This window comes from Pristiophorus japonicus, chromosome 9 (genome assembly GCF_044704955.1).
Source record: "Pristiophorus japonicus isolate sPriJap1 chromosome 9, sPriJap1.hap1, whole genome shotgun sequence".
Classification (NCBI taxonomy): domain Eukaryota; kingdom Metazoa; phylum Chordata; class Chondrichthyes; family Pristiophoridae; genus Pristiophorus; species Pristiophorus japonicus.
The window spans coordinates 166,423,046-166,495,134 of NC_091985.1; the positions used below are offsets into that span (position 1 = coordinate 166,423,046).

At 44.1% G+C, this 72,089-nt stretch overlaps 1 protein-coding gene across 1 annotated transcript; it reads right to left on the reverse strand.

The window, feature by feature from the left end:
- Positions 1 to 14,982: 14,982 nt before the first annotated feature.
- LOC139273312 (heterogeneous nuclear ribonucleoprotein L-like) lies at positions 14,983 to 51,069 on the reverse strand. Its single transcript, XM_070890071.1, has 13 exons — positions 50,608 to 51,069; positions 37,446 to 37,606; positions 31,116 to 31,353; positions 30,732 to 30,819; positions 29,650 to 29,744; positions 29,482 to 29,554; positions 23,563 to 23,622; positions 19,997 to 20,196; positions 19,580 to 19,701; positions 19,290 to 19,491; positions 18,142 to 18,199; positions 17,031 to 17,126; positions 14,983 to 15,592 (listed from the first exon to the last, which is right to left on the reverse strand). The coding sequence occupies exons 1-13, from the start codon at positions 50,755 to 50,757 to the stop codon at positions 15,537 to 15,539; spliced, it is 1,599 nt and encodes a 532-aa protein (XP_070746172.1). The 5' UTR covers positions 50,758 to 51,069; the 3' UTR covers positions 14,983 to 15,536.
- Positions 51,070 to 72,089: the final 21,020 nt, after the last annotated feature.

Sequence of the window (72,089 nt, forward strand, 5' to 3'; positions counted from 1 at the left end):
GGAGATCGAGAGCCAGCGGCAGTTGCTGAGACGCGGGAGCGACCTATAAAAGGCCCAGCGGGAGATCGAGAGCCAGCGGCAGTTGGTGAGAGGGGAGTGACCTATCAAAGGCCCAGCGGGAGATCGAGAGCCAGCGGCAGTTGGTGAGAGGGGAGTGACCTATCAAAGGCCCAGCGGGAGATCGAGAGCCAGCGGCAGTTGGTGAGAGGGGAGCGGCCTATAAAAGACCCAGCGGGAGATCGAGAGCCAGCGGCAGTTGGTGAGAGGGGAGTGACCTATCAAAGGCCCAGCAGGAGATCGAGAGCCAGCGGCAGTTGGTGAGACGCGGGAGCAGCCTATCAAAAGGCAGCTACAGCAGGAGAGAAAGCAAAATAGAAGTAGAAAGTAATCAAAAAGTGACGTCACAGCCAATGGGGTAAGTGATTGGTGAGTAGCTTTTCTTTTCTTTTTTAATATCAGTAAGTGAACTGTAACATTGTTATTACCAATTTAAGTGTATCTAAGGTTAAGGCATGGCAGGAGAGCTCGGCCATATGATATGCTCCTCCTGTACCATGTGGGAACTCGGGGACACTTCCGGTGTCCCTGGGCGCTACGTGTGTGGGAAGTGTATCCGCCTCGAGCTCTTGACGGTCCGCATTGCGGAATTGGAGCTGAGGGTGGATTCACTCTGGAGCATCCACGATGCTGAGAATGACGTGAGTATCACGTGTAGTGAGTTGGTTTTACCGCAGGAGAAGGGTCCACAGCCAGATAGGGAATGGAAGACCAGCAGGAAGAGCAGTGCAAGAAAGATAGTGCAGGGGTCCCCTGTGGTCATCCCCCTGCAAAACAGATACACTGCTTTGAGTACTGTTGGGGAGGATGACTCATCAGGGGAGGGCAGCAGCAGCCAAGTTCATGGCACCGTAGGTGGCTCTGCTGCAAAGGAGGGCAGGAAAAAGAGTGGGAGCACGATAGTGATAGGGGATTCGATGGTGAGGGGAATAGATAGGCGTTTCTGCGGACGCAACCGAGACTCCAGGATGGTATGTTGCCTCCCTGGTGCAAGGGTCAAGGATGTCTCGGAGCGGGTGCAGGACATTCTGAAATTGGAGGGAGAACAGCCAGTTGTCATGGTGCACATTGGTACCAACGACATAGGTAAAAAAAGGGATGAGGTCCTACGAAAAGAATTTAAGGAGCTAGGAGCTAAATTAAAAAGTAGGACCTCAAAAGTAGTAATCTCGGGATTGCTACCAGTGCCACGTGCTAGTCAGAGTAGGAATCGCAGGATAGCACAGATGAATACATGGCTTGAGCAGTGGTGCAGCAGGGAGGGATTCAAATTCTTGGGGCATTGGAACCGGTTCTGGGGGAGGTGGGACCAGTACAAACCGGATGGTCTGCACCTGGGCAGGACCGGAACCAATGTCCTAGGGGGAGTGTTTGCTAGTGCTGTTGGGGAGGATTTAAACTAATATTGCAGGGGAATGGGAACCTATGCAGGGAGACAGAGGGAGACAAAAAGGAGGCAAAAGCAAAAGACAGAAAGGAGATGAGGAAAAGTGGAGGGCAGAGAAACCCAAGGCAAAGAACAAAAAGGGCCACTGTACAGCAAAATTCTAGAAGGACAAAGGGTGTTAAAAAAGCAAGCCTGAAGGCTTTGTGTCTTAATGCAAGGAGTATCGATAATAAGGTGGATGAATTAACTGTGCAAATAGATGTTAACAAATATGATGTGATTGGGATTACAGAGACGTGGCTCCAGGATGATCAGGGATGGGAACTCAACATCCAGGGGTATTCAACATTCAGGAAGGATAGAATAAAAGGAAAAGGAGGTGGGGTAGCATTGCTGGTTAAAGAGGAGATTAATGCAATAGTTAGGAAAGACATTAGCTTGGATGATGTGGAATCTATATGGGTAGAGCTGCAGAACACTAAAGGGCAAAAATCGTTAGTGGGAGTTGTGTACAGACCTCCAAACAGTAGTAGTGATGTTGGGGAGGGCATCAAACAGGAAATTAGGAGTGCATGCAATAAAGGTGCAGCAGTTATAATGGGTGACTTTAATATGCACATAGATTGGGCTAGCCAAATTGGAAACAATACGGTGGAGGAGGATTTCCTGGAGTGCATAAGGGATGGTTTTCTAGAACAATATGTCAAGGAACCAACTAGGGGGGAGGCCATCTTAGACTGGGTGTTGTGTAATGAGAGGGGATTAATTAGCAATCTCATTGTGCGAGGCCCCTTGGGGAAGAGTGACCATAATATGGTGGAATTCTGCATTAGGATGGAGAATGAAACAGTTAATTCAGAGACCATGGTCCAGAACTTAAAGAAGGGTAACTTTGAAGGTATGAGGCATGAATTGGCTAAGATAGATTGGCTAATGATACTTAAGGGGTTGACTGTGGATGGGCAATGGCAGACATTTAGAGACCGCATGGATGAATTACAACAATTGTACATTCCTGTCTGGCGTAAAAATAAAAAAGGGAAGGTGGCTCAACCGTGGCTATCAAGGGAAATCAGGGATAGTATTAAAGCCAAGGAAATGGCATACACATTGGCCAGAAATAGCAGCGAACCTGGGGACTGGGAGAAATTTAGAACTCAGCAGAGAAGGACAAAGGGTTTGATTAGGGCAGGGAAAATGGAGTACGAGAAGAAGCTTGCAGGGAACATTAAAGCGGATTGCAAAAGTTTCTATAGGTATGTAAAGAGAAAAAGGTTAGTAAAGACAAACATAGGTCCCCTGCAGTCAGAATCAGGGGAAGTCATAACGGGGAACAAAGAAACGGCAGACCAATTGAACAAGTACTTTGGTTCAGTATTCACTAAGGAGGACACAAACAACCTTCCGGATATAAAAGTGGTCAGAGGGTAAGTAGTAAGGAGGAGGAACTGAGGGAAATCTTTATTAGTCGGGAAATTGTGTTGGGGAAATTGATGGGATTGAAGGCCGATAAATCCCCAGGGCCTGATGGACTGCATCCCAGAGTACTTAAGGAGGTGGCCTTGGAAATAGCGGATGCATTGACAGTCATTTTCCAACATTCCATTGACTCTGGATCAGTTCCTATCGAGTGGAGGGTAGCCAATGTAACCCCACTTTTTAAAAAAGGAGGGAGAGAGAAAACAGGGAATTATAGACCGGTCAGCCTGACCTCAGTAGTGGGTAAAATGATGGAATCAATTATTAAGGATGTCATAAGAAGCGCATTTGGAAAATGGTGACATGATAGGTCCAAGTCAGCATGGATTTGTGAAAGGGAGATCATGCTTGACAAATCTTCTGGAATTTTTTGAGGATGTTTCCAATAAAGTGGACAAAGGAGTACCAGTTGATGTGGTATATTTGGACTTTCAGAAAGCTTTCGACAAAGTCCCACACAGGAGATTAATGTGCAAAGTTAAAGCACATGGGATTGGGGGTAGTGTGCTGACGTGGATTGAGAACTGGTTGTCAGACAGGAAGCAAAGAGTAAGAGTAAATGGGTACTTTTCGGAATGGCAGGCAGTGACTAGTGGGGTACCGCAGGGTTCTGTGCTGGGGCCCCAGCTGTTTACATTGTACATTAATGATTTAGACGAGGGGATTAAATGTAGTATCTCCAAATTTGCGGATGACACTAAGTTGGGTGGCAGTGTGAGCTGCGAGGAGGATGCTATGAGGCTACAGAGTGACTTGGATAGGTTAGGTGAGTGGGCAAATGCGTGGCAGATGAAGTATAATGTGGATAAATGTGAGGTTATCCACTTTGGTGGTAAAAACAGAGAGACAGACTATTATCTGAATGGTGACAGATTAGAAAAAGGGAAGGTGCAACGAGACCTGGGTGTCATGGTACATCAGTCATTGAAGGTTGGCATGCAGGTACAGCAGGCGGTTAAGAAAGCAAATGTCATGTTGGCCTTCATAGTGAGGGGATTTGAGTACAGGGGCAGGGAGGTGTTGCTACAGTTGTACAGGGCCTTGGTGAGGCCACACCTGGAGTATTGTGTACAGTTTTGGTCTCCTAACTTGAAGGACATTCTTGCTATTGAGGGAGTGCAGCGAAGATTCACCAGACTGATTCCCGGGATGGTGGGACTGACCTATCAAGAAAGACTGGATCAACTGGGCTTGTATTCACTGGAGTTAAGAAGAGTGAGAGGGGACCTCATAGAAACGTTTAAAATTCTGACGGGTTTGGACAGGTTGGATGCAGGAAGAATGTTCCCAATGTTGGGGAAGTCCAGAACCAGGGGTCACAGTCTAAGGATAAGGGGTAAGCCATTTAGGACCGAGATAAGGAGAAACTTCTTCACCCAGAGAGTGGTGAACCTGTGGAATTCTCTACCACAGAAAGTAGTTGAGGCCAATTCACTAAATATATTCAAAAGGGAGTTAGATGAAGTCCTTACTACTCGGGGGATCAAGGGGTATGGCGTGAAAGCAGGAAGGGGGTACTGAAGTTTCATGTTCAGCCATGAACTCATTGAATGGCGGTGCAGGCTAGAAGGGCTGAATGGCCTGCTCCTGCACCTATTTTCTATGTTTCTGTGTTTCTATACTGTCGAAGTTACCTTTCCTTAAGTTCAGGACCCTAGTTTCCGAATTAACTGTCATTCTCCATCTTAATAAAGAATTCTATCATATTATGGTCACTCTTCCCCAAGGGGCCTCGCACAAGATTGCTAATTAATCCCTTCTCATTACACATCACTCAGTCTAGGATGGCCAGCTCTCGTTGGCTTCTCGACATATTGGTCTCGAAAACCATCCCTAATACTCCAGGAAATCCTCCTCCACCGCATTGCTACCAATTTGGTTAGCCCAATCAATATGTAGATTAAAGTCGCCCATGATAACTGCTATACCTTTATTGCACACATCCCTTATTTCTTATTTGATGCTGTCCCCAACCTCACTACTACTGCTTGGTGGTCTGTACACCACTCCCACTAGCGTTTTCTGTCCTTTGGAATTCCACAGCTCCACCCATACCGATTCCACATTATCCAGGCTAATTCCTTCCTTACAATTGAATTAATTTCCTCTTTAACCAGCAACGCCACCCCAGCCTCCTTTTCCTTTCTGTCTATCCTTCCTAAATGCTGAATACCCCTGGATGTTGAGTTCCCAGCCTTGGTCACCCTGGAGCCATGTCTCCGTGATGCCAATTACATCATACCCGTTAACTATCATCTGCGCAGTTAATTTGTCCACCTTATTCTGAATACTCCTCGCATTGAGGCTCAGAGCCTTCAGGCTTGTCTTTTTAACACACTTTGCCCCTTTAGAATTTTGCTGTAATATGGCCCTTTGTTTTTTGTCTTGGGTTTCTCTGCCCTCCACTTTTACTATTCTCTTTTCTATCTTTTGCTTCTGACTCCATTTTATTTCCCTCTGTCTCGCTGCATAGGTTCCCATCCCCCTGTCATATTAGTTTAACTCCTCCCCAAAGCACAAGCAAACACTCCCCCTAGGACATTGGTTCTGGTCCCGCCCAGGTGCAGACCATCCGGTTTGTACTGGTCCCACCTCCCCCAGAACTGGTTCCAATGCCCCAGGAATTCCTTGTGCACCACTGCTCAAGCCACGTATTCATCTGAGCTATCCTGTGATTCCTACTCTGACTAGCACGTGGCACTGGTAGCAATCCCAAGATTACTACTTTTGAGGTCCTACTTTTTAAAATTTAACTCCTAGCTCCTTAAATTCTTCTCATAGGAACTCATCCAGTTTTTTTACCTATATCGTTGGTACCTATATGCACCACGACAACTGGCTGTTCACCTTCCCTTTTCAGAATGTCCTGCACCCGCTCCGAGACATCCTTGACCCTTGCACCAGGGAAGCAACATACCATCCTGGAGTCTTGGTTGTGGCCACAGAAACACCTATCTATTCCCCTTACAATTGAATCCCCTACCACTATCGCTCTCCCACTCTTTCTTGCCCTCCTATGCAGCAGAGCCAGCCACGGTGCCATGAACTTGGCTGCTGCTGCTCTCCCCTGATGAGTCATCCCCCTCAACAGTACCCAAAGCAGTGTATGTTTTGCAGGGGATCCCTGCACTACCTTCCTTGCACTGCTCTTCCTGTTGGTCTTCCATTCCCTATCTGGCTGTGGACCCTTTACCTGTGGTAAGACCAACTCACTAAATGTGCTATTCACATCATTCTCAGCATTGTGCATGCTCCAGAATAAATCCACCCACAGCTCCAGTTCCGCAATGCGGTCTGTCAGGAGCTGGAGGTGGATACACTTCCCGCACACGTAGCAGTCAGGGACACTGGAAGCGTCTGACATCCCACATCGTACAGGAGGAGCATAACACGTGTCCGAGCTCTCCTGCCATGACTTAACCCTTAGACTAACTTAATTTGGCAACAATAATGCTAAAAGGTTGCTTACTGATAAAAGAAAAAAAGAAAAGCTACTTACCAATCACTTACCCCTTGGCTGTGACGTCACCTTTCGATTTCTTTCTAATTTTTTTGCCTTCCTGCTGCAGCTGCACCGGTAGGCCTCCTCGATGCTGGGCCTTAAGTAGGCCGCCTCGATCTCCCCGCTCCGCCTCTCGCCGACTCGAGCCTCCTCGATGCTGGGCTAGGAACTGAATATTCAGGGGTACTTGATACTTCGGAAGAATAGACAAAGGAAAAGCAGGTGGGGTAGTTCTGATAATAAAGGAGATTAGTGCAGTAGTGAGAAATGATCTTGGCTCGAAAGATCAAGATGTAGAATCAAGTTCGGGTGGAGGTAAGAAATAACATGGGAAATATGGAGTCTATAGACTACTCCCACCAGTGACCCAACAGTAGCTACACTGTAGGATAGAATATAAATCAAGAAATAGTAGGGGCTTGTAAGAGGTATTGCAAATTGACAAATTTGCTGGAGTTCTTTGAGGATGTAACGAACAGGGTGTATTTGGACTTCCAAAAGGCATTCGACAAGGTGCCACATAAAGGGTTACTGCACAAGATAAAAAGTTTGTGGGGTTGGGGGTAATATATTAGTTAGCCAATCCTCTATCCATGCTAACAGAGAACAGAGTCGGGATAAATGGTTCATTCTCTGGTTGGCAACCAGTAACTAGTGGGGTGCCGCAGGGATCAGTGCTGGGACCCCAACTATTTACAATCTATATGAACGTCTTGGATGAAGGGACTGAGTGTAATGTAGCCAAGCTTGCTGACAATACAAAGATGGGAGGAAAAGCAATGTGCGAGGAGGACAAAAAAAAAATCTGCAAAAGGACAGACAAAGTGAGTGGGCAAAAATTTGGCAGATGGCGTATAATGTTGGAAAGTGCGAGGACATGCACTTTGGCAGAAAAAAAAAAATCAAAGAGCAAGTTGTTATTTAAATGGAGAAAGATTGCAAAGTGCCGCAGTACAGCGGGACCTGGGGATACTTGTGTATGAAACGAAAGATAGTATGCAGGTACAGCAAGTGATCAGGAAGGCCAATGGGACCTTGGCCTTTATTGCAAAGGGGATGGAGTATAAAAGCAGGGAAGTCTTGCTGCAGCTAATATGGTATTGGTGAGGCCACACCTGGAATACTGCATGCAGTTTTGATTTCCATATTTACAAAAGGATATACTTGCTTTGGAGGCAGTTCAGAGAAGGTTCACTAGGTTGATTCTGGGGATGAGGGGGTTGACTTATGGAGGAAAGGTAGAGTAGGTTGGGCCTCTACTCCTTGGAATTCAGAAGAATGAGGTGATCTTAGAGATGTACAAGATTGAGGGGGTTTGACAGGGTGGATGCAGAAGTATGTTTCCACTGATGGAGATGACTAACTAGAGGGCACGATCTTAGAATAAAGGGGCCATCTATTTAAAACAGATGAGAATTTTTTTTTCCTTCAAGGGTTGTGAATCTGTGGAAGCTGGGACATTGAATAAATTGAAGGCAGAAATAGATGGTTTCTTAAATCTATAAAAAAGGTTATGGAGAGTGGGCAGGGAAGTGGAGCAGAGTCCATGATCAGATCAGCCATGGCAGAGCAGGCTCGAGGGGCCTATTTCTTATAATAGTGAGTGACTTTAATATTCATGTAGATTGGGCAAATCAAATTGGCACAGGTAGCCTTGAAGATGAGTTCATAGAAGATATTTGGGACAGTTCCTTAGAACAATATGTTGTAGAACAAACCAGGCAACAGGCTATTTTAGAGCTGTTAATGTGTAATGAGACAGGATTAATTAATGATCTCATAGTAAAGGATCCGCTCGGGAAGAGTGATAATAATAGAATTTCACCTTCAATTTGAGGGCAAGAAACGTGGGTCGGAAACTAGTGCCTTAAATCTAAATAAAGGCAATTACAAAGGTATGAAAACAGAGTTGGCTAAAGTGGACTCAGAAAATAGATTAAAAGGTAAGGCAGCGGTTAAGCACTGGCAGACATTTGAGATATTTCATAATTCTCAACAAATAAATATTCAATCGAGAAAGACTGAGAAGGATGACCCATCCATGACTAAGGAAGTAAAGGATACTATAAAATCAAAAGAAAAGGCATGCAATATTGTGAAGATTAGTGGTAGGCCACAAGATTGGGAATATTTTGGAAACCAGCAAAGGACGACTAAAAAAAAAAAAAAGAGAAAATAGATTGAGTGTAAACTAGCAAGAAATATGAAGACAGGCAGTAAGAGCTTCTACAAGTATATTAAAAAGGAATTCATATTTGGAAACAAGTAAATGGCAGAGACTTAACAAATATTTGGTATCCGTCTTCATGGTAGAATACAAGTATCCCAATAATGGTTGGTCAGGGAGCAAAAGGGAGGGAGGAAATTAAAACAACCACCACTAGAGAAAAAGTACTGGGCAAACTAATAGGACTGAAGGCTGACAAGTCCCCTGGATCTGATGGCCTGCATCCTAGAGTATTAAAAGAATTGGCTTCAGTGATAGTGGATGTATTGGTTATAATCTTCCAAAATTCCCTAGATTCTGGATGGTTATAGCGGATTGGAAAGCCACAAATGTAACACCCCTATTCAAGAAAGGAGGGAGACGGAAATTATAGACCAGTTAGCCTAACATGTCATTGGGAAATGCTGGAATCCATTATTGAGAGTAGTAACAGGACATTTAGAAAAAGGGAAATAGCATTTGACAAATTTATTAAGAGTTCTTTGATATATAACGAGCAGGGTGGATAAAGGGGAGCTAGTAGATGTAGTGTATTTAGATTTCCAAAAAGGCATTCAATAAGGTGCCACATAAAAGGAGAGGGGGGAAAAATTTGGCAGATGGAATATGGGAAAATGTGAGGTTATCCACTTTGGTAGGAAGAATAGGAAAGCAAAAAAATTAAATGGAGAGACTACAGAATGCTGAAGTATAGAGGGATCTGGGGGTCCTCATACATGAAACACAAAGTTAGTATGCAGATACAGCAAGTAATTAGGAAGGCAGATAGAATGTTAGCCTTTATTGCAAGGGAGATGGAATATAAAAGTAGGGAAGAAATGCTACAACCGTACAGGGTGTTGGCGAGACCACACCTAGGGTACTGCATAGTTTTGGTTTAAGGAGGGATTATACTTACATTGGAGACAGTTTAGAGAAGGTTCACAAGGTTGATTCCTGGGATGAAGGGTTGTCTTATGAGGAAAGGTCGAGTAGGTTGGGCCTGTACTAATTGGAGTTTAGAAGAATGAGAAGTGATCTTATTGAAATATAAGAGATTCTGAGGGGTCTTGACAGGGTAACTGCTGAGAGGATGTTTCCCCTCGTGAGGAATCTAGAACTAGGGGGCAGTTTCAGAATAAGGGATTGCCCATTTAAGACGGAGATGAAGAGGAATTTCTTCTCAGTCATGAATCTTTGGAATTCTCTACACCAGAGCGCTGTGGAGGCTGAGTCATTGAATATATTCAAGGCTGACATACAGATTCTTGAGCCAGGGGAATCAAGGGTTTATGGAGTTGAAGACAGTATCAGATCAGCCATGAGCTTTTTGAATGGCAGAGCAGTCTTGAGGGGCCATATAGCCTATCCTGCTCCTATTTATTATACTCTTATGTTCTTAGTGGAAGGTGGAGGAAGAACTATGCAGACAAATTAGGGAAATGAGTATCACAGGGAATTTCAATTACTTTACCTACCTTTTCTGTCCAATTAATGTTAAAGGGGATAAGGGAATGGAGTTCCTACAATGTGTACAGGACTCCTTTCTAAACCAATATGTAAAAAGCCCAAGATAGGATTCGCTATTGGATCTAGTAATGGGGAATGAACCAGAGCAGATAAGACAAGTAAACATAGGGCAACATCTATGCAAAAGTGACAATATAATATTCTTTATAATTGAGAAGTACATTAGTATAACAAACCAGGTTAATAGATTTGAGGAAAGCTGTATTGAGGAGCTGAGAATAGAACTTGGGAAAATAAAATGGGCAACAATATTGTCAAAACAATGTAGAACAGCAATGGGAAGCATTTAAAAAGGTGTTCAGAATGCAGGAATATATTCTGCTAAAAGTAAAGAATAAACTAAAACACTGAGACTTCATGGATGAATAAAGACACATGGGAACAATTGATAAGGCAAGAGGCATACATCACAGACAGCAGGGGAGTGCATGTTAAGGGAGAGTACAAAAGGATTAGAAGTCAAAACAAAATCGGGAAGGCAAAGAGGAACTATGAAATTAAATCAAGGAACATAAAACAACTTGTATTAATATAGCACCTTTAATGTATTGAAACATCCCAAGGCGCTTCACAGGAGTATGGAGATAAAAAAATGATAGCTGCATTAGGGAGAAATTAGCACAGGTGACCAAACGCTTGGTCAAAGATGTAGTTTTAAGGAGCCTCTTGGAGGAAAGAGAGGTTTAAGGCAGGGAGTTCCAGAGTTTGGAGCCTAGGCAACAGAAACCACAACCAATGATGGTTGAGCGATGCTCAAGAGGGCAGACATCTGAGATTGTAGGGCTGGAGGAGATTACAAAGATGGGGAGGTGCAAGGCCATGGAGGGATTTTGAATAAGGATGAGAATTTTGAAATGAGGTATTACTTAACCAGAAGCCACTACAGGTCAGTGAGCACAGTGGTGATGGGGGAGCAGGACTTGGTGCGAGTTAGGACATGGGCAGCCAAGTTTTAAATCACCAAGAGTTTATGTAGGGTAGATTGTGGGAGGCCAGCCAGGAGTGTGTTGGAATAGTCAAGTCCAGAGGTAACAAAGGCAGGGATGAGGGCTTCAGCAGCAGATGAGCTGAGGCAAGGGCAGAGATGGGCGATATTGGAGGTGGAAATAGGCAGTCTTCGTTATTCTGTGGATGTGGTCGAAAGCTCATTTCAGTATAGGGACAGTCTGGTTAAGCCTCAGACAGAAGTTGGGGAGATGGAGTGTGTCAGGCTAGGGAGCAGAGTTTGTGGCAGGGACCAAAACCAATGGTTTCGGTCTTCCCAATATTCAATTGGGTCATCCAGAACTGGATGTCTGACAAGCAGCCTGACAATTTAGAGATCGTGGAGGCGTAGAGAAGAAAATAGTAAAATATTTTACAGGCATATCAATTTAAAAACAGTTGGGATGGGAATAGGGACATTAAGGGATAGACAGGATAATACCATGGGTAATGATTTTGCTCAAGTATTTACCAGGACATAAATGACATAATTGGAAAATGAAGTTCAACACAGATAAATGAGGGGTATTATATTTTAGCAGGAAAAATAGGGAGGTCACTGATTACTTGGAGGGTGCGAGTCTAGGTGGGATAGAGGAACAAATACATAAATTGCTAAAAGTTGCGATACAGATGTACACGGCCGTTAAAAAAAGAGCAAACCAAGAACTAGGGTTTATTTCTGGAGGTATAGAATTGAAAAGTAGGGAAGTTATGCTCAACTGTATCAAACCTTGGTTAGACTACACTTGAGTATTAGTCGCCATATTATAAAATGGATAGACGCACTGGAGAGGGTGCAGAAAAGATTTACAAGGATGATACCAGAAATGCAAGGGTATACACCAGGAAAGGATGAACAGGCTTTTTGAAAAAAGGCTGAGGGATGACCCAATAGAGGTCTTTCATAATTTTAACAGTTTTGGTAGTGGATACAGAGAATGTTTACACTTGTGGGGAAGAGCAAAACTAGAGGCCATCAATATAAGATAGTCACCAAGAAATCCAATAGTGAATTCAGAAGAAACTTCTTTACCCAGTGATGGCAATGTGGAACTCGCTACCACAGGGAGTGGTTGAAATAAATAGCATCGATGCATTTAAGGGGAGGTTAGACAAGCATTTGGGGGGAGAATGGAATAGTGGGTTATGCTAATAGATTTAGAAGAAAGTCAGGACGATGCTCGAGTGGAGCATATCATTGTGGTCTGGTTGGACCGAATGGCCTGTATCTATGCTGTAGATCCTATGTAATTCATCCAAGTCTCTGGACTACTAGTCCAGCAACATAGCCACTATGCTACCGCACCTGTGGTTTGATAAAGGATGAAGTGGGTAGTAATGGGACAACAAAACAAAAAAAAGGCGTCGAGTAGTATATTAACTGCTGTCCAAAAACTATCCCCCCACCCCGACATTAATGATTCTGCGGTTGCCAGTTACAGCACCTCTAGACCCATCTTTTGTTTCTTTTTGGTCTCATTACTACCTCCCCTTGACCCTTGCACCATCATACCGTCAGTCATCGAATCACTCTCACCTTCTACCCCATCACAGACCTTCCGTTCTGTTCTTTCCTCCCTCCCCACCTCTGGACTTGCTTAAAACCCATTACAGCGGTAGCTTTTTCCAGTTCTGATGAAGTCATTGCCCTGAAATGTTATCTCTTCTCCCCCTGAGTATTTCTAGCATTTTGTGTTTTTGTTTGATTGGGACTTGAGAACTCACTGATGCTGCAGATAGGCAATGCTGTACAAAGCCCACTCAGGCATTGTATGAAAGGTCTACAGCATTGTGCCATTCCATTTGGTTTAAAGCTAATCCCATATCGACTCTTTAGAGTTGCATAACCCTCAAACCTAGACTTCTACAGGATCTGAACGGATGGAAGAAGATTGCAGTGTGTGGAGAAATTGTAGGAGATGCCATCTTTCGGATGAGATTACTGCCCCATCTGCCTTCAGGTAGATGTAAAAGATCCCACAGCACTATTATGAAGTGGACTGGAGTTCTGTTTCTTGGCCAATATTTATCCCATAATCAGCACCAACAATTATATAATCATTTTGCTGTGCGCAAATTGGCTGCCACATTTCCTACATTATAGCAGTGACGACACTTCAAAACAAAAGATTCTTTAGTGGCTGTAAAGTGCTTTGGAATGTGCCAAGGTGTGAAAGGTGCTAGACAAATGCAAGTCCTTATTTTCTTATACTATTTGAACAGTGAAGACCCTACAACGGTAGATCTTTTACGCATCCATCACACTCCACAAAGCAGTAAATTTTAGGAGGCAAACCTGGGAGACATCATAGGCAGTCTCTTGAAACGAGAATGACTTGCTTCCACGGCAAAAAGGGATGAGCTCACAGGTGTTTCAATAAATGAAGGACCTAATATTCCAGGTCCTGAACTACATGAAGGGTGGAAGATGCCGGTGCATGGATTTTTTTAACGTGTGGTGGCCATTGCACACCAGCCACCACACAGGCTTGACAGAGTTAGGTCTTAATCCAGTGGCAAAAATTACCCATGACGACCAGAGACCTGCTCTGCTGCACGGACCTAGAGCGCACACATATCGCAGTGTGGGCTGGCCCGTGCTGTCCCTGGGCCCTCGCCTCTCCCGGGTCCTGATCATATCTCTCACCACTCCTGCTGTACCTGCCCATGCTCCGATCACTGACCTGGACCTTGATGACATCCCTCTTCGCTGCAGTCACCCTCCTACACCTACTCGTGCTGTACCTTGAAGTGGGATGCCGCCACACTGTTCAGGGGCCACCGCTCCCCGCTCTTATGGCCCCAACCTGCCGCTGATGCTCTCGCAGGTCGGAGCCACCACGCTGTCCACAACCTGTCTGTATGACAAGGTCTTTGACAATTTGCACCATTTCCCTACCGGAGAAGATACACATCAACTGCTTTTGCTAGGACTGAAAATATCCACACAGTTGACTGTCAACTACACCGTCTGCCTACATTTGTGATCATTTGTTTAAAATTTAAAGCAGGCTGTATAATTAGCAAGTAGTTAGCTAATAATTTAATAACTTCTCCCCTTCAAAAAGCAAGAGTGATGGGCCTACACTGTACCCATTAAGTACATCGTACACAATGAGCAAATGCCTTCTCATCCAATAAAGATGGAGGTTGGCATACCTTATCCATGCCAAGAAGTAAACCTGCTGCACGGAGCAAAGAACAGCACTCATGAAAATAATTCCTGACCACAGTAACTTAACAAGCAGTTTACAATTTAAAAAAAATTAGGATCAGAAATAATCTAATGCAGTTCTTTGAGAAAACATTTTAATTGCAATCAATAAGTCTTTAACCAGTAGGCAGCTTGAAGGCCATTTGCCTGGTGATGGATCTCAGAACCAAGTCAAACCTCCATGGCCATTTACTAATCAGACCCGAGCCAGCAAGGGCCACAATACTCTCTAGGCCCCTTTTTCTAATAACCACACCAGACTGACAGGTCAAGCAGTGGGACGATGATCCTAGCAGGTTGGAGGTCAAGAAGTGGGAAGATTAACAGTGCTCTGTAGATGTAGCTGCTATAACTGGAGTATTCCCAAGCCTTGGCTCAGGCAACCCGTACCTAGATTTGGGCAAATCAAGTGTTCCTATGGGGAAGGGCATATGAACTCTATCTTGCAAACAAATGATACGTTAGATTTCCCAGCAGCTTGAAGACCAAACACAACGACGTATTCCCCACACACACATCAGATATAGTTGATTGCAACTGGAGGAACCCTCGTTTTGACAAGTTGACCACCAATTTGAGTTTTGTTTTAAAACCTTTATTAATAATAGAAACAACTTAGATACTTGTAATAATTGTTTAATGAATTACTGAACCACTGCAAGAATTAACACGTGGCAACAAGCCATACATACCAAGTTCGGGTATAGTGTTCAAAATCACTATTTTGGCACTTCAGTTTCTCAGTACACAGAACTCTCCAGATCGCAACTGTATGTAGTTTATAGTAAAGCAAACTACATTTTATGATAATTCTGGTTTCATCTCACTGGATAAAAGTGCCTTTAAATTTCTAAAAATATGCCACAAGTAGATGCTTTTCACCACTTGCATAGTTCTAATTTACAAGGTCACTTGCATAAACATTAAGCTCTTTAAGTACTGACGCACTGACTTGCAAAAAAAATTACCTAACAAAGGAACAGTTAAAAGTCTACTTTTAACAGATACAATTTTGAAAGAAAGTTACAATTTAAACTGAAGAAAATATCTTCCACTGAGTAGGTGCAAGACAGACACCAGAGATCTACATTTTTCTCTTGCAATTTGGAAATGTCCCATGTAAGTTGACCTATAAGTGTTAATTCCAAATCCTCTTCAAACTTTAGTTGCGTCTTCATGCATGAGACATGGTAGAAAAGCAGAGCTTCAAAGTGTAAGGGTATGGGCCATCTAAAAACAACATGGTTTAGAGTTTCATTCAAATCTTGGCTTCCTAAAGCATATAAACTTTATAAAATGCATTAAACATTAAAAACAAATTAAAATACAAATTTTACAATATTACAAAGTAAAAGTTGCCATGGTCTGTAGAAGCCCTCACCATCCATGACAAATATCTGAATGTGGACTAAGAACCGTGTATAGTGCAGTACTTTCAGCAGACCATTTTACAGGTCATTTCAGAATTCAAAAGAAATCTCAGTTGCACTAAACAGCTGTGCATGAATGATCTAAACCGCAGTTGGGAAAACATCCCAATTCCCCATTCCAAAGATTCACAACCTCCTGAGTGAAGACATTTCTTCCCATCTCAGTCCTCAATGGCCAACCCCTTATCTTGGGACTATGGACCAGAATTTCAGTTTTCAGCAAAAACAGTAGTTTTACGCCAAAATTACCGTTTAGGCCTGCTTTTCAGCCTTTAATTCAATCAGTAAAAATCGGCACTGCACAAGGATTCACAGCACAAATTGTGAATTTTGGCAACTTTAGTCCGGGGCCGTTAACGCTGCGAGGGGGGGATTGGAAAGACGACAAAGAATTTTGCAAAAAAAACTCAAAACCCTTACCTGCTAAATTGTTGAAAAAAAACTTTAACTTACCTTTTTTGCAGGTCTTTATACTTAGCGCTGTTGGCAGGGCTGCACTGCAGGTTTGACCCCATCGGTATTCTGGGCGCAGAATTAGTGTCCCGAGAGCGGCAAAAATTGATCGCCAATGCTATTTGCGATGTTGCACAGCGGCACTCCTCTCCCCGGCGCTACGTGGAAGCGCTGCAGCAAAGAGGCACCCCGAAGATCCTGCCGACTAAGTTTTTGCTGCGGAGTGTCAAATCGCGGCGAAAACCCAGTCGCAAAGTCGGCGAAATTCTAGCCCCATGGCTCCTAGTTCTAAACTCCTCAGCCAGGGGAAACAACCGTTACCAAACACATTGTGTTTCAATGAAGAAAGATCTTCAGAGAATCATACAGCAACATAAGGAGGCCATTGGGCTCATTGTGCCTGTGTCAGCTATTTGAAAGCTATCCATTTAGTTCCACCCCCCCGCTCCCAAGTTTAGTACGTTGTTATTCGATGCAGAATAAAGCTCCTCCTTCACCGCCAACTCTGGTCTCATTCAACTTGAGGAAAGCACTGCCTACTGCAGCAGTGCAATGCTTCCCCTCCAATTTTCCACACCAGTCACCCTATGGCCCGAATTGGTGTTGCAATTTAGCGGCAATTAATTTTGTGCTGTGCCTCATGCAAGTAGATCGAGACGATTTAAATGCACCACATATCAGACGGACCCTTGTATCTGCTTCAAGCCCAGGCTGGAGGTGAGAGGACTATCCTTACCCGTTATCATACAAGCTAAAATCTTTACGTTTATCATGGGAACACTTACTTGTGTTTTTCATCTGGTAGTGATTCAGTACAGTCAGCGCTTCCACAGCATCGTTTTTCGTCTCCCACTCCAGCAGCCCAGATAAACTCCTGTCGGCTAGAAAGTAGACAGATCGTTGAAAGCCATCTTGCAAGTAGACGATCATAGCTTACTAGATATCCAATAGCAGTATTGAAAGAAAAGTTTACGTCAGGTGTCAGCTTTATCTGGACAGTAGTGACTGTTCACATGCAGTGTCAAGTTCTGGTATGCAGTGTGAAAATGGTGCAAGCCTATCGTTCAGGTCATTTCAGTCTTCAAGCAAACTTTTCTCCAGCTCAACAATGGCATGACTGCAGAAAAGCCAGAAACCCCAGACTTGAGCCCCCAAATCTGACTTCACTACCCCCTCTTCTACAATTCTACGATTGAACTAAAAAAACACAACCAGTGCCCTCCCCAATGGAAAAAAAAAACCCCAATCCCACCTCCACTCCTACTCGGCTTTATGCTCTCCTCACCGGCCTTCCAAGCCTCATCCCAGACAGAACTCCAATGCCTGCATCATATCCACTGACCTCGTCTTCAGCGCAAAGTACACCAATTTTAAAAAGCTCATATGAAGCCTTGCTCCACCTCAAACCTCCTTCAGCAATATATCCCTGCGCTCTCCAGTTCTGACCTTGTGTGTTCCCCTTCCATCTCCTTTGACTAATACTCCTAGCACTCTGGGGCTCCCTTACCAAAGCTGACCAGCTTTCACATCGGCCACAAAAAACAATTTCTCTTCAACTAGACCACCTTCCCCAACCCCCGCATCTAATGTTTTGCTGTGTCCATCTTTTTGTAAAGCAGTTATACTGAAGGGGGTGATGTGTAAACGGTTCAGATTGAAGGCGCTGGTGTACAGCTGAAACTAGATTCCAATTGCCCTGAATGGAAACGGCATAAACATTTCAGTCAACAGTGACACAATGCTCAAAGCTGATCTCAAATCATGGTTAATTCTCAAAGCATTAGAAGCTATTTGGCACAGGTGAATTAAGTTTTTATAACAGAGGATAACAGCATTGCATACTAATAATTTACAATTGAAGAGTTTTCAATTCTTCACTTTCACAACTGCACTTACATTTTCCAGTAAATGTCTTGAAAGTTCTAACATTCTTCAGCTCACATTCCTCACAAACCTAGGGCAAGAGACAGGATAGTTTTAATTAAAAACATACTGTTGCAAGCGAGTGAAAGATGTTAAAACAGTGAAGCCATCATCTCTGCATTACAACTACCAGTGTAGCAATTCCTAATGGATGCAGAATTATGAACTTTGCTCGCCACAATTATGTTTTTAGAATGGACATCTTTCCATTCCCCTCCCTCAAGAAATAAAACCTTTCAATAATGGAGGCGGAATGGATAATCTGGCTACAGAAAGGGGTTTCTGACATCGTGTGGGTGGTTTCCCTGCCCTCGTGATCCATCAACCAGCAAGCCCCTTGACACTGAAGGAAAACCAGAGTCCGAAGACAGAAGAAACAAACCACCAGACTGCAGAAGGCACAGTAGTGAGCATAACCTCTGGTCCCCGGAACTCCCAACTCAGTTAGGCCAGGAAAGGTGGGAGGTTGGGCATTGTACTGCTAAACTTGTGTAAAGATTTTCGTTGTGTCCGTTTAGTGGGATTTAGGGGGATTTTTTCGTTGGTGTATTGCTGTTTGTTGAGATACACCTTGTCAAATAAATTGGAAGCCGAAGTTCCTCTTGGAATCACCTTGTCTCAGTTCTATTGGATTACATCTCCTGATCGTGAGTCTTATGTCAGAACAGTGTAAGGGAAGCTAGGAGCGCCTCGAAAACGCTCAACTGTGTGTCACAGGCTAGGGAAGAAGGGGTTAGGAGTGTTTGACACTCACAGGCTAGGCATAAGCTGTGGGGGCGCACGAGTCTCAAAACCCCCTTCATAAGCTGTGGACACAGTCTCTCCAGGGGTGCTCTTGCAGCACTCAGGGTACTTCACAGGCCAGGCAGAAGCCCAGAGACACCCAAGGCACAACACTCCCTGAGAATCCCTGAGCAAGTGTCAGATACTCCGATGAATGGCTCACCATTTGACCCCTTTTTACAAGGCTCCATTCAGCACTGAGTGTACTCATAATTTGCCCGAATATTGTTGCAGCTGCAACAATATCTACAGCATACAATGCAGCAACTCCCCAAGCTCAAATTTTAAATCTGGAACAATGGCAGTCTCCTATTATCCATTCACATCGGATAGCTTACCTCTTGAAAAGATTCTTCTGTTATACAGGGTGGAGCATTGAAGAAATGAAGTACATTGGAAGGGGGCTGGATCCTGTTTTTGGCCGCCTGTCCAGGATTAGTGAAGCGGTTATTCCTCGAGTTGGTGAACTCCTTGTAACTATCAGTACCATCCGCCAACTCATACGATTGGCTCGGAACGATCGATGCCTGCTTAGAGACACTGAAGTAGCAGTTTAAAATATTGCAACTGTCCACATCACAAGAAATGAAACCTCAAACTCCTCTATAATCATGCAAAAATCACCTACCACAAGTTAAGTCTCTTTCCAAACATCTCTACACTGTTTAGATGGGTGATAGCTCGATCCACAGAAAATTCATCACTCATTTCGACCATGGCAGCATCTGGCATGCTTTTCATGAATTTGACCTAAGAACAACAAGTCATTTATAAAGCAAATACTAGAATATGTGTTTTTAAAAATAAATGAAGTAATTTTTTTTTTTTTTTTTTTTTAAATAGGTCAACTAATTGCATTTCTTCTCATTGCACTTTTCTCCCATCTTTCTCCCTGACCTGGGCAAGGAATTAACTTTTCAAATACTAAATGGTAGCCGATATCCTCCAGTCATTGGAAATAGTCATGAGGTATTAGAGATTATTGCCAGACCATTCTTACAGGCATTAGCAACCAAGACCAAAGTAGAAACAGGTCACATCTTACCTTTTCAATATTGCCATAGAGGCATAGAAGGTTGAAGACTTTGTCACAATTCATTTTGTCTGGATTAAGTCCATAAATCATTATAACCTTGCCTTGGGGCACAAACTCATAGTCAGGAGACGAGTAGAGGTGCATGGGCCTGCTGTTGGAAGAGCGAGCATCCATTCTGTGTGCCAATGCTAAAGGGTTTGCTGAAAAGCCTATTCAAAGATAGTTAAATCACTTTTTATGTACAATACATAAAACACTTATGCACAGATTATAGTATCAAATACAAAAATAAGGCAGGAAACAAAGACAGTGCTGGATTTTTTTTTTTTTAAATAAAGTGCACCAGCTTTTGATTTATTCACCACTACACTGCAGTGTGGAGAGTTGAAATGTTAGCAGAGCTCAAAAGGAAGTGGATATTGAGGCAAGAAGTCAGACAAGGTTAGTTGATTAAAATCAGCAAGCACATTAACTGTTGTAAAGTGGTTACCCAGTGGCAATTCACTGGTCATGACGAAAGCCATTCAGCAAGATCAGGAGGTGCAGTTACAGCATTTTATATACAATTCCGGGGGAACAGCTTGGTTTGTCACAAAATCGTCAGCTGTTGAGGGCGCGGAGGAGGACGAGGACGAGGACGAGGACGAGGACGAGGACGAGGACGAGGACGAGGACGAGGGTCACATTTTGCTATACCATTTATACCACAGAACCAAGGCCAATGAAAATGTGGAGGGGTACCATAATGAAGCTTTGGTGGAGATACAAGGTGCAGAGGGGCCTGAGGGACGAACTGCACCAGAATGAAGAGTAGTTCAAAAATAGTATGGAAATATGAGGCAGACCAAGATGGGTTTGGCGTGCATGTGCGCAAATGCAGAGCGTGGTAAATATGGTTGGTGAGCCACAAGGACAAGTAGCCATAAGATGATATCGTGACAATAAAGAGACCTACTAGGCTCAAGCAAGGGGAGAAATGGACAGAGACTTTAGGCACATTTGCACAAGATGGAAAGGAAGTGCATCCAAAGCTGGAGCTCCCTGGATGACTGAAGATATAGAGAGATTAAAAATGAAACAAAGGCTCAACAGAAGAACAGAAAAAGAGGGGGGAAAGCGTATACAAATTAATAAGCAACATAAAAGGGAACCAAAGTATATTATAAACAAATGACGAAGGACGTGAAGGCTTTGGAGAGGGTACAGAAGAGATGTACTAGCATGGTTCCAGGGATGAGGGTTTGCAGTTACATGGATAGACTAGAGAAGCTGGGGTTGTTCTCCTTGGTGCAGGGAAGGCTAAATTGCAATTTGAGGTGTGTTTAAAATCATTATGGGTTGAGAGTAGAGTAAAGTGAGAAACTGTTTCCAATGGCTGAAGGGTCAAGAATAAGGGCACAGATTAAAGGTGATTGGAAAAGAACCAGAGGCGACATGAGAAAAACCTTTAATATAAACGCAACACGTGATTAGCATTTGGATTGCACTGCTAGATAGTGTGGCAGAAACAGCTTCAATAGTAGCCTTCAAAAGGGAACAGGATAAATACTTGGAAGAAAATATTGCAGGGATACAGGGCTGACTTGATTGCTCTTCAAAAGAGCCACCAGACTCAATGGGCCGAATGGCCTTCTGTGCTGTACTATTCTATGCTTCTATGAAGGTCGAGTCAATTAAGAACCAAAAAAGATCTTGGAGGCAGAGGACATGGCTGAGGTACTAAATGAGTAATTTGCATCCATCTTCACTACAGAAGAGGATACTGCCAATGTCACAGCAAAGGAGGTAGTACAGAAATTGTATAGGATTAAAAAAAAGATAACTTTGAGGTACTTCAAAAGGTTGGCAGTCCTCAAAGTAGAAAAATCACCTGGTCTGGATGGAATGCATACTGAGGGAAGCAAGGGTGGAAATTCAAAAAGCATTGCCCACTAACTTTCAATCCTCCTTAAATATGGGAGTGGTGCCAGAGAACTGGGAATGCAAATGTCTCTATTGATCAAAAGGAGAGGATTAAACCCAGCAACTACTGGCCAGTCAGCCCAACGACAGTGGCAGGGAAACGGAGGCATTAATGCGGGACAAAATTAATCAGCATGTGAAAAAAGTATGGGTTAATAAATAATCACCACAAATGTGTTATGGTAAACCATGATTGACGATGGAGCTCTCTGAAGTAATAATGGAGAGTCGATGTCTATATGGACTTTCAAAAGCTGTTTGACAAAGTACCACATAATAGACTTTAGCAAAATGGAAGCCTATGGGATTAAATGGGCAGTGGCTGCTTGTATAAGAAATTGGCTAAGTGGTTGAGAGATATAAAATGACTGGACTTGGGGATACAAGGCATAATTTCAAAGTCTGCAGATGACACGAGACTAAAATGTAATAAATGAGGATAGCAACAGACTTCAGGAGGACAGACTGGCCAAATGGACAGACATAAATTTAATGCAGTGCGCAGAGATTCATTTTTGGTAGGAGGAATGTGGAGTAGCAATATAAACTAGATGGTTCAATTTTAAAGGGGGTGCAGGCACAGAGACCTGGGGGTGTACATACACAAGTCTTTGACAATGGCAGGACAATTTGAGAAGGCTGTTAAAAAAGGTATACAGGATCATTTGCTTTATAAATAGACAGAGCACAAAAGCAAAGTTTTGTTGATTCTTTAGAAAACATATGCTAGACCACAGCTGGTGTAGTGTTCAATTCTGGGTACCACACTTTAGGAAGGATGTCAAAGCCTTAGATAGGGTGCAGAGGAGATTTACTTGCTTGGCACCAGGAATGAAGGACTTCAGTTACATGAAATGACTAGATAAACTGGGGTTGTTCCCCTTAGAGCAGAGGTTAAGTTGAGATTTGATAGGGGTGTTCAAAAATCATGAAGTTTTGATGCAGTAAATAAAGGAGAAACTGTTTCCAGTGGCAGAATTGACAATAACCAGAGGACACAAATTTAAAGGCGATTGGCAAAAGAATCAGATGACTTGATATTTTTTTTAAAACCCAGCGAGTTATGATGATCTAGAATGCACTGCCTGAAAGGGAGGTGAAAGCAGATTCAATAGTAACTTCCAGAAAGTGTATTGGATAAATATTTAAAGGTGAAAACATTTTAGGGCTACGAGCAGATGAGTGGGACTACAAGCAGATGTGTAGGACTAACTGGATAGCTTTTTCCAAGAGCCGGCACAGGCACAATGGGCCGAATGGCCTCATTCAATGATGTATCTGTGATCCTCCGGGTTCTCCAATTATAACCCAGTTCCCCCTTTCTGCAGAATCGTAAGTTAACATTGCAAGGCAGATTCAGCAACAAAATTAAGTGTTCAAAATAATTCCCTCAATGGCAAATAGGGATTCAAAGATCCATAGATATGCCTGCGTTTTCTATTAAAGGCTTAAAAAAAAAAAGAGACTTTGTAATAAGTTAAAACTTTTTCTCATCGACAACCTATGAAATGAAGTGGATTAGGTTAAAAGGTGACAATACTACAGTAAGGGAGGGGGGGGGGGGCGGGGTGGAGAGAAAGAGAATGAGTGTAGAATCTGGAACCACTGATTACCCCCAAAGGTTGAAGGATGATCTCCCAGTAGGGCTGGCTGTCCTTGTCGCCTTCGTTCATCTGGAATCAAGGAGGAAGAGAAATTAAGTGGTTTGCAAATCCTTGCATAATTATGCTCGTGTTTAAATTCAGCACCCAGCTTCCTCCTATGCATTATTATTGTTTTTAAAACATAATACAGAAAGCTACACATTTTGCATCAACATTTTGTACAGAAAGTCAAAAAACATTTGCACAGTTGGTCAACTTTACAAGCGATAAAATACAATTTAAAAAAAAACAGTACCTGTTCTTTTGTACCATAAGCTTCAAACAGCAAGATAGAGCAGTTTCAAAGAGGCCTTCTTAATAACTTGCAGGAGGATTCAGCAAAAGCGAGATACTTCGCCCCTGCATTACAGTTTTACAATCAGTAAATACAGGGTTTTAAAAGTGAACATACATCATTTAAAAAAAAATTACATGGTCAAATCAGGAGAACAGTTGGTTGATCAAATCCAAGACTTTGAGCCATTACCAATTAACCTTATTCTAACCAGAAATATGTGGTCTTAGGTCATTGGTCATGTTAGCAATGACTTGCTTATACGACAAACAAATTTAAACATTAAATATCCAGAACTGTAACAGAACACTGTACAAATTCTGTCTTTAAAACTAGTCATTTTTAGCATGGACTTGGTCAACCAATACTGAAGCTTTATCTCAAATCCAGAAGTGGTTTAATGTAATGCAAAAGATGGGAGTAAAATAGTCGGCCAAAATAGGTTTAACATTTCTACAACTTTTAAGACCCAAAGAATCCTGCCGTTCAAAATTAACAGGAAGCAATTCTTCCGAACACTTATTTTTAAATACATTAGTTGATTGCCATTCCCACTACATTTTACTGCCAGAACAAAAGGTTTGGTTGATAATAGTCCATTAAAATATTAGTCAAATAGGAACACAGTGCTCAGTTCCTTAAGTCAATTATTAAACCATGATTCTAGGCCCAGCCATGAGTCACACCAAGATAGGCACATAGACCACTCACTCAACTGGAAAAAAAGGCCTTTGTGATGTTGGGGGAGGAGGGGGGGGGGGGGGGGGGGGAGGGAAAGAGGAGAGGAGAAAGACATCTTTCTTCCAGTACAGAAGAACATTTTGTAACAAGGTGGTCAAGACTTGCAACTGATATTTTCCCTTTCCATTCAAAGGAGAGTCCAGCTTTGCCCAGACATTCAAATATGAACACAAGAGGAGCAGGCCACCTGGCCACTCGAGCCTGCTCCACCATTCAATAAGATCATGGCTGATCTGATCATGGACTCAGCTCCACTTCCCTTCCTACTCCCCAAAACCCTTCTCAAACATTTGCCCACCTCCACCTTAAATGTATTCAATGACGCAGGCTCCACAGCTCTTTGGGGCAAAGAATTCCATAGATTTACAACCCCCAGAGAAGAAATGCCTCCTCATCTCAGTTTTAAATTGGTAGCCCTTATTCTGAGACTATGTCCTAGTTTTAGTTTCCCCTATGAGTGGCAATATCCTCTCTGCATCCACCTTGTCGAGCCGCCTCATTATCTTATGTTGCGATAAGATCACCTCCCATTCTTCTGAACTCCAATGTGTATAGGCCAACTTTCATAAGTCAACCCCTTCATCTCCAGAATCAACCTAGTGAACCTTCTCTGAACAGCTTCCAATGCAAGTATATCCTTCCTTAAATACGGAGACCAAAACTCTACGCAGTACTCCAGGTGTGGCCTCATCAATACCTTGTACAGTTGTAGCAGGACTTCTCTGCTTTTATACTCTATCCTCCTTGAAATAAAGGCCAACATTCCATTTACCTTCCTGATTACTTGCTGTACCTGCATACATAAGGACACCCAGGTCTCTGTACTGCAGCAATTTTTCTCCATTTAAATTATAATTTGCTTTTCTATTTTTTCTGCCAAAGTGGATAACCTCACAGTTTCCCACATTATACTCCATCTACTAACTTTTTGCCCTGTTTATATACCATTGCAGATTTGTGTGTCCTCCTCACAATTTGCTTTTCCACCCATCTTTGTATCAGCAGACTTGGCTTTATTACACTCGGTTCCTTCATCCAAGTCATTAATATAGATTGTAAATAGTTGAGGACCCAGCACTGATCCCTGCAGCACCATTTGCCAACCAGAAAATGACCCATTTATTCTGACACACTGTTAGCCAATCCTCTATCCATGCTATTACCCCCAACCCTGTGAACTTTGAACTTATGCAGTAACCTCTTGTGGCACCTTATCAAAAGCTTTCTGGAAATCCAATTACACCACATCCACTTGTTCCTCCTTATCCACACCCTGCTCAAAAGAACTCCAAGCAAATTTGTCAAACGTGATTTCCCCTTCATAACACCATGCTGACTTTGCTCGATTGAATTATGCTTTTCCAAATGTCCCGCTACAGCTTCCTTAATAACAGACGCCATCATTTTCCACAACATGTTAGACTAATTGGTCTAGTTTCCTGCTTGGAATATGGAAGCCAGTGGAGTTAGTAAGCTGGTGCTGCAGATCCAAGGCCCCCACCCCAGATTGACTTCATTTGAAAATTACTCTGTTCCTGTAACCATCAGAACTGCATCTTCACTCAACACTAGCAGTTGAGGGAGGAGGCAGGGAAGCAAACACTTAGCTCTAAAAGCAGATGATGTTTTCTTCCTCGTGATTGTGTGTGCATGTGAGACACACACATACACAATCATTGTTGGGCAACAAAATACATCCAGTGGACTTCATGTGTCAGCTCCAAGCACTCAGTCAAGTACAGGTCAGAAACAGAATGATGCTTTCTACTGTGCTTTATGTCAATTCACTGTTTCCCAAATCAGGATTTGTGGGCACGTATCACCTTACTCTGTAGCAGTTGTACAGAATGTGGTGCTGAAAGACAATAGGCACAGGAACCCCCATCAGTTTCCCCCCCTCACAGCCCTATCCCAAGGTTACTGAAACAGATTCTGATGCTTATCCCACTGGAGATGCCTTGGTCTAGGTTGCTTAGTTTTACCTCATGGGGTACACCTCCCATTGATGACACTATTCCCTTAAAACACCCTCAAGTGTTTAGCATTTGCCAATATTCAGATCGATTTGAGTTTCCATTCTATTATAGCTATTAATTTTTCAAACAAGGCATTTCCATTACAAACATTAAAGGCTGCCACAATAGAGACGTGAATTTATACAACGCCTTTAAATGACCTCAGGACGTCCCAAAATACTTTATAGCCAATGATGTACTTTTTGAAGTGTAGTCACTGTTGTAATGTACAAAACACAGCAACCAATGTATAACTAACAAGATCCACAAACAGAAATTTGATAATGACCAGATAATCAGTTTCTTTAGGTATTGGTTGAGGGCTAGGTGTTGGCTCGAGTCACAAGAGGTCCCCTGCACTTCTCCGAATAGTGTCATAGGATGTTTTACATCCACCAGACAGAACCTCTGTTTACAGCTCATCTGAAAGACGGCACCTCTAACAGTGCAGCACTCCATCGGTACTATGCTGAAGTGTTAGCGTTAGCCTGGATTATGGGCTCAAGTCTCGAGTGGGATTTGAACTCATGACCTTCTGACTCATCCAAGCCACAAATTCAACCAAAGCAACAGAAAACACAAGATAATCTCTGGAAATATCATACTGATATTTTAGGTCTTAAAAGCATGTATAGTATTAAGTGCTCAGGGAACATGGCCATTTAAAAATTATTTCCTGTACCAATAATAGTTATCCAATTAAATACACCACTCTCATTGTAGTGGTTATATGGTTTTATAGTTAGTTAACTTTAAAAAGAAACAATTTTCCCCGATGGTCCTTATAGCCCTCCATCCAGCAGGTGTAAAACAGATCCTGGATTTGTCAAAAAGCTCAAGTTACTCCAGTCTCAAACTCAATCTCACCACACAGATATTTTTTTCTTTTACAGCAGTCATAAGTGGACTTCACTTCATTTGAAATTTACAAGAGTTTCTTTTTCTTTAAATTTTTTTTTTTTAATTTCACAGCATTTAACACATTCAAATAGAATTTCATCTCAGTCTTACGATGGCACCTTGCAAACATATCCTCTGTGCACCGATGAATGGGGGAAAAGTGTCCTTTCTGATCAAGTTTCCTGAGGATGTGTTTGCATGCAGTCTGGGTGAGCTGAGAGTTATTAAGAGTCTGTTCTGTTTCTGAAGGCTGCGTTGCTGTCATTTGTAACTGCGAAATGCTGGCATTCATTGGCGAGGGTGCATGAAGTGGTTAGTTTGCCTGGCATGCCTTTCTTCTCCCTCTCTCACTCTCTGTGGTGCTCACTTTCGCTGGTGTACCTGTGAAAATGTCTTGCTCCAGTAGGGAGGGGGGGAAAAATGATCAGTATCCTTTCGGCAGTGAAGATATTAATCTGCAGGTGAATGTAGCTTTGAAGATTTAATATCTCTGTAACTGAAGTCTTGATTCTCTCTTTTCCCCTTTTGAGTGAAGTGTTCTTGAGTACTGCGTGCGACTTTGAAAGCTGCGATTTTCTGTGCCGTAGCCTGGTTTGCATGTACAGTTCATGTAGGATAAGATGCAGCTACAGTGCTATAACAAGTGTTGCGAGTGAGCTTCAAAACATCCAGCAGAGGATAGCACAGTTCAACAGGCAGCTAAACCTTTTTTTGAATAATATTTCTTTTTCCAAAGAGATGTTAGACTACCAGCAATTGCTGTACAAATATACAAAACCATCAAGGAAAGTATCAAGTGGTCACAATAATTAGGAAAGTAGTGTGATTTAATAGCAGGAACCCATAAAGTAAAGTTAAAGAGAACTACAACTTTGAATTGTATCTTCAGCTCCCATAGTATGAGTGAGTACATCAAATTTCATTGTTCAATAAAAGCCAAGTTAATTTGTCTGGCTTGCTCAGTGAACAGATTTTATACCTTTACCCATGCTAAAAAAAGTTTCAATCTCTTGACGAGTTCACAATCTGGGCTGGGGAATTTGAAAAAAAAAACAGGAACGAAAACCAAACTAAAGCTAAACTGAAAAAAATTAGGATTTAATTTTTATTTAAGTTACAGAATTGTAAACATCATGGTGCTTGCTGCATTACCAAAAAGTTACAAATGTGTATTCCATCCCACCCAAAAAAATATTACGAGGCCCCTCATTTTTATACAAGAGCGGGGTGGCTCGGATTGAACCACCATTGTAGCTGCAGCACTCATTACACGGGTTGCACCTGAAGTTCTCCCTACATTTCCTACTCTCTTCTGAAACCAGTGACTTACACAAAAGCCTTGGTTCCACAAGTGCATCAGCACATGCCAAAACACTTTACAGCCAATGAATTTGTTTTTGAAGTGTAGTCACTGCTTCAAGATATATTTTACACCGTCAATTGTGTGCAGTTTCCACCGGGAAGTCACCGAACAGCAACTAGGAGGGGGAACCCAATCTAAATTTCCCCCTTCTGTAGTTCAGAACTCCAAGATCCATCAGGCACTGCCCCCCTGCTTAAGGGATCAATTTTCCCATTTCCATTACACAAGAGCAAAAACACTTTATTGTGCAAATTTTAAAAAAGGTAGATGTGAATCCTCAACTGTTGCTGGTTAAAATAGATAGCAGTCTGTCCATTTTATGCGTGCACACCAACAAAAATTAAGAATATGGTACACAGTGCAGACTATGAGCTGTTAAGGCCCAGCCTACATGGAAGATCCTGACTTTAATGCATTTCCTGTTGCTATGTTAGAGAAATTATCTGTCACTATTCAATCCTGGGCTCTGTTACAGCAAAACTGGGGTTTGTTGCTGGAGGTCTAACATAGTACACAGGGTTCTACATGTGCAAATAAAATTTAAAACCTACACAAATAATGAGGGTATACCATACCTCGTGCAGTCAAATCAGGATTAGTGTAGTCCCAGGACTCGCTATCGTTCTTGAACACGTTCAGTCGAGTAGGCTGGTGAATTGAAAGAACATCTCCTTGTTTTAATAAGTGGAAAAAAAAAAGACCGAATTGTCATTTAGAAAAAGCACAATGCTTTAAGAGATTACCTTTGCATACTCAATTTTTAGTGTGCAGCAACCAGAGTAAATGTCTGCTCCATTGAGAGAAGCCTTTGCCTTCTGGGCACTTTGGACTGAATCAAATGTGCACATTGTTAAGGAGCCAATAGAAACTTTAGTAAGTTAGTGTCTTGTTAAATTAATCAGTCACATCCAAACCCATTCCGGTCCTGTTGGTAAGGATGTCTCTATCTGCACTCAAATTTTTTCTTCCTCCCCGACTAAAAAGACCTGTACTCAGGATAAAGGGTCGACCATTTTGGACCGAGATGAGGAGAAATTTCTTCACTCAGGAGGGTTGTGAATCTTTGGAATTCTCTACGCCAGAGCTGTGAAAGTTCAGTCGTTGAGTATATTCAAGACTGAGATAGTTATATCTTTGGGCAATAAGGGATATGTGGATAGGGTGGGAAAGTGGAGTTGAGGTAGATCAGCCATAATCTTATTGGATGGCGGAGTAGGCTCAAGGGGCCGGGTCGTATGGCCTCTGCTATTTATGTTCTTATATGGCCCCTTTCACAATCTCAGGATGTCCCAAAAGCTTTACAGCCAATTAAATACTTTTTGTAGGAAACACAGCAAATTCTGCATGCAAGATCCCACAAACAGCAATGAGATATATGACCAGATAAACTGTTAGTAATGTTAGTTGAGAAAAATATTTGGACTTCGTTCTCTGTCGAATAGTGTCATGGGATCTTCTCCGTCCATTTAAGACAGGGCCCCGTTTAACGTCTCATCTGAAAGAAGGCACCGCCAACAGTGCAGCACTCCCTCAGTACTGACACAGGAGTGTCAGCCTGGATTGCATGTCCAAATCGCGAGTAGAAAAATAGATCCCACTAACAATGCACATGTGGTTACAAGGTCAGGGGTTGACAACAATTGCAGGTGACAATCTGAAGCAGCTACTAGAAGGCACAGTACAGGCCGAAAAATCCAAAACCAATTTCCGTGCCAAAATAAATAATTACACCCGTGCCTATAACTCGATCGTCAGCTGAAGTTGAATGCATGTCCAAGTTACATACTGTGGCAATGCATTTCTCCTACTCAAAATAAAAAAGGATATTCAACTAGAGCCTGTATCCCATTCTTCTTGAATATTACAATACGGAGGACTGGACCACAGGCATTGCAGACAGTGTACAGAACATCCTGAAAAAAAGAGAAAAGATATTATAGATGGTATAGCAGAATTGTAAACAAAAAGACAGCAACTAGAATTAGATGCAAAAGTTTTAAATGTCTGCTCTTTTCTAACAGTTTGAAAAAGGTCCACACTGCAATTCATTTATTTATTTTACTTGTTCGCAAGGACTGAACATGAAAGCAAACAGTCCCAAGAGTAAATTGGGTCACCAGTTACCAATCAGTACATTGGAAGCCTTGCAACTAATTAAAATCAATTGTGTGGAATTAGCCACAACACATTCAAGAGAATGCAAACCTACCGTCGTGATTGGATACAGAGGATTCTGAATGGACAAGAATAGAACGTTGTTGATGTGCTTCGGATCTTCAGGACCCCCAGGGCGGGTAATCCGCTGACTGGTGGAGAAGTTGAAGAAAGCGGGGTGTCCGGCAATATTGACGATCCGTCGTTTAGAGTAAGCAACACACTTCTGGGCACTTTGTAAATCTTGGAACTCCACCAGAGCCTGCCGCTTGTTGGGCAACATCATCACATAGCTGTAACAAAAAGTCCATCAGCTGTTAAGAGCCGCTCTTAAATTTCCCTTGGGTGTAAAAATACTGTAGCCAAGAGGCCTACAAGGCACAAGACCCCTCTTCAAACCACCACCCAGAAGCAATGCAAACTGGTACAAGTCATTAGTGCCTGGCCCAGGGTGGAAGCCTAATCCAGTGATCCTCCAAACTCCCAAGCAAACTGCTTACTGACAAGAAATGTCATTAAATATTCCAAAAATATTGGTTATGAGGTTTACAGGATATTACAGCAGAACTTGCTCAATAAAATGCAATAGTAATCACTAGGTTTCCTGTAAATATAATTTTTTTAAAATTTTTTTTTAAACAGGTAATGGTTTGCATTACATTCTATCATCTTAAAACAGAGTCTGGTTTTGGGTTGACTTACAGTAACCTCCAACACACTAGTCAACATTTGGCCCCTGATTTTAATCTACACAAAATGACCTGGACATCGAAACAGTCACTAAAACAGAAAGGGAAGGTGAGACACGATGCAGTCAAAGATCGATTTAGAGACTGGCAGAGTCAATTAAAGTACTGCTTATTGCTCAGATGAGTGCTCAGCACCAAGTACAAGATGAAAAAGGATTGGAACTGCAGAGAAAGTATTCTTTTTTTAAAAAAAAAACACAGGACTTGAATTTAAGTTAGTTAGTGTACTTGTTTGAAAAACACATTAGGAAGAATTTTCCACAGAAGGTTAATGCTTGGAATCTGTCAGGCAAAAGTAAAAGCATTAAAGATGGAGATGAATCTGAATGTTACAATGGAGAGTGAGGGTATTTCAGTGACAAACTGACAGCCCAAAGAGTATTTTTGCAGGTACTCAATTTTCAGCAAGTGGCAGATTTAACAGAGTGAATGGGCTAAATGATAAGGGTCTTAGAATTGTATTGAAATATCAGTTACAATTTGCAGTGACAGGTATTTAAAGCAGGCCAATTGTTCATTTTACTTATCAAACCACAATTTGCTCTACAAGTTGTGAAGACCCTATTCTCAGAAACTCCTTTTGGATATGAAAAAAACCAAGGCAGGCAAGGATTGAAAGGCTGCAACAGTTATAAAGGAGCTCAAGAGAATGAAGCTCGAGAGGTCAATTCAAACAAGTTGTGCAACAAAACGTCAACATCCTTTAGATTACATCAACCTATAGAGAGTGACTACATTTTCCCACTTAAATGGGGGTGGGAGGAGATCAGGGAAATTGTCTGATACCATAGCAGAGAACACAGATCAATCCAAAACTTCTATATCATGAGATTAGGTCCAATGGGAGCGTTGGGATTTAACCTGGGGCAACACATGGGAATGGCTAGACGGAAAAGACCAAGGCCATCGAGTTCATCCACCATCCTGGTAGTTGCTTGATACAAGTGCATATTACTTCTGCTATACAACAATGTAGTTATATCATGCCAGAGGCTGGGATGACCTTGGATCTAGCCTGGAGGCGACGAAGGTTGAACAGGTTCCCATTGGTTCTATAAATTAGTTCCACTCCAGCAGGGAGCTTGTTGAGAGGGAGATGGAGCATAGCAGCGAGGAAGATCAAGAAGAGCATTGGCGCGATGATACAGCCATGCTCAATCCCAGTCCGAACGTGGATTGGGTCTGTGGTGGATCCGTTGGTCAGGATCACGGCTTGCACATCGTTGTGGAGCAGGCGGAGGATGGAGACATGTTCTTCATCAGGCCAGCTGTCCCAGCATCGAAGCATTGACCACACTCAACCAGCTCCGTTGGGCAGGCCACACCATCCGCATGCCCGACGCAAGACTCCCAAAGCAAGCGCTCTACTCTGAACTCCTACGCGGCAAGTGAGCCTCAGGTGGGCAGAGGAAATGTTTCAAGGACACCCTTAAAGCCTCCTTGATAAAGTGCAACATCCCCACTGGCACCTGGGAATTCAAGTATAGGAAATAAGGCAGATGAGCTGAGAGCACAAATTGACACTTGGGAGAACGATAATATAGCTGTTACTGAGACATGGCTGAAAGAAGGGCAGGTATGGCAAGTCAACATTCCTGGTTACAGGATTTTCAGATGGGATAGAGGGGGTCACAGTATTATAGAAATAATTACAGCTGTGAGAAGGGATAATATGTTGAGGGGTCCTCAAATAAGGCCATATGGGTTGAATTAAAAAGGGAAAAAAAAGGGGGCAATCCAATCACACTAGGAATGTACGATAGACCCACAGTCAGAGGGAGATAGAAGAACAAATGTGGGCAAATTACTGTGAAGTGTAAAAACGAGAGCTGTAATAGTGGGGGATTTCAACTACCCTAATATAGTGTGAATGGTTAGAGGGTGCAAAATTCCTAAAACACATTCAGGAGAACATCTTTAGCCAGTATGTAACAAGCCAAAAAGGGAGGCGGCCGTTCTGGACTTGGTTTTGGGGAAAGAAGAGGGGCAGGTGGAAGGGGTATCAGTGGGAGAGCATTTTGGTGCTAGTGATCATAATTCAGTAAGATTTAGGGTAGTTAGGGAAAAGGACAAAGGTGAACCAGGAATAAAAGTTCACAATTGGGGTAAAGCCAATTTTGCCAAGCTTAGATGTGATTTGGCCAAAGTGGACTAGAAGCAGTTACTTAATGGTAAATCAGTGTCAGAGCAGTGGAAGGCATTCAAGGATATCCTGAGGGGAGAGCAAGAAGGGACCAGGTGTAATGTAGCCAAGTTTGCTGACGATACAAAAATGGGAGGAAAAGCAATGTGCGAGGAGGACACAAAAAATCTGCAAAAGGACATAGACAGGCTAAGAGAGTGGACAAAAATTTGACAGATGGCGTATAATGTTGGAAAGTGTGAGGTCACGCACTTTGGCAGAAAAAAAAAAATCAAAGAGCAAGTTATTATTTAAATGGAGAAAGATTGCAAAATGCTGCAGTACAGCAGGACCTGGGGGTACTTGTGCATGAAACACAAAAGGATAGTATGCAGGTACAGAAAGTGATCAGGAAGGCCAATGGAGTCTTGGCCTTTATTGCAAAGGGGATGGAGTATAAAAGCAAGTAAGTCTTGCTACATTTGTAGAGTATTGGTGAGGCCACATCTGGAATACTGCATGCCATTTTGGTTTCCATATTTATGAAAGAATATACTTGCTTTGGGGGCAGTTCAGAGAAGGTTCACAAGGTTGATTCTGGAGATGACAGGGTTGACTTATGAGGAAAGGTTGAGTAGGTTGGGCCTCCACTCATTGGAATTCAGAAGAATGAGAGGTGATCTTATCGAAACGTACAAGATTATGAGGGGGCTTGACAAGGTGGATGCAGAGAGGATGCTTCCACTGATGTGGGAAACTAGAACTGGAGGGCATGATCTTAAAATAAGGGGCCACCCATTTATGAGGAGAAATTTATTAGAGGATTGCGGATCTGTGGAATTTGCTGCCTCAGCTGTGGAAGCTGGAACATTGAATAAATTTAAGACAGAAATAGACAGTTTCTTAAACGATAAGGGAATAAGGGGTTATGGAGAGCGGGCAGTGAAGTGGAGCAAAGTCCATGATCAGATCAGCCATGGTGGTGCAGGCTCGAGGGGCTGTATGGCCTACCCCTGTTCCTATTTCTTAGGTCATGTAACCTTAAAAAAAAGGATGGGGCTAACAAATCTAGAGTCCCCTGGATGTCAAGGGACATACAGAGTAAGATAAAGAAAAAAAGGGAAGCTTATGATAGATACCGGGAACTCAACACTGCAGAAACTCTAAGGGAGTATAAGAAGTGTAGGGGTGCAATTAAAAAAAGACATCAGGAAAACAAAGAGCATGAAAGAATGTTGGCAAGTAAAATCAGGGACAACCCAAAGATGTTTTATAAATACATTAAGAGCAAGAGGATAACTTGAGAAAAAGTGGGGCCTATTAGAGACCATAAAGGAAATGTGTGTGTGGAGGCAGAAGACGTGGGTAGGGATTCTTATGAATACTTTGCATCTGTTTTCACGAGGGGCGATGCAGACTTTGCCATGAGGGAGGTGTGAGAAATATTAGACGAGATGAACAGTGAGACAGGAAGTATTAAGGGGCTTAGCAGCTTTGAAAGTGGATAAATCCTTGGGCCCAGATGAAATGTATCCCAGGCTGTTAAAAGAAGCAAAAAGAAGAGGAAATAGCAGAGGTTCTGACCATCATTTTCCAATCCTCTCTGGCAACAGGTGTGGTGCCAGAGGACTGAAGGACTGCGAATGTTGTACTGTTATTTAAAAACGGAGAAAGGGATAGACCGAGTAATTACAGGCCAGTCAGCCTAACCTTGGAGGAGGGACAGGATAAATCTTCAATTGGAAAGACATGGATCAATCAAGGACAGTCAGCATGGATTTGTTAAGGGAAGGTCATGTCTGACTAAACTATTGAATTTCGCGAGGAGCTAACCAGGAGCGTCGATGAGGGCAATACATATGATGTAGTGTATATGGATTTTAGCAGCTTTTGATAAGGTCCCACATGGCAGACTGGTCACAAAATTAATAGCCCATGGGATCCAGGTCAAAGTGGCAAGTTGGATCCAAAATTGGCTCGAAGGCAGGAAGCAAAGGGTAATGGTTGATGGTTGTTTGTGCCTGGAAGGCTGTATCCAGTGGGGTTCCACAGGGCTCAGTATTGGATCCCTTGCTTTTTGTGGTATATATCAATGACTTGGACGTAAATGTTGGGGGTATGATTTAAGAAGTTTGCAAATGACACTAAAATAGACTCTGTGGTTAATAATGAAGAAAGCTGTGGACTGCAGGACGATATCCATGTACTGGTCAGAACAGTGGCAAATGGAATTCAATCTGGATAAGTGTGAGGTCTAACAAGGCAAGAGAATACACATTAAATGGTACAACACTGAAAAGTGTAGAGGATCAAAGGGACCTTGGAGTGCAGGTCCACAGATCCCTGAAGGTAGCAGGCCAGGTAGATAAGGTGGTCAAGAAGGCATTTGGAATGCGTGCCTTTATAAGTCAAGGCATGGAATACAATAGCAAGGTTGTTATGCTTGAACTGTATAAAACACTGGTTAGGCTGCAGCACTGTGTGCAGTTCTGATCACCACATTGCACTGCAAAGGGTGCAGAGGAGATTTACAAGAATGTTGCCTGGACTGGAGAATTTTGGCTAGGAGGAAAGATTGGAGATGCTGGGTCTGTTTTCCTTGGAACAGAGGAGGCTAAGAGGAGACCTTATTGAGGTGTATAACATTATGAGGGGCCTGGATAGAAAGGACCCGTTTCCCTTGGCAGAAGGGTCAACAACCAGGAGGCATAGATTTAAAGCAATTCGGGGGGAGGGGGGGGAAGAGGGAGGAGGAGGTTTAGAGGGATACATGGGGAAATTTCTTCACCCAGAGGGTGGTGAGGTCTGTAACTAACCTCCTGAAAAGGGTGGTAGAGACAGGAATCCTCACCACATTTAAAAGATACTTGGATGTGCACTTAAAGTACCATAACCTGCAGGGCTTCGGTCCAAGAACTGGAAAGCGGAATTAGGCTGGATAGGTCTTGGTCATCCAGCATGGACACAATGGGCCGAAATGGCCTCCTTCAGTGGTGTAAATTTCTATGATTCTATAGTATACATATACTACACAAAATAAATTTGATAATTAGAACAATTGCCATATTGAGAATTAGTGTCATCAATACTGCTGGGCTGACACTGGAGAGGGGGGAAATAAAGCAAAAAAAGTACCCTTTCTGGTTCTCAATCAATTAAATAGCTCAATAGCCTGGACTAATATCTCGATGCATCCTTAACCTAACCCAGATATTGTAGATTAGGGATCAGCATTGCAGACAGGAAGGAGGCGAGTTTCCATTATTGCATGTTTACAAGACCAACAGCTTACTTCCCATATCGAGGAGAGCAGCAGACTGCAGCAATAGGAGGAAAGCAGAGTAGGTCGCCAAATAAAACCCAAGCCGAGAGAGGAGGCTTTACATTCAAAGTACACCCCATGCACCTGGCTCTTTTCAGCAGCATTGTTCACTTTAAGAACGGAAAAGGGATACATACCAAAGGCCAGCAGGAATTCTAACAAGTACTCAGACAAATAAGTTGAATCATTTACCTTACGAGTCCAAATCGATCAACACCCTTCACCAGATCGGCTTCAATGACGGAGTCACAAAGAGCACGGACATGAACCACGGGTGATGGGGCAGTCTTGTATTGGCTTCTTGGTCGATCATGATCTCTGTCTTTATCGCGATCCCGATCTCTATCACGATCCTAAAAATTTCAAATTTAGGAATTATTTTTGTCGTAGTAATATCTTCAAAGCCTACTCTTCCATTTTAACCCCAAATTCCTGTATGGGATATTGATTCAAGTCAAAAATCTATGAATCTCACCAGTGTTATTATTTCTCTACTGCTTGGTTTAAAACACTAGGCTGTTGGAAGTAATTTCAAAACAAGTCTCCAGCAACCAAAAGTAGATGCTTGAACTGTTAACTGACACACATGGCGTCAGCCATGGCTCAGTAAGTAGCACTCTTGCCTCTTGAATCAGAACATGGTGGATTGAAGTCCCAATCCAGGGACTTCAGCACAAAATCTATGCTGACACTAGTGCACTACTTCACTGCCAGAGGGGTCACCTTTCAGATGAGGCATTAAACCAAGGGCCCTTCACTTCTCAGGTGAATGCAAGCGATCACATGGCACTATTTCAAAGAGCAGTCGAGTGCTCCCTGGTATTATGGCCAATAATGTCATATCAATAAAAAAAGATTATCTGGTCATTTATCTCACTGTTGTTTGTGGGACCTTGCCATGCACAAATTGGCTGCTGTGTTTCCTACATTAAAACAGTGACTACATGTCATTAGCTGTAAAGCTCTTTGGGGCATCTGGATTTCATGAAAGGCACTGTTTAAATGCAGGCCTTAGGCTTCACCGACATAGATGTTATCACAAAGCAAAATACATCAGAATTATTTCCTCTTTTCTCCAGATAAGGGGCTGGCCATTTTAGGACTGAGACGAGAAGACATTTCTTTACTGACTTGTGAATCTTTGGAATTCTCTACCCCAGTGGCTATGGACGCTCAGTTGAGTATATTCAAGTTCTAGATAGAGTCCAAAAATGTATCTAAGGGAATCAAGATATGAGGACTGGGTGGGAAAGTGTTGAGGTCGAAGATCAGCCATGATCTTATTGAATGATGGAGCAGGCTCAAGGGGCTGTATGGCCTACTCCTGCACCTATTTTATACATTCTTAAATAAAGCCCAATACACAGGCTGCTTCCACTCAGTCAAAGCACATGGGCTCAAGGGTAGGGAAGGAAGTTAGAAATGAGACAAGCAGACCAAGACCAGACTATCCAGTGACCACTGCTGAAAAAGTACAAAGCATGGACAGAACTAGGCTTAGGGGGCTGCACTGCCCTCATGAGTTAAACAGGCACTGTTAATTAGGCTCATGAGCAAAGCATAGCTATTTGGAGGAGGTGCTGCTAGCACCACTGGAATGCCACAGCTACAGTCAGCACCTACACAGATGAATGGAGGAGGAAAGTAGCTGTTTTTCTATATCATCTCTGGCTTCTCCACAACAACTTGCCTTTATATAGTGTCTTTGTAGAGGCGCAGAAATCAGTCATCTCAAATGAGTTACTCTACGTACTGGGCTATTATTTTTTTTTTTTAAAAAGAGTGGAAACATTCAGTTCATTAAGACTTGAAATTACCCCAGTCCTTGGGATAATAGGCTCAAACTTCAAGTCTGAACTTGATCAGTTAGGATCCAACTACAAGGTTCACTGACAACTGCAACATCTCTACGAGAAAATGAGACTGTTAAGAGTCTTTTCCACGGGTTCACCGCCTGCTGCCTGCATAGAGTATGATCTATGCCTAAACACAAGTTTTCAAACACAATGTCACAATACAATTAACTACTTAAGTTTGTCAATGTTAAAAACAGTATTGCTTATACTGCAACTAAAAGCCATGTTTTGACCAGTAAAAAGTACTCGAGACTCGAGCACAAAATCTAAGCTGACACTAGGCAGTATTGCCCCATCTACCCTCAAGTAAATGTAAAAAAATCTCACAGCACTATTAAAAGCAGGGGAGCCCGATGACAACCAATATTTATCCCTCAACCACCACAAAAACAGATTATCCAGTCATCAACACATTGCTGTTTGTGGGATCTTGCTTTATGCAAATTGGCTGGTAAGTTTCCTACATTACAAGAGTGAATACACTACAAAAGTACTTCATTGGCTGTAAAGAGTTTTGGGACGTCCCGAGGTGGCGAAAGGAGCTTTATAAATGCAAGTTCCTTTAATTCAAACCAAAAATAATTCCATTCTATTGTGTTCACTGGTTCAGCAAGTACACCACAATAGAGCAACTAGTGTAGACCTTGAACTACCTTTATATTCTCTAGCTCGAGCAAGCAACTGAATGAAGCCAAACAAAGCAGCCCAACAGTCAACTGAAGGGCACGTGAGTGAATTGAGGGGAGAGAAATGGGGGGAAAATTACAACGAACAAACATACATTTTAAACATTTTTGCTCGGAGACCATTGCAAATTTATAATTGGTGGGAGACAGCCCAGAAAATGCTGCCACCAGGTCATAATCCAAAGAATGCAAGATTTCACTTCCTTTGTGTATACTAAAAGTAACAGGAGGAAAATAATCCTTCATGAACAATAAGGCATGAGGGAGGAGAGCAGCAATGATTGGTGGTCGAGTGCATAATTAGGCAGACAAACTCCTCTTCAGGAGTCGTCGTCCCAAAAATGCCAGTTTGGGCAGTGTGCACCTAGTTTGTATGGAGCCCCAGCCCACATGGGTGAAGTTGGCAACCTCACAAAGGCCAGGCCATTAGGATAGCCAATTAATTACCAGCGTAGAACGAAATTGGGACCACTGCTCTACATACAACTGGCATAGCATTTGTTAAAACCACCCAAAGAAAATCCCCCCAAAAATCCATGAAGTCATCAAGGCATAAATCACAATTTCAAGGGGAGGTGCAACAAGACCTGGGTGTCATGGTACATCAGTCATTGAAAGTTTGCATACAGGTACAGCAGGCAGTGATGGCAAATGGCATGCTGGCCTTCATAACGAGGGGATTTGAGTATAGGAGCAGGGAGGTCTTACTACAGTTGTACAGGGCCTTGGTGAGGTCACACCTTGAATATGGTGTACAGTTTTGGTCTCCTAATCTGAGGAAGGACATTCTTGCCATTGAGAGGCACAGCGAAGGTTCACCTTGGAGACTGATGCTCGGGATGACAGAACTGAAATAAGAATTATATTCACTAGAATTTTGATGAATGAGGGGGAATCTCAAACATAAAATTGACAGGATTGGACAGGTTAGATGCAGGAAGAATGTTCCCGATGTTGGGGAAGTCCAGAACCAGGGGTCATAGTCCAAGGATAAGGTATAAGCCATTTAGGACAGAGATGAGGAGAAACTTCTTCACTCAATGGTTAACCTGTGGAATTCCCTACCGCAGAGAGTGGTTGAGGCCAGCTCGTTCGATATATTCAAAAGGGAGTTAGATATGGCCTTACGGCTAAAGGGATCAGGGGATATGGAGAGAAAGCAGGAGTGGGGTACTGAAGTTGCATGATTAGCAATGATCATATTGAATGGTGGTGCAGGCTCGAAGGGCCTACTCCTGCACTTATTTTCTATGTTTCTATGTCTAGGTTTCAAAATCCATTTTTGAAAGTTAGTTGCTTAATGTTAACCCAAGGGGGTATGATCCAGTGACAATTAACTCTTGTCCCAATCTCACTGTTATTTTCAAAACTGCATGCCTTCTCTGCCCACACACACAACCTATGCTAAGTAATGGTAGGATGCAGACCCTGTGATCATTACCCAAGAGAACTTCCAAGTCATGTGGAGATAGCACCAACTCAGATGGCAAATAAAAAGCCTCATGATCTCTTAGTGTCTCACATTAGCAGGCCTCCAATACCTCATCCAAATAGCCGCTCTCCAGGCTATTTGACCAATGACCGTTTCACTACCTAACTAGATAAGAGTAGTTCCACCTGCACTTTCTGGCAAGTCATGAACAGGTTACAAGCAAACAGATTATTTTTCTTTAAAAATCACCCCAATAGAGGACTTAAATTATGAAGTGGTTTGATAGGGTAGACAGAGAAAAAGTTTCCATTTGTGGGGAGACCAAAGCTAGGGGCCATAAATACAAGATAATCACTAATAAATCCAATCGGGAATTCTGGAGAAACTTCTTTACCCAGAGTGGAACCCACTACCACAAGCAGTAGCTGAGGCAAAGTCTAGATGCCTTGAAGGGGAATCTAGATAAACAAATGAGGGAGAAAGGTGCGATGAAGTTGGATGGAATGAGGCTTGTGTGGAGCATCGATAATATGAAAAATTCCTTTAAGCCCAATGCACTAAATGCCCAGAAACACCACTGCCCAGAAACATAGAAAATAGGTGCAGTAGCCCTTTCTGCCCTTTGAGCCTGCACCACCATTCAATAAGATCATGGCTGATCATTCACCTCAGTATCCCTTTCCTGCTTTCTCACCATACCCATTTGGCCATAAGGGCCATATCTAACTTCCTTTTGAATATGTCCAATGAACTTGCATCAACAACTCTCTGCTGCAGGGAATTCCACAGGTTAACAACTCAGTGAAGAAGTTTCTCCTCATCTCAGTCCTAAATGGCTTTCCCCTTATCCTTAAGACGGTGACCCCTGGTTCTGAACTTCCCCAACATCAGGAACATTCTTCCTGCCTCTAACCTGTCCAATCCCATCAGAATTTTATATGTTTCTATGAGAACCCCTCATTCTTCTAAACTCCAGTGGATACAAGCCCAGTTGATCCAGTCTCTCCTCATATGTCAGTCCTACCATCCCAGGAATCAATCTGGTGAACCTTCGCTGTACTCCCTCAATAGCAAGAACGTCCTTCCTCAGATTAGAAGACCCAAAACTGAACACTATTCCAGGTGAGGCCTCACTAAGGCCCTGTACAACTGCAGTAAGACCTCCCTGCTCCGATACTCAAATCCTCTAGCTATGAAGGCCAACATGCCATTTGCCTTCTTCACCGGCTGCTGTACCTGCATGCCAAACTTCAATGACTGATGCACCATGACGCCCAGGTGTCATTGCACCTCCTCTTTTCCTAATCTGTCACCATTCAGATAATATTGTGTCTTCCTGTTTTTGCCACCAAAGTGGATAACCTCACATTTATCCACATTATACTGCATCTGCCATACATTTGCCCACTCACCTAACCTGTCCAAGTCACCCTGCAGTCTCTTAACATCCAACTCACCGCTCACACAGCTTGGTGTCATCTGCAAACTTGGAGATATTACATTCAATTCCTTCATCTGAAATCACTGATGTATATTGTAAATAGCTGGGGTCCCAACACTGAACCTGCGGCACCCCACTGCTCACTGTCTGCCATTTTGAAAAGGACCAGTTTATTCCGACTCTGCTTCCTGTCTGCCAACCAGTTCTCTATACACGTCAATATATTACCCCCAATACCATGCGCTTTAATTTTGCACACCAATCTCATGTGGGACCTTGTCAAAAGCCTTTTGAAAGTCCAAATATACCACAGGTTCTCCCTTGTCTACTCTACTAGTTACATCCTCAAAAAATTCCAGAAGATTTGTCAAGCATAATTTCCCTTTAATAAATCCATGCCAACTTGGACTGATCCTGTCACTGCTTTCCAAATGTGCTGCTATTTCATCTTTAATAATTGATGCCAACACTTTCCCCACCACCGATGTCAGGCTAACTGGTCTATAATTCCCTGTTTTCTCTCCCTCCTTTTAAAAAAAAAAAAAGTGGTGTTACATTAGCTACCCTTCAGTCCATAGGAACTGATCCAGTCAATAGAATGTTGGAAAATGATCACCAATGCAGCCTCTATTTCTAGGGCCATTTCCTTAAGTACTCTGGGATGCAGCCCATCAGGCCCTGGGGATTTAATCGGCCTTCAATCCCATCAATTTCCCGACTAATAAAACACGCAATGGAAATTTTCAGATACTTCAAAAAAATTCATGGACCGCAGATTTGCTCTAGCCCAAACTTCGCCGTGTGGCACAAAAAAGTCCACGGGAGGGAATTGGCCAGTCTTGATGCTCATTCCTCATTTGGTCAAATTGTAGGAACATTAGCCGTGGAGCAAATGAACTTCACTAACTTTAATTTTACAGATTTAAGATAATTACCAAAAGAACCAGAGGGGAGGTACACACGCAGCATGTTATGATCAGGAATTCACTGTCAAAGGGTGGAGGAACCAGATTCAACATTAATTTAGAAAAAAAATTATATATTTGAAAAAGGAAAAAGATTGCAGGGCTATGGAAAAAGAGCAGGGGAGCGAGACCAATTGGTAGCACTTTCAGACAGCTGGCACAAGTACGCTGGCTGAAGGGCCTTCTTCAGGTACAAGTCTATGAATTACCACGAGCACAGAGCAGCTTCAGGAGGTAGTGGCCATTAACTTCCAGTAATCTAGTGGACTGTGTCCTATCCACATCAAGTCCAAAACAAAATTCTCAATCTGCAGAATTCCACAATACCACACCATTAATGGCCAAAACCTGAAGCTGCTGGGAGAAAGGACAGGCAGCACAATCAGACAAGCGTATGTGGGAAAAAATTTTTTTAAAGTACTATTAATAGAGGAAAGAACTTACATTTATATAGAGCACCTTTCACAGTCATGATCTAACTGAATGGAGAAGTAGGCTCGCGGGGCTGAATGGCCTACTGCCGTTATTTCATAACTTCATATCCACGATGAATTGAAAAATAAAAATTCAGCTCCGTTCCCAGGGGAGGAGAAGGCAAGTGAGAAATTTAGCCGATATGCTTTGTTCAAAGTACATAAACTGCAACTGCTTGAGTGAGAGGAATAATAAAAAATGGTCATAGCCAACTATTGATCTACAAGGATGGAAATAAAACTTAGTCATGTCATTCAACTGGGACTACAAAAAGTATAACTTAATACTGATAGTTTTAAGTAGTGACACATTGGGCCACAAATTAACTGTATTCATTGCTGCCACTTTACTCCAAACTATTCACTGGCCAACAATGCACAAATAGAGTTAGCTATACAATTTCTTGCAATTATCAGAGAAAGGAAGTTGAAATGAAAGCCATTTCAGGAGGACTCCATTGAGATGTCACTTTTTTTCATCCCCAGAAACCCTGAACTTATCACATTGTCAGATCTTTCAACCGCACCCCTACTCGCAAGCTGAAAAAACCTCAACAGCCCAGAGAATGTGCCAAGTTCTAAACCGAAGATCTAGAAACAAATTGCTGGCAGTTTGTTAGACTACAGAAACCAAGTCTCTCAACATAGCACTGGGAGGATAGATGGTGATATGATAATAGGCCAGAATGTATAAACTGAAAAGTACAGCTTCAACAGGACTATTTCAGCTGCCTGAAACCCCCATATAAAAATCAAATAACCATCAGGAAAAACTGAACAGACTGGGGCTCTCTTCTCTAGAAGAGCGTTAAAATTATGAAGCGGTTTGGTAAGAGGGACCATAAAATAAGAAAGGTGAGCAGTCTATAGGCCACCCCCCCCCCCCGCCCCAACCCCCAACATTAGCTACACTGTTGGACAGAGTATAAAATCAAGAAATAATGGGAGGCTTGCAAGAAAGGTACAGCAATAATCATGCGCGATTTTAATCTTCATATTGATTGGACAAATCAAATTGCCATGGTAGCCTTGAGGAAGAGTTCATAGAGTGCATAAGGGATGGTTTCCTGAACAGCACATTGTGGAACCAACCAGGGAGCAGGCTCTTATAGATCTGGAGTATTGTGTACAGTTTTGGTCTCCTAACTTGAGGAAGGACATTCTTGCTATTGAGGGAGTGCAGCAAAGATTCACCAGACTGATTCCCAGGATGGTGGGACTGACCTATCAAGAAAGACTGGATCAACTGGGCTTGTATTCACTGGAGTTCAGAAGAATGAGGGGGGGACCTCATAGAAAAGTTTAAAATTCTGACGGGTTTAGACAGGTTAGATGCAGGAAGAATGTTCCCAATGTTGGGGAAGTCCAGAACCTGGGGTCACAGTCTAAGGATAAGGGGCAAGCCATTTAGGACCGAGATGAGGAGAAACTTCTTCATCCAGAGAGTGGTGAACCTGTGGAATTCTCTACCACAGAAAGTAGTTGAGGCCAATTCACTAAATATATTCAAAAGGGAGTTAGATGAAGTCCTTACTACTCGGGGGATCAAGGGGTATGGTGAGAAAGCAGGAAGGGGGTACTGAAGTTGCATGTTCAGCCATGAACTCATTGAATGGCAGTGCAGGCTAGAAGGGCTGAATGGCCTACTCCTGCACCTATTTTCTATGTTTCTATGGTACTGTGTGATGAGACAGGATTAATAAAGGATCCTCTAGGAAAGAGTGATCATAGCATGGTTGAATTTCAAATTTATTTGGGAGGGTGAGTAAGTTGGGACTCAAACCAGTGGCCTGATGTTAAATAATGGTGATCACAAAAGGTATTAAGTTGGCTATACATTTCAGGAGGTATTTCATAACTCAACAAATATACATATTCCAGGTGAGAAGGAAAGACTTCAAGAAGGGAGAACCATCCATGGATAACTAAGGAAGTAAAGGATGGCATCAAATTGAAGACATAATAGGAGCAGGCGGCCATTTGACCCCTCGAGCCTGCTCCGTTTAATAAGATCATGGCTGATCCGATCATGGACTCAGTTCCACTTCCCATAACCCTTTATTCCCTTATCACTTAAAAATCTGTGTCTATCTCCACCTTAAACATATTCAATGACAGTCCCCACAGCTCTCTGGGGCAGAGAATTCCACAGATTTACAACCCTCAGAAAATGGAAAGGATGGATTAGGAGAGTAAACTAGCAAGAAATATAAAAAGTAGATAGTAAGAGTTTCTACAGGTACATAAAAAAGAAAAAAAAAGAAGTGTGACTAAAGTAAATGTTAATCCCCTAGAGGATGAGACTGGGAAATTAATAATGGAGTACAGGGACATGGCAGAGACATTGAACAAACATTTTGTATCAGTCTTCACGGTAAAAGACACTAAAAACATCCCAATAATAGATAATCAAGGGGCTATGGTGGGGGGGGGGGGGGGGGGGGGGGGGAAGAAGGAGGAGGAACTTAAAACAAACAATCACTAAAAAAAAAGTTCCCAGTAAAATAATGGGACTAAAGGTGGACAAGTCCCCTGGACCTGGTGGCTTACATCCTAGGGTCTTAAAATAAGTGGTTGCAAAGATAGTGGATTCATTGGTTGCAGTCTACCAAAATTCCCTGGATTCGGGAGAGGTCCCAGCAGATTGGAAAACTTCAAATGTAAAGCCCCTGTTTAAAAAAAAAAAGGAGGGCGACAGAAAGCAGGAAACTATAGACCAGTTAGCCTAACATCTGTCATTGGGAAAATGCTGGAGTCCATTATTAAGGAAGCAGTAGCAGGACATTTGGAAAAGCATAATGCATTCAAGCAGTCAGCATGGTTTTATGAAAGGGAAATCGTGTTTGACAAATTTGCTAGAGTTCTTTGAGGATGTAACGAGCAGGGCGGATAAGGAGGAACCAGTGGATATGGTTATTTGGATTTCCAGAAGGCATTCGATAAGGTGCCATATAAAAAAGGAAGTTACTGCACAAGATAAGAGCTCACGGGGTTGGGGGTAATATTAGCATGGATAGAAGATTGGTTAACTAACAGAAAAGAGAGTCAGGAAAAATGGGTCATTTTCCGGTTGGCAAACAGTAACTAGTGGGGTGCCACAGGGATCGGTGCTGCGTCCTCAACTATTTACAATTTATATTAATGACTTGGATAAAGGGACAGAGTGTAATGTAGCCAAGTTTGCTGATACAAAGATGGGTGGGAAAGCAAGTTGTGAGGAGGACACCAAATCTGCAACAGGATATAGACAAGCTAAGAGTAAACATTTGGCAGATGGAGTATAATGTGGGACAGCGAGAGGTTATCCACTTTGGCAGGAAAAATAAAGCAGCATTTTATTTAAAATGGAGAGATTACAAAATGCTGCAGTACAGAGGGGCCTGGGGTCCTTGTGCATGAAACACAAAAGGTTAACAGGTACAGCAAATAATCAGGAAGGGGTATAAATTGCAAGAGGGATAGAGTATAAAAACAGAGAAGTCCTGCTACAACTGTACAGGGTATTGGTGAGACCACACCTAGAGTACAGCATACAATTTTTGTCTCTGTATTTAAGGAAGGTTATACTTGCATTGGAGACAGTTCAAAGAAGGTTCACTAGGTTGATTCCTGAGATGAAGGGATTGACTTATAAAAGGTTGAGAAAGCTCATTGAATGTATTCAAATCACAGATAGATAGATTTTTAACCAATAAAGGAATTAAGGGTTATGGGGAGCAGGCAGGTAAGTGGAACTGAGTCCACGGCCAGATCAGCCATGATCTTTTTGAATGGCGGAGCAGGCTCGAGGGGCTAGATGGCCTACTCCTGTTCCTAATTCTTATGTTCTTATATTCATTAGGGTTTAGAAGAATGAGAGGTGATCTTATTGAAACACAAGATACTGAGGAGGCTCAAAAAGGTAGATGCAAAGAGGATGTTTCCACCTGTGGGGAATCTAGAACTAGGGGGCATAGTTTCAGAATAAGGGGTCGCCCATTTAAAACTGATGAGGAATTTCTTCTCGGTCATTAATCTGTGGCATTCTCTGCCCTAGAGAGCTGTGGAGGCTGGGTCATCGAATATATTTAAAGGTGAAGATACAGATTTTTGAATGATAAGGGGGTGGGCAGGGAAGTGGAGCGGAGCCCAAGATCAGATCAGCCATGATCTTATTAAAACGGCAGAGCAGGCTCAAGGGGCCGTATGGCCTACTCCTGCTTCTTATGTTCTGTCCAGTGGCATTGTCCCACACCTCATAATTTACAGCCAACTGCATGTAGGCAAGCTGTGAAATGGGACATGGTTACCAAGAACAGTGTGTCGTCACAAGAAATAATAATGCAACTTTGAACAGCTGGGATAGAGCACGTGAGTAGCTGACTGACTGCTGCATTCAATCTCGGGAATGTGAACAGAATAGTCCGTCTTTCAGAGCATCGACCCTCAAATATAAACAAGAGACCACAATTCTCTGGGGATTGGGAAATGTAAAATGTTCAACACGCTCAGGTTCTCTGATTCCTACATATACAGAAACAGTCTTTTTATACATTCTATTTCCCATTGGAATTCACATCTCCAGTTACAGTCTGAGTTCACATCACACAGATTTTTTGTTAAAATACCTCTAATGGAATATACAAAAAGATGGATATTTAACAATGATGTGAATTTTTTTTTTTAATTCTGTAGAATACTCTAAGACTGTTTTCAAAATCAAATTCCAGCTAAAACAAAAGAAACTCATCTTTTGCAGTTTCCATGTGCAATTTATAGAAATCTCCCCGATCACAAATTTCTCCTCTCTTCTGGCCAAAGTGCCTGTATCTTAAGTTAGTACTGCCAATCCTTCAAATTAGGAATCTGGATAGAACTTCAAAATGAAAGAACTTAAAGATATTCACCAGCAGCAGGCAATCCTTTTTTTTTTAAAATGGAGACGGTTAATCCAGGGTGGAAATTAGAAATTGCAAAATTATTTTCTAGTATTAATGCTTGTATTAAGCATCTGGAAGAATGGGCTTCAGAAATTAAATTGGATTCCATTTCATCAAAATCACTACAATTTTATGATGTGAACACTTACACAGTTTAAAATGTTTTAATAAAATCGCACTTGAGTTTCAAGCAAATGTTGGGAGTCAGAAAAACTGAGAATGGATTCTTGGGAGGAGTTACTGCAGAACAGGAATTTGCATTAAAATACAAGGGGCCCGATTCCACGTTAATTTAAAAACGTCATGCTTTCAAGGCTATGGAATTCACATTTTAAAAACACTCCAGGAATAATGTGTAAATCCTCAAAAGAAAAATCAGTAATCAACCCACAATGTTAATTACCGTCACGTCTTTTTAAAAAAAAACAAGCTAGCATTACACAAGGTTGCAGTTTCAGTCGCTCGGATGCACTGCACCTATTCTATACTTCAGGGCACCAGAACAATGCTGATTAAATGGCATCTTTGCAAATTGACTACAGTGTGATTTTAATTGTGCTGCCCAACAACCGTAGAACCGGTCCTCCCCACCCCTCCATATTAACCACATACCCAAAATGTCTGGTGTTTACTGAGTTAACAGCCTTGCTTTATTCACACTCATCAACCTCAAAACAATTTGCATTGGCCTTTCAAACAGCTTTGGGGATGAGCGTCTGAACTGTAACGCCACGCTTCATAGCAAAAAATACACCCACACAGGATATGGAATATAATCTTTATTTCAGGAAGCAATTTCTTGACAAAAAAACATTAGATCTTTTGCACAAACAGGATGGCAGTTGAAACGTTGAAGTTTGTTTTTTGCCTTCATCGTGTACCTAACCAGTAAATATTGCATCAACTTTATCCGCAGTGGAAGCAGAGCTCCCCATATGGGTATGTATGCTGGCTCCTTGGACTCACATGCAGAGAGAGCCTCTGCCACTCAGAACCGGTTTCTTGTGACTGCAATAAGTTGGCCACGAAGGAGCAAGACTGACTTTAAAAAAAAATGTAATACACACAAATAAAATGCGCTTGGCAACAGCAGCAGTTTAAAGCCATCCTCTCTCCCAAGAGGTAATCGCGTCTGTTTTAAATACAGGTCAACAGCTGCACTTTGGCAAAGAGTGTAGCACACACAAAATTGTCACGCTGGCACATTTGGTGCAGTGCGAAAGGCAGATTAAGGATTGTAATGCGAGAATAGGAGGCAATACAGGAAAGAGAGAAAACTGGGGTTAAAATATATATATATATAAAAAATAATTTTATGCGCGAACTACTTCTGAAATATAACTTGCGTGAAACCGAGAGTGAAATTTCGGCACGATTGCTTTGGGTGTGTGTGTGTGTGTGTGTGTGTGTGTAAATACAACGTGCGGGACCCGGGAGTACAAACACTTGTCCCCTTTGTTCGCCCCGCTCCCACTCCGTTCCAGCGGGCTGTTACATAAGGTCCGGCCGCCGGGTTTTCCAGCTGCCCCCTCCCATCCCCCATCACTCCCGCGCGCGCCCCAACCGCCGCCCTCCAGCTCACCCCGGCGTCCGAGCCGCCGCGTCCCTCGTCCTCCTCGCTGTCGAAATCGGTGTCGCTGTCGTCGACCTTGAGCCGCTTGGTCGGGTGGTGAGAGGACTCGTAATATTCTTCCACATAGTCCGCCGATTCGTAATAGTCCACCGAAGACATTCTTCAACAGATGGGTGCGGGGAAGAAAGAAAATTCGAGGCCGCGACTGTTATGTAACTAGGAGAGAGGAGGGGTGGGTGACACGCAAATTAATCGATGCTTCGCGAAGGCCGTGTTTGTCAAACCACCGTTCGATGCTGAGGCCCTCGGCCCGATGGAAAAGCCTCGATGCTGCCTTACAGGGGTTGTGGGGCCTCAGGCGGGGAGATGGTGGGCTTTTTTTTCCTCCGCTCCAGCTCCGTGCTTCGCCCTTTTGTCCGCGACCTCGAAAATACGTTCGCCGCGCACCCGCCCCGTTCGCCCATTGGCTGCTGGCTTCCCCGCGTGACGGCTGCTCCGGATTGGCTGCTGGGGCGGGGTGAGTGGGTAGGACGCTCCCTCATTGGACAGCGCTTGCTGCAAATTCCGCGTCCTGATTGGTTGTCGGCACGTCAGTTGTTGCGGCTCTCAGCTCGCTTTATGCCTCTACAATTGGAGCTGAGTCACTGCAGCTCCGGGCCATTCAACCTCTCGAACCTATTCCCCCATTCAATGGCTGATCTGCATTCTAACTCCATTCATCCGCCTTGGCTCCATATCTCCGAATACCTTAGTTAGCAAAAACAAATCTAGCGATCTCAGATTTAAAATGATTAAATTCAGCTCCCATCTACTGCTTTTTACAGAGAGAGTTCCACACACTTCTACCACCCCTCTCATGGATAAGTTTTGTCGAACGTCTCTCCTGAATGGCCTGCCTCTGATTTTAAGGTCATGTCCCCTCAACCAAGACCCACCCATCAGCAGAAAACATTTCTCTCCATTTACACTATCAATTCCCTGTATCTAAGGAAAAGAAAGACTTACATTTATACAGCGCCTTTCACGACCACCAGACGTCTCAAAGCGATGTACAGTGCAGCACACAGCACAGCAGCAGGGGCGAAGGAGCGGCAAGAGTTTGTAGATAGAAGTGACTGAGGCCCATAAGAGGCGAGATTTCGGGGCCCAGGAGAGGCGAGGGCCCGGGGGCAGCACGGGCCAGCCCACACTATGATATGTGCGCGCACTAGGTCCGTGCAGCAGAGCTGGTCTTCAGTCGTCTTGGTTAATCCTTGCCCTTCGAGGACCAAGACCTAGCTCTGTCAAGTCCGTGTGGTGGCTGGTGTGCAACGGTCACCACATGTTAAAAAAATCCACACACAGGCATCTTCCACCCTTCAGGGTGTAGTTGGGGATCTGGAATATCAGGTCCTTCATTGAAACACCTGTGAACTCATTCTTTTTGACGTGGAATCAAGTCATCCTCGCTTTGAGAGACTGCCGATGATGATGATGATGATGACAGCCAATGAAGTACTTTTGGAGTGTAGTCACTGTTGTAATGTAGGAAATGCAGCAGCCAATTTGCACACTGCAAGCTCCCACAAACAGCAATGTGATAATGACCAGATAATCTGCTTTTTGTTATGTTGATTCAGGGATAAATATTGGCCCCGGGACACTGGGGAGAACTCCCCTGCTCTTCTTCGAAATAGTGCCAAGGGATCTTTTACGTCCACCCGTCTCATCCGAAAGACGGCATCTCTGACAGTGCAGCACTCCCTCAGTACCGCCGCTCCGACAGTGCGGCACTCCCTCAGTACTGCCCCTCCGACAGTGCAGCCCTCCCTCCGTACTGCCCCTCCAACACTGCAGCACTCCTTCAGTACTACTCCTCCGACAGTGCGGCACTCCCTCAGCACTGCCCCTCCAACAGTGCAGTGCTCCCTCAGTACTGCCCCTCGACAATGCAGCGCTCCCTCAGTACTGCCCCTCTGACAGTGCAGCACTCCCTCAGTACTGCCCCTCCAACAGTGCAGCACTCCCTCAGTACTTCCCCTCTGACAGTGCAGTGCTCCCTCAGTATTCTCCCCTCCGACAGTGTGGCACTCCCTCAGTACTGCCCCTCCGACAGTGCAGCACTCCCTCAGTTCTGCCCCTCCGACAGTGCAGCACTCCCTCAGTACCGCCCCTCCGACAGTGCAGCACTCCCTCATTACCGCCCCTCTGACAGTGCAGCACTCCCTCAGTACTGCTCCTCCGACAGTGCGGCACTTCCTCAGTACTGTTGCTCCGACAGTGCGCGCTCCCTCAGTACTGCCCCTCCGACAGTGCAGCACTCCCTCAGTACTGCTCCTCCGACAGTGCAGCACTCCCTCAGTACTGCTCCTCCGACAGTGCGGCGCACCCACAGTACTGCCCCTCCAACAGTGCAGCACTCCCTTAGTACTCTCCCCTCCAACAGTGCAGCGGACACCCTCAGTACTTCCCCTCCGACAGTGCAGTGATCCCTCAGTACTGTCCCTCCAACAGTGCAGCGCTCCCTCAGTACTGCCCCTCCGACAATGCAGCACTCCCTCAGTACTGCCCCTCTGACAGTGCAGTGATCCCTCAGTACTTCCCCTTCGACAATGCAGTGATCCCTCAGTACTCCCCCTTCGACAATGCAGCGCTCCCTCAGTACTGCCCCTCGACAATGCAGCGCTCCCTCAGTACTGCCCCTCTGACAGTGCAGCACTCCCTCAGTACTGCCCCTCTGACAGTGCAGCACTCCCTCAGTACTGCCCCTCCAACAGTGCAGCGCTCCCTCAGTACTGCCCCTCCGACAGTGCAGCGCTCCCTCAGTACTGCCCCTCCAACAGTGCAGCGCTCCCTCAATACTGCCCCTCCGACAGTGCAGCACGCCCTCAGTACTGCCCCTCCGACAGTGCAGCACTCCCTCAGTACTGCCCCTCCGACTGCAGCACGCCCTCAGTACTGCCCCTCCGACAGTGCAGCACTCCCTCAGCACTGGAATTGGAAGATTGTGTCCTGCACCTCCACAATCTCTACTCTTACTTCCCTCAGCAATTAGTATGCTTCCTATCCGGACCGGGTGACATCCACTTTAAGTACTCCCAGCCTTTTATTACTTCCTGTTTATCTATTTTTATTTATTTTATCTATACAATATTCCAAGAAATCTCTTAATTCACCATGGCATTGGCGCAGTCCTTGTCATTGGTAAACACTGATGCAAAGTACTCATTCAGTACCTCAGCCAGGCTTTCAGCCTTCACCAACAGATCGCCATTTTGGTCCCTAATCAGCCCACCGCTCCTCTGACAACCCTTTCATATGCCGAGAGAAGATCTTTTGATTCCCTTTTACATTCGTCAACAATCTATTCTCGTACTGTCTCTTTGTCCCTCTTATTTCCTTTTTCGCTTCTCTGTACTTTTGATATTCAGCCTGATTTTCCCTTGTATTATCAAGCTGACATCTGTCATATTTCTGCTTCAACCTACTCTTTAACTCCTTCAGCAGCCACGGAGCTGTGGCTTTGGTTGCCCTCACTTTCCCTCTTGTGGGGATGTACCTAGTCTGTACCCAAACCAGCTCCTCTTTAAAGGTCACTCGTGGCTCCATTACATTTCTGCCTAGCAGTTTTTGACTCCAATTTACCCGGGCCAGATCCCTCCTCAATTCTCTGAAATGAACCCTCCTCCAGTTAAGTATTTTATTCTAGATTGCTCCTTGTCCTCCATAACTAATCTAAACCTTATGATACTATGATCACTATTGCTTCTCCACTGTGACATTCGCCCGTGACTTACTTCATTCCCCAGGACTAGATCCAGCAATGCCTCCTTCCTCATTGGGTAGGAAACATACTGACCAAGAAAGTTCTCCTGAACACACTTCAGAAATTCCTCCCCCTCTCTGCCCTTAACACAATCACTGTCCCGTTCAATATTGGGGTTGTTAAAGTCTCCCATTATCACTACTGTATAGATCATGTACCTCTCAGTACTTTCCCTGCGGCCTGCTTCTATATCTGCTTCTCACTATGGTGGCCTATAAAATACACCAAGTAGCGTAATAGCTCCTCTATTGTTTCTTAACACCAACCAAATAGGTTCTGGGCCCGAAATTGATGGACTCACCACCACTGCCGCCAACATTCCTCTTCGGGTTCCGCCCAGTGCCACTTTTCATTTGGGCAGGAGGGGATAACCGGCGGGAACCGCCCGCTGACGTCAGCGGGCGGCCGAGTGGCGTAAGTGGACTCCCGCCCACCAAGATGCCACATCCCTGCGGGCGGGAGTCGGCACCAGTACGGGGGTGGACTGCTGGCTGGAGGCTAGTCTGTCCCCGACGGTGAGTATGAAGATCTTAAAAAAAAGGTTGGTAAACATTTTTTAAATATTTCTTTCACAGCAACTTACCTGATCCTGATTGGGGTCTCCAGAAGGTGTTCCGATGGGTTTTTTTTCCCCCGTGATTTTTCTTTTGAGGACTTCGACCCTCCCTAGGCCCGACTCCATCCTCGGTGGCACTTGGGCAGCAAAGGCCTTTGCCGCTGAGATTGGGAGCTCCTGCCGGCTGCTGCCCAGATTGGCGGTGTAAATCCCTCATTTGTCGCCCGCCAACCTTCGAGGGACCTTGTTAATGAAAACCGCGCCCAAAGTACTGACAGGTACCTCGGCGACACTTGGGCGGGCAGGGGCCTTCATCACATTTGCGCCCTGTGTCTTTGGCCCCTCAAGGACATTCTCCCTTTCTAGTGCTGTAATATTTTCCTTAATCAAAACTGCTACCTCCTTTTTTTTTTCCTTCCCTATCTTTCCTGAATACCTTGTACCCAGGAATATTAAGCATCCAGTCCTCCACTTTTTTCATCTGGAACTCCCCCTAAAAGCCTTTGAGGCTCGGTCAATTGCAAATTTCAACGCTGAGATTTTGTTCGGCAAGGCTACTAAGGTGCTTAGATGGAGTTACAATGCAGATCAGCCATGAAATATGGAACAAGCTCGAGGGGCTGAATGGCTCCTATGTTCCTTCCTATGTCCAGTATTTCTGGTTTAGAACTGGTGGTGTCCATTCCAAAAGTGGATGAGCAGCAACTTTTACACGCAGCTTAGTAAATAAGTTGGAATGGGAACAAAGTTGTTTTGCTATAAAACAATAAACTTTTCGAACAGCTCAGATTTTGATCTACACAAGGAATCCTGTTGCTCTAGTTATCTGATTATGCTCAGTTCTCAAGAGGACTGCAATAGGACTGTAAATGTGCAACAGTTGTTGTCTTGGTGATGTGTTCTTTTAGGTGGCTTGAGCCTGAGCTGAGGAGGCATTTCTTCACTCAGAGGGCTGTGTATCTTTGGAATTCCCTACCCCAATATAGAGTCATTGAGTATTATTCAAGGCTGACATAGATAGATTTTTGGAATCTAGGGGAATCAAGGGATTATGGGGATCGGGCGGGAAAATGGAGTTGAGGTCAAAGATCAGCCATGATCGTATTGAATGGCGGAGCAGGCTCGAGGGGCCGAATGGCCGACTGCTCCTATTGCTTATGTTCTTGAAAGGAATGCATCAGGTGCCAAAACAAAGAAATTTCCATAAACATTTGTAGGTACTAGCCAGCTTTTTGAGATACAAGAAACTTACAGGGGAAGAATGGAGAGCTGAACGAGTCATTGAGATATATTTGAACCAGATTGTGGTGGTGCTGGAACCTTGGTAGACATAGATGAGATAATGCTGACCAGGAGGCAAATTAAAATGATATTTAATGCAGTGGGTAGTAGAAATGTGATGAAGGGTTCCATCACAAACATGTATATACACACACACACACACACACACACTGGCATTATTGATAACTTAATTGATGATTGGAAAGCATTTACCAAACAGCAGAATGCAACACGACAGAAGTAATTTGGGCAGAATTTAAATGAACTGCTTTTGACCATAAGCTTGTGAAACAGTTACACAATGTGTTACTTAGTTAAGTAATGGAGATTGAAGACAGCTATCATAATAACAGGAACCCCAGTGCCAATAATGTAAAATCAGATATCAACAGAGGCGTAAAAGAGTTTCCTCTATTAATGCATAATACACTTGTGGGCTTTTACACTAAATATTCACCTGGGATTAGAATCAAAGAACGGTTACAGCACAACAGGAGGCCATTTGGCCCATCATACCCGTGCTGGCTCTCTTCAAGAGCACTTCAGATAGTCCCACTAACGCTCCCCTCTGTCCTTTCTCCGTAGCCCTGCAATTCTTCTCCTTCAGATATTTATCCAATTTCTTTTTGAAAGCCACGGTTGAGTCTGCCTCCACCACCCTCTCAGGCCGTGCATTCCAGATCTTGACCACTCGCTGCGGAAAAAAGTTTTTCCTCATGTCGCTTTTAGTTCTTCTGTCAATCACCTTAAATCTGTGACCTCTACCACTTGACCCTTCCGCCAATGGGAACAGTTTCTCTCTGTCTACTCTGTCCAGACCCCTCATGATTTTGAACACCTCGATCAAATCTCCTCTCAACCTTCTCTGCTGTAAGGAGAACAACCCCAGCTTCTCCTGTCTATCCACATAACTGAAATCCCTCATCCCTGGAACCATTCTCATAAATCTTTTCTGCACCCTCTCTTAAGGCCTTCACATCCTTCCTAAAGTGCGGTGCCCAGAGTTGGACACAGTACTCCAGTTGAGGCTGAGCCAGGGTTTTATACAGGTTCAGCATATCTTCCTTGCTTTTGTACTTTATGCCTCTATTTATGAAGCCCAGGATCCCTTATGCTTTTTTAGCCGCTTTCTCAACCTGCCCTGCCACCTTCAACGATTTGTGCACATATACCCCAGGTCTCTCTGTTCCTACACCCGCTTTAGGATTGTACCCTTCAGTTTATATTGCTTCTCCTCGTTCTTCCTACCAAAATGTATCACTTTGTACTATTCTGCGTTAAATTTCATCTGCCACATGCCCGCCCATCCCACCAGGCTCTCTATATGCTCCTGAAGTCTATCACTATCCTCCTCACTGTTCACTATACTTCCAAGTTTTGTGTCATTTGAAAATTTTGAACTGGTGACCTGTACACCCAAGTCTAAGTCATTAATATATATCAAGAAAAGCAGTGGTCCTTGTACCGAGCCCTGGGGAACACCATTGTATACCTTGCTCCAGTCCAGAAAACGACCGTTCACCACTACTCTCTGTTTCCTGTCACTTTGCTAATTTCGTATCCATGCTGACACTGTCCCTTTTATTCCATGGGCTTCAACTTTGCTAGCAAGCCTATTATGTGGCACTTTATCAAACGTGCTCTTTATCAATTTCTATCCCTGCATCACTGTCCACAATCTTGTGCCCCCATACAATGACAACTGCCATTTATACAGCACCTTTCATTTTGTAAACACCCCCCAGGTGCTTCACAGGAGCGTTGTAGGACAACATTTGACACTGAGCCACATAAGGAGATATTCGGACATGGCTTGGTCAAAGAGGTAGGTTTAAAGGAGCATCACAAAGAAGGAGAGATAGAGAGGCAGAGGTGTAGGGAGGGAATTTTATTGCTTAGGGTCGCCAATGTTGGGGCGATGAAAATCAGGGATGCGCAAGAGGCCAGAATTGGAGAAACACAGAGTTCTCAGGAGGCTGTAGGGTTGGAGGAGGTTACAGAGATAGTGAGGGGCAACGTCTTTTTCTGCCCAATAAGTAGGTAAATGTGACAAGACTCAGTGATCAAATCAAGAACCCCTACTAGAATACATAACATGTTGCCACGTGATCTCCTTGGCAGACAGATTAATATGGTCTCTAAGAGCAAAGCCCAGGCTATAAACGAGCAGATAAATTTACTTAGCATTAAACAGATAACAGTACTCAGGACAAACAGCGTAATTACAGTAGCTACACACTTTACTGTTGTCAAAATGTTGAAACAACAAACATGCTTCTGCTCTAGTGCTCAGCATATACCCAATCCTTGAAACACATATAATCAGGAGGTCCATCAAAAATATCTCTTGTAGTTTAATATTTTCTTACATTTTAGGGTTTTGGTTCTCACTATAAATATCCATCCTTTAGCCTGATGGAACAATCTGCTTATTTAATGATTATACCTAAGGCCTGGTTGGTTGGTTCTGTTTCTGAAAGGCATCATGACAATTTGTATTCATTTTGTTCAGAATATAGTGGCCCTGAATTTGCGGTCGGAGGCGTACCTCCGGAGTACGCCTCCAACCCGCAAAATATTTGCGCCCCCTAGCTCCACAGCCTTCTCGGGCTTGCGGGCGTACGCCTGCGAAAAGGCCCATCAATCCCAGGGACGCACGCGGTTCGCAAAGTCTCTGTGATCACGTGGGCCCGGTTAACCAATCAAAAAGGAGGATTCCTATGATGCTTATGGGGACTCAATTTATGTATGGAATCCCCATAAGCATATTAGAAATACCCAAATAAATAATAATTTACAGCACTTAACTACAAATAAATGTTTCCATGTTCAAAATTAATTAAAAGACCCTTTAATTAAGCATTTAAAATTAAAATGTTATTTTTTGAAAAATAAATGTAAACATTTTAAAACAGGCCAAAGTTTATCTAAACTAATTTTAAATGTATGTGTATGTTTTTAATCATTTAAAAAATGTTAGTTTAACATTTATTTTAACCCTTACGCAGGTAAACACAGACATGTGGGTTTCATGGGCACTCGCTGGGCAAATAGCCCAACGCTGCGCCAGCGAAAGTGTTTTTGCAGTGGATGCAGACGATCTGTCAATCCGAAACTTGACAGATCGCAAGTTCTGGGTTTTTGCACACGTGCATCGCCTGCGGGAGCCCGGAACTTACGGGGCCTTTCAGAAGGCTTCCCACAGCATCTGGGCCCACACAGTGCGTGCGCTGTCAAAACCACCACAATTTCAGGCTCATTATTTCCCACCACTATACATACAAAAAGCACAAAAGGATATTATAAGGCAGATTATTTAATATTTGACTTTTTAGTTTGCTGTGAAACTGTCTATTTTCTGATGGTCTGCTTATTCAGTAACTGTAATGTGGTTGACTTAATGACTTGACTTCAGCGGCACGGACTGGTTGGAACTAATGGGCTGCCTGCATGTGTAACTTCTGTGTATTTCTGTTTCAATGTGATTTATTATCATGTTGTGTGTTTGTAGGCACAGTGCTCATTTCTTTTGCCTCAAGAGTAGCTGGGTGGCACAGTTGCGTTAGGCGCTTTCTTCTTCACTCTGGGACTTGATTTTAAATCCAGGTTCATGGAATGAAAGTCACTTTGCCTGCTGGCTGTTAGTGCCCTATGTACTATGAATACACCCTCGTGCTGACAGTGCCATTGACTCCCTGCTTGCGTGCATGCAAGCACAGAAAGAAAGACTTCCATTTATATAGCGCTTTTCATGACCACCGGACATCTCAAAGCACTTTACAGCCAATGAAGTACTTTTGGAGTTTAGTCACTGTTGTAATGTGGGAAACGCGGCAGCCAATTTGCGCACAGCAAGCTCCCACAGACAGCAATGTGACAGTGACCAGATAAACTGTTTTTATTATGTTGATTGTGAGATAAATATTGGCCAGGACACCAGGGATAACTCCCCTGCTCTTCTTCGAAATAGTGCCATGGGATCTTTTACGTCCACTTGAGAGGACAGATGGGGCCTTGATTTAACGTCCCATCCAAAAGACGGCACCTCCGACAGTGCAGCACTCCCTCACCACTGCACTGCAGTGTCAGCCTAGATTTATATGCTCTCAAGTCCATGGAATGGAATTTGAACCCACAACCTTCTGACTCAGAGGTGAGTGTGCTGCCCACTGATCCACAGCTGACACTGTACAAGGTATAATACAAGGCATAATATAAGGTGAGGCATTTGAGCCACCTCTGCTTCTCACCATTGATTCTGGCAAAGGCTAACAAATACTTTTTAACTATTTGGAACCTTTTCTTTTAAAAGGTTGAAACAATATTTGACCTCCTCTCTCTGTTCAGCAATTAACCATTAGGTGGACACATCTCTTTAAATTTGAGCTGCTGGCTAGATTTTGCACCTTCCCATTGGGGCAGCTAGTGGTGCAAGGCCAAAGGTTTTGCTGGGACCTTCTACTGATTTTTCGAAAAACCTAACCATGCAAAATTGCACGCAGTTAGCAAAGTGTGCTGCGGCTAGCTTTGCCTTGGCAGACAGCCATTCCCAGCATACGTCTTGCCTGGAGCACAAAAGCAAAGCTGATATACAAACAATTTGTCTTGTGTTCAAGGGAATTGGAGAGGGTGGTTAGAGAGCTTTGCAATAATATGACCACTTGCACCTTAAGACATTAAAATGAATCACAGGGATTAAGGGTTATGGGGAGCGGGCGGGGAAGTGGACCTGAGTCCATGATCGGATCAGCCATGATCATATTAAATGGTGGAGCAGGCTCGAGGGACCTTAAGGCCCACAGCTGCTTCTATTTCTAATGTTCTTAAAGTATTTTGTGCAATGGATTACTGTTGAAGTGCACCAACTCGTCTATGGGCAAAAGTTTTCAATAACACCATAAAGTTCTTGTTAGTATCAACACCAGTGATGGACTGGCGACCTGAAAAGGTTGGGGCCCAATGGCTTCAAAAGAGCATGCGAAACAGGAGGAGTGATGCTAGAAATTTGGAGCTGCCACATCAGAAAAGAAAACAGAGCGGACGTAGCATGTTCTTCAGTGGATTCTCGTGGTTATTGTCCTCTGTGTAGAGGGAAATAACACTGCTTTGTAAGCCAGACTTAACCACACAGGAACTATAAAGAATTTAACTAAAAATACATTTCATAGCTGTTGTGTATCTGTAAAGCATGCACTCCCATGTTCCGCCACCAGGGAGAGAATCCCTGTAGTCCCAAGGGATCCCAGCATCCCTTGGGAGCACTGTATATAAGCCGGCCCCTAAGGCCTGTTTCTCACTCTGGAGTGTCTTAATAAAGACTGAGGTCACTGTTACTTTAACCTCCCTGTGTGCAGCCTCATTTGTGTTAGGAACACAATAACTGGCGAATCCAACGCAAAGATGCAGCAAACTGTGGGCATCCTGGAGAAGTTCTCGGAGGGTGAGGACTGGGAAGCCTTTGTTGAACGGCTAGACCAGTACTTTGTAGCCAATGAGCTGGATGGAGAAGGAAGCGCTGCAAAAAGGAGAGCGGTCCTCCTCACGGTCTGCGGGGTACCAACCTACAGCCTCATGAAAAATCTTCTGGCTCCGGTGAAACCCACAGATAAGTCATATGAGGAGCTGTGTACACTGGTTCGGGAGCATCTTAACCCTATGGAGAGCATGCTGATGGCGAGGTATCGGTTCTACATGTGCCAGCGATCTGAAGGTCAGGAAGTGGCGAGCTACGTCGCCGAGCTAAGGCGACTTGCAGGACAATGTGAGTTTGATGGCTACCTGGAGCAGATGCTCAGAGACTTTTTTGTACTGGGCACTGGCCACGAGACCACCCTACGAAAACTTTTGACTGTAGAGACACCGACCCTCAGTAAGGCCATTGTGATAGCACAGGCGTTTACGTCCACCAATGATAACACCAAACAAATCTCTCAGCACACAAGCGCTAGCAATGTTCATAAATTAACTGGAACTGTGTTTGCGAACAGAAATGTACAGGCGACACCACAAATCTGCAACTGCCAGCAGGTCTCAGGTGACCCAGATGACTCAGAGTCCGCAACAAAGGATGAATGCAAGGCAATTCCCCCCTTGGTGTTGTGGAGACTTCCATTCAGCCTATTCATGCTGCTTCAAAGGGTATGTTTGCAAGAGCTGTGGAGCAATGGGACACCTCCAACGAGCTTGCAGACAAGCTGCAAGCTCTGCAAAACCTGCTAACCACCACGTGACAGAGGAAGATCGGTCCATGGTGGATCAAAGCAATTTCGAGCCTCAGAGAGAGGAGGCAGATGCTGAAGTACACGGGGTGCACACATTTTTGATGAAATGTCCACCTATAATGCTAAATGTAAAATTGAATGGCTTACCCGTAGCCATGGAACTGGAAGCTGGCGCTAGCCAATCCATCATGAGTAAAAAGATGTTTGAGAGACTGTGGTGCAACAAGGCACTCAGACCAGCCCTGAGCCCCATCCACACGAAACTGAGAACATACACCAAAGAGCTTATCACTGTCCTGGGCAGCGCCATGGTCAAGGTCACCTACGAGGGCACGGTAAATGAACTGCCACTCTGGATTGTCCCAGGCGATGGCCCCACACTGCTTGGAAGGAGCTGGCTGGACAAAATCCGCTGGAACTGGGATGACATCCGAGCGCTATCACATGTCGATGAGGCCTTATGTACCTAGGTTCTTAACAAATTTTTTTCCCTTTTTGAGCCAGGCATTGGAAACTTTTCCGGGGCGAAGGTGCGGATCCACTTGGTCCCAGAGGCACGACCCATTCACCACAAGGTGCGAGCGGTACCTCACATGATGAAGGAGAGAGTGGAAATCGAGCTGGACAGGCTGCAGTGCGAGGGCATCATCTCCCCAGTGGAATTCAGCGAGTGGGCCAGCCCGATTGTTCCAGTACTCAAAAGTGATGGCACGGTCAGGATTTGTGGCAATTATAAAGTAGCTATTAATCATTTCTCGCTACAGGACCAATAACCGCTACCTAAGGCAGACGACCTATTTGCGACGCTGGCAGGAGGCAAGACGTTCACCAAGCTCGACCTGACTTCGGCCTACATGACGCAGGAGCTGGAGGAGTCTTCGAAGGACCTCACCTGCATCAACACGCACAAGGGACTTTTCATCTGCAACAGATGCCCGTTTGGAATTCGGTCGGCTGCAGCGATCTTCCAGAGAAACATGGAGAGCCTACTCAAGTCGGTACCACGCACGGTGGTTTTTCAGGACGACATATTGGTCACGGGTCGGGACACCGTCAAGCACCTACAAAACCTGGGGGAGGTCCTCCAGCGACTGGATCGCATAGGACTGCGGCTGAAGAGGTCGAAATGCGTCTTCATGGCAACAGAAGTGGAGTTTTTGGGGAGAAAGATCGCGGCGGACGGCATTCGGCCCACAGACGCCAAGACAGAGGCTATCAGGAACGCGCCCAGGCCACAGAACATCATGGAACTGCGGTCGTTCCTGGGACTCCTCAACTATTTTGGTAACTTCCTACCGGGGTTAAGCACCCTCTTAGAGCCCCTACATGTATTATTGCGTAGAGAACTGGGTATGGGGAAAAAAACAAGTAATTGCTTTTGAGAAAGCCAGAAACATTTTCTGCTCCAACAAGCTGCTTGTATTGTATAACCCGTGTAAAAGACTTGTGCTAGCATGTGATGCATCGTCGTACGGAGTCGGGTGTGTATTACAACAAGCTAACGTTGCGGGGAAGTTGCAACCTGTCGCCTATGCCTTCAGCAGCTTGTCTAAGGCCGAGAGGACCTACAGCATGATTGAGAAAGAGGCATTAGCGTGTGTGTTCGAGGTAAAGAAAATGCATCAGTACCTGTTTGGCCTCAACTTTGTGCTGGAAACCAATCACAAACCCCTTATATCTCTGTTCGCTGAAAACAAGGGGATAAATACGAATGCCTCAGCCTGCATACAAAGGTGGGTACTCGCACTATCAGCATATAACTATACCATCCGCCACAGGCCAGGCACCGAGAACTGTGCGGATGCTCTCAGTCGACTACCATTGCCCACGCCGGTGATGGAAATGGCGCAGCCTGCAAACTTGTTGATGGTGGCGCAGCCCGCAGACTTGTTGATGGTCATGGAAGCGTTTGAAAATGATAAATCACCTGTCATGGCCTGCCAGATTAGGACTTGGACCAGCCAAGATCCTCTGCTGTCCCTAGTAAAAAACTGTGTACTGCATGGGAGCTGGGCCAGCATCCCCGTTGAAATGCAAGAGCCAATCAAGCCATTCCAGTGGCGAAAGGACGAGCTGTCCATTCAGGCAGACTGCCTGCTGTGGGGTAACCACGTAGTGCTACCCAAAAAGGACAGGGAGACATTCTTCTCGGATCTCCACAGCACACACCCGGGTATAGTAATGATGAAAGCGATAGCCAGATCCCACGTGCGGTGGTCCGGTATCGACTCTGACTTAGAGTCCTGTGTACGGCAATGCGCCCAGAGAGGCACCACTAAGTTTGTGGTCCTGGCCCTCCAGACCATGGTCGAGGATCCATGTCGACGATGCGGGCCCGTTTCTCGGTAAAATGTTCCTGGTGGTGGTGGATGCTTTTTCAAAATGGATTGAATGTGAAATAATGTCGGGAAGCACCGCCACTGCCACCATTGAAAGCCTGAGGGCCATGTTTGCCACCCATGGCCTGCCTGACGTACTGGTCAGTGACAACGGGCCATGTTTCACCAGTGCCGAATTTAAAGAATTCATGACCCGCAATGGGATCAAACATGTCACGTCGGCCCCGTTTAAACCAGCCTCCAATGGGCAGGCAGAGCAGACAGTACAAACAATCAAACAGAGCCTTAAACGAGTCACAGAAGGCTCACTCCAAACCCACCTGTCCAGAGTACTGCTCAGCTACTGCACAAGATCCCACTCGCGCACAGGGGTGCCCCCGGCTGAGCTACTCATGAAAAGGACACTTAAAACCAGACTCTCGCTGGTTCACCCCAACCTGCATGATCAGGTAGAGAGCAGGAGGCAGCAACAAAATGTAAACGATGGTCGCGCCACTGTGTCACGGGAAATTGATCTGAATGACCCTGTGTATGTGCTAAACTATAGACATGGTCCCAAGTGGATCGCGGGCACGGTGATAGCTAAAGAAGGGAGTAGGGTGTTTGTAGTCAAACTAGACAATGGACAAATTTGCAGAAAGCACCTGGACCAAACGAGGCTGCGGTTCACAGACTGCCCTGAACAACCCACAGCAGACACCACCTTTTTCGAGCCCACAACACACACCCAAAGGATCAACGACACCATGCCGGACCAGGAAATCGAACCCATCACGCCCAACAGCCCAGCAAGGCCAGGCTCACCTAGCAGCCCTGCAGGGCCAACAACACGCCAGCCTAGCGAGGGCACAGCCAACAAACCAGAACAGACATTTGTACCGAGGCGGTGCACCAGGGAAAGAAAGGCTCCCGACTGCCTCACCTTGTAAATAGTTTTCACTTTGACTTTGGGGGGGGAATGATGTTGTGTATCTGTAAAGCATGCACTCCCATGTTCTGCCACCAGGGAGCTCATCCCCTGTAGTCCCAAGGGATCCCAGCATCCCTTGGGAGCACTGTTATATAAGCCGGCCCCTAAGGCCTGTTACTCACTCTGGAGTGTCTTAATAAAGACTGAGGTCACTGTTACTTTAACCTCCCTGTGTGAAGCCTCATCTGTGTTAGGAACACAATAATAGCAACCTCCCTCTGTGGAATATTTGCAACTGACAATAAGGTGCATGCAATTCTGTGCTGTCAACTTTTATTATGCTGCCTATGTCCTAACTCGCACCAAGTCCCGTTCACCCATCACCTCTGTGCTCACTAACCTACATTGGATCCTGGTTAAGCCACTCCTCTATTTAAAAATTCTCATCCTTGTTTTCAAATCCCTCCATGGCCTCACCCTTCCCTCCCTCCTTATCTCTGTAATGGCCTCCAGTCCGAAAACCCTCAAAGATATCTGGCCTCTTGACCATCCTGATTTTAATCGTTCCACCATTGGTGGCCATGCCTACGCTCTAGAATTCCCTCCCTAAACCTCTCCACCTCTTATACCTCTCTTTCATCCTTTTAGACGCTCCTTATAACCTACCTCATCTGCCCGAGTATCTCCTAATGTAGCTCGGTGTCAAATGTTATTTAATGACGCTCCTATGAAGCATCTTGGGACGTTTCACTACGTTAAAGGCACTATATTGTTGTGGTTGTTGGATAATTTTGGAACCATGGTCTCACTTCTCACTATCTCTGTAATCATCTCCAGCCCTACAAGCCTTCAAGAACTCTGTGTACCTCCAACTCTGGCCTCTGGCCCACTTCCTTCGCCCCAAAATTAGTCGTTGTGCCTTTAGCCGCTAGACCTTAAGCTCTCAAATTACTACACATATTTAATAATTCATTGGAAAAAGGTATAGTGCCAGAGGACTAGTGGATATCTAATGTAGAAACATAGAAAATAGGTGCAGGAGTAGGCCATTCGGCCCTTCGAGCCTGCACCGCCATTCAATAAGATCATGGTTAATCATCACCTCAGTACCCCTTTCCTGATTTCTCTCCATACCCCTTGATCCCTTTAGCCGTAAGAAACATAGAAACAGAGAAAATAGGTGCAGGAGTAGACTATTCGGCCCTTCAAGCCTGCACCGCCATTCAATGAGTTCATGGCTGAACATGCAACTTCAGTACCCCATTCCTGCTTTTTCGCCATACCCCTTGATCCCCCTAGTAGTAAGGACTACATCTAACTCCTTTTTGAATATATTTAGTGAATTGGCCTCAACAACTTTCTGCGGTAGAGAATTCCACAGTTTCACCACTCTCTGGGTGAAGAAGTTTCTCCTCATCTCGGTCCTAAATGGCTTACCCCTTATCCTTAGACTGTGACCCCTGGTTCTGGACTTCCCCAACATTGGGAACATTCTTCCTGCATCTAACCTGTCTAACCCCGTCAGAATTTCTATGAGGTCCCCTCTCATTCTTCTGAACTCCAGTGAATACAAGCCCAGTTGATCCAGTCTTTCTTGATATGTCAGTCCCGCCATCCCGGGAATCAGTCTGGTGAACCTTCGCTGCACTCCCTCAATAGCAAGAACGTCCCTCCTCAAGTTAGGAGACCAAAACTGTACACAATACTCCAGGTGTGGCCTCACCAAGGCCCTGTACAACTGTAGTAACACCTCCATGCCCCTGTACTCAAATCCCCTCACTATGAAGGCCAACATGCCATTTGCTTTCTAAACCGCCTGCTGCACCTGCATGCCAACCTTCAATGACTAATGTACCATAACACCCAGGTCTCATTGCACCTCCCCTTTTCCTAATCTGTCACCATTCAGATAATAGTCTGTCTCTCTGTTTTTACCACCCTTAAACGATTAAAATCAGGGATGGTCAAGAGGCCAGATATCTTTGAGGGTTTTCGGGCTGGAGGCCATTACAGAGATAAGGAGGGAGGGAAGGGTGAGGCCATGGAGGGATTTGAAAAATGGATAACCTCACATTTATCCACATTGTACTTCATCTGCCATGCATTTGCCCACTCACCTAACCTATCCAAGTCACTCTGCAGCCTCATAGCACCCTCCTCGCAGCTCACACTGTCACCCAACTTAGCGTCATCCGCAAATTTGGAGATACTACATTTAATCCTCTCGTCTAAATCATTAATGTACAGTGTAAACAGCTGGGGCCCCAGCACAGAACCTTGCGGTACCCCACTAGTCACTGCCTGCCATTCTGAAAAGTACCCATTTACTCCTACTCTTTGCTTCCTGTCTGACAACCAGTTCTCAATCCACGTCAGCACACTACCCCCAATCCCATGTGCTTTAACTTTGCACACTAATCTCTTGTGTGGGACCTTGTCGAAAGCCTTCTGAAAGTCCAAATACACCACATCAACTGGCTCTCCCTTGTCCACTCTACTGGAAACATCCTCAAAAAATTCCAGAAGATTTGTCAAGCATGATTTCCATTTCACAAATCCATGCTGACTTGGACCTATCATGTCACCTCTTTCCAAATGCGCTGCTATGACACCCTTAATAATTGATTCCATCATTTTACCCACTACCAATGTCAGGCTGACCGGTCTATAATTCCCTGTTTTCTCTCTCTCTCCTTTTTTAAAAAGTGGGGTTACATTGGCTACCCTCCACTCCATAGGAACTGATCCAGAGTAAATGGAATGTTGGAAAATGACTGTCAATGCATCCGCTATTTCCAAGGCCACCTCCTTAAGTACTCTGGGATGCAGACCATCAGGCCCTGTGAATTTATCGGCCTTCAATCCCATCAATTTCCCCAACACAATTTCCCGACTAATAAGGATTTCCCTCAGTTCCTCCTTCTCACTAGACTCTCTGACCCCTTTTATATCCGGAAGGTTGTTTGTGTCCTCCATAGTGAATACCGAACCAAAGTACTTGTTCAGTTGGTCTGCCATTTCTTTGTTCCCAGTTATGACTTCCCCTGATTCTGACTGCAGGTGACCTACGTTTGTCTTTACTAACCTTTTTCTCTTTACATATCTATAGAAGCTTTTGCAGTCCATTTTAATGTTCCCTGCAAACTTCCTCTCGTACTCTATTTTCCTTGCCCTAATCAAACCTTTGTCCTCCTTTGCTGAGTTCTAAATTTCTCCCAGTCCCCAGGTTCGCTGCTATTTCTGGCCAATTTGTATGCCACTTCCTTGGCTTTAATACTATCCCTGATTTCCCTTGATAGCCACGGTTGAGCCACCTTCCTTTTTTTATTTTTACACCAGACAGGGATGTACAATTGTTGTAGTTCATCCATGCGGTCTCTAAATGTCTGCCATTGCCCATCTACTGTCAACCCCTTAAGTATCATTCGCCAATCTATCCTAGCCAATTCACGCCTCATACCTTCAAAGTTACCCTTCTTTAAGTTCTGTTCCATGGTCTCTGAATTAACCGTTTCATTCTCCATCCTAATGTAGAATTCCACCATATTATGGTCACTCTTCCCCAAGGGGCCTCGCACAACGAGATTGTTAATTAATCCTCTCTCATTACACAACACCCAGTCTAAGATGGCCTTCCCCCTAGTTGGTTCCTCGACATATTGGTCTAGAAAACCATCCCTTATGCACTCCAGGAAATCCTCCTCCACCGTATTGCTTCCAGTTTGGTTAGCCCAATCTATATGCATATTAAAGTGACCCATGATAACTGCTGCACCCTTATTACATGCACCCCTAATTTCCTGTTTGATGCCCTCCCCAACATCACTACTACTGTTTGGAGGTCTGTACACAACTCCCACTAGCGTTTTCTGCCCCTTGGTGTTCCGTAGCTCCACCCATACCGATTCCACATCATCCAAGCTAATGTCTTTCCTTACAATTGCATTAATTTCCTCTTTCACCAGCAACGCCACCCCGCCTCCTTTTCCTTTCTGTCTATCCTTCCTAAATGTTGAATACCTTTCAGGGCCATACCTAACTGCCTCTTGAATATATCCAATGAACTGGCCCCAACAACTTTCTGTGGCAGAGAATTCCACAGGTTAACAACTCTCTGAGTGAAGAAGTTTCTCCTCATCTCGGTCCTAAATGGCTTACCCCTTATTCTTAGACTGTGTCCCCTGGTTCTGGACTTCCCCAACATCGGGAACATTCTTCCTGCATCTAACCTGTCCAGTCCCGTCAGTATTTTATATGTTTCCATGAGATCACCTCTCATTCTTTTAAACTCCAGTGAATACAGGCCCAGTCGATCCAGTCTCTCATCAAATGTCAGTCCTGCCATCCTGGGAATCAGTCTGGTGAACCTTCGCTGCACTCCCTCAATAGCAAGAACGTCCTTCCTCAGATTAGGAGATCAAAACTGAACACAATATTCCAGGTGAGGCCTCACCAAGGCCCTGTACAACTGCAGTAAGACCTCCCTGCGCCTATATTCAAATCTCGTAGCTATGAAGGCCAACGTGCCATTTGCCTTCTTCACCGCCTGCTGTACCTGCATGCCAACTTTCAATGACTGATGTACCATGACACCCAGGTCTCGTTGCACCTCCCCTTTTCCTAATCTGCCACCATTCAGATAATATTCTGCCTTCGTGTTTTTGCCACTGAAGTGGATAACCTCACATTTATCCACATTATACTGCATCTGCCATGCATTTGCCCACTTACCTAACCTGTCCAAGTCACCCTGCAGCCTCTTAGCAACCTCCTCGCAGCTCACACCGACAGCCAGCTCATCTGCAAACTTGGAGATATTACACTCAATTCCTTCATCTAAATCATTGCTGGGGTCCCAGCACTAAGCCCTGCGGCACCCCACTAGTCACTGCCTGCCATTCTGAAAAGGACCCGTTTATCCCGACTCTCTGCTTCCTGTCTGCCAACCAGTTCTCTATCCACGTCAATACATTACCCCCTATACCATGTGCTTTAATTTTGCACACCAATCTCTTGTGTGGGACCTTGTCAAAAGCCTTTTGAAAGTCCAAATACACCACTTCCACTGGTTCTCCCCTGTCCACTCTACTAGTTACATCCTCAAAAAATACCTATATTTAAGAAGGAGGATAGAATATGTCCAGGGAATTATAGACCAGTCAGCTTACCACCCATCAGTGGTAGGAAAAATAATGGAATCTCTACTAAAGGAGAAAATAAAAGAACATCTAGGGAGCAAGAATATAACGAATAGTCAGTATGGATTGACCAACCTCATTGAATATTTTGAAGAGGTAACAGAGAGAGTAGACAAGGACCATGCAGTAGATGTAATTTATCTAGATTTTCAAAAGGTCTTCGATAAGGTACCCTGTAATAAACTGATGAACAAGGTCAGAGAATGCAGAGTCAGGGGATAAGCAGCAGAATAGATAGCTAGCTGGCTTCAAGAGAGATAGCAGAGAGTAGGGGTAAAGGGCAGTGGCAGAAGGTGGGTAGTGGTGTTCCACAAGGATCACTGCTGGGACCATTGTTGTTCACAATTTATATTAATGATTTAGGGGCCGAATTTGGTGCAGGTTGCGCCCGCAGCCGCCGAGGATCCGCCGGAAATGTATGTTTTCTGGGCGATTCCTCCGGAACCGCCCATCTACCGTCCAGGTTCCGCGGAGGGATCCGCCGGCATGACGTCATGCCACCTGCCCAAGCCGGATGTTACAAATTGTCCATTTTGGTGAGGGACACTGGCCTCAGATCGACCCGCCGCCCACCAGAAAGACCGCTGGCAAAAAGCAGGTGTGAGCTGGCCGAGAGTCGGGCGGCAGGGAGCAAGGCTCCGAGTGTTGCAGTGCTGCACATCGCCGCCATGGTGCAGATGCTCGACCATCAGGAGTGGGACTGCTGGGAAAAAGTTCAGTGGGTGTTGCTTTATTTTATTGCTGATGGTCATGTTTAATTTGGATGTGATAAAAGTGACTGAAATGTATCTCGGTCGATGGAAACTTTTTTCTTTGACCTTGCTGAAAGACCTTCATTGAGAAGCCCAATGGTGAAGGCAAAATAGTTATGAATGAGTGAAAAGTCACATTTTGTCCCATCCAAGCAGATTAATTAATTCTGTGACACAGTCCTTCAAGAAGTTTTCAGGGAAGCACGACATATCACATAGAGGGTGAGAGGGTCAGGGTTAGAATGATCTATTGTAAGCCTGAGACAGCTGCAGACTCTGACATTTGTATGGGAGGAAAAGGGTAAAAAGTTACAGCTATTCAACTTTAGGGGCAGCGCGGTTACAGAGCAAACTGAGGAAGGACTGCGGTCAATAGAACACAGCAAGAGACAAGCGCTGCCGTGACTCAGAGGTCGACCGTTGAGGTTT

Bases quoted from the DNA above. Each gene is read 5' to 3' on its own strand.
- LOC139273312 (XM_070890071.1), bottom strand. From the start codon at position 50,757: ATGTCTTCGGTGGACTATTACGAATCGGCGGACTATGTGGAAGAATAT. The intron at 31,354-37,445 runs GTAAATGATTCA...TTTTTGTTACAG, and splicing joins GATCGATTTGGACTCGTAAG to CTATGTGATGATGTTGCCCA. The intron at 17,127-18,141 runs GTAAGTGCAGTT...TCTACTTTCTAG, and splicing joins CAAGACATTTACTGGAAAAT to CCGACAGGAGTTTATCTGGG.